General features: G+C 41.7%; 1 protein-coding gene across 1 annotated transcript; it reads left to right on the top strand.

Moving 5' to 3' along the window:
- The first annotated feature begins 4,269 nt into the window (after nucleotides 1–4,269).
- On the top strand, nucleotides 4,270–53,397 carry LOC127049203 (golgin subfamily A member 6-like protein 1). The gene is made up of 10 exons (XM_050949760.1): nucleotides 4,270–4,413; nucleotides 11,434–11,524; nucleotides 11,725–11,803; nucleotides 16,685–16,799; nucleotides 29,492–29,676; nucleotides 31,593–31,747; nucleotides 33,720–33,882; nucleotides 43,999–44,157; nucleotides 46,743–46,910; nucleotides 51,968–53,397. Exons 2-10 carry the CDS (start codon nucleotides 11,436–11,438, stop codon nucleotides 52,169–52,171), a joined length of 1,317 nt encoding a protein of 438 aa, XP_050805717.1. The 5' UTR covers nucleotides 4,270–4,413; nucleotides 11,434–11,435; the 3' UTR covers nucleotides 52,172–53,397.
- Nucleotides 53,398–54,123: the final 726 nt, after the last annotated feature.

The raw sequence follows: 54,123 nt of genomic DNA, 5'->3' as shown, positions 1-54,123 counted from the left end.
AAAGCTAGTGTCAGAAAATAAGAAAAATTGCATGGAGCTTCTAGCTGACAGACCCCCTATGAAAAGAAGCAGGAGGAAAAACTTGTCAGTCATACAGCTCAAATCTTCAAGCTGAATCTGTCTGTAAACCAGTTTGTACCTGAATAGTACTAATTCCTGTGTACCTAATAAACTAATTGCAGTTTAAAGCACCTGCTTTCTTTTGACTTCTTAAATAGTTTTGGACTTAAGTTATCCATCTAATACTACTTCAATTTATTTTACTTTTTAAAGGGTGATTTCTGGTTTTTTTATTGCATTTAAGAATGTTGTACAACATCCCAAATATTTTGGTGGGGGCAGGAAAAGGGAAAAGTTAACTAAATAAAATCAACATCTAAACAGTGATTATTTTAGAGAAGTGATCCTGGAGACCAAAATTCTACGATTAACTGAAATGGCTTCCTTTTCTAATGAATGTGCACTCTGTTTCTTGTACAAATAGTTAGCAGGACATCTACATGGCTATTTATTTGTACAGTTCTTGTGATTGTATACTTATGATAACTGTGTTCGGGCCTAAATATTTGGTCCATAATTGTTGCTGAAGCCCATTTCTCAGTTAATTATAACTGGTATAATTAATTATAATTGATAGGGAATTATAGACCAATCAGCCTAACTTTGATACCTGGAAAGATACTGGAACAATTTTTTTAATAATGGGGTTACAAGGCAGAGCCAGCATGGATTTGTCAAGACCAAATCATGCTAAACCAACCTAACTTCCTTCTTTGACAGGTTACTGGCCTAATGAATAGGGGGAAAGCAGTTTATTTTTAGTATGGCTTTTTATGCTGTCCTACATGATATTCTCATAAGCAAACTAGGAAAATGTGGGCTAGCTGAAATTACTATAAAGTGAGTGTCCAGCTGTTTGAAAGCCCATACTGAAAAAGCAGTTATCAATAATTCCCTGTCAAAACTAGGAGGGCATAAAAAAGTGGGTCCTTCAGGGGTCATTCCAGTATCTGAAAAACTACTCTATTTTCATTAATGACCTGGACAATGGAGTGATGAGTGTGTTTATAAAATTTGTAGATGACACCAGGCATGGAGGAGTTGGAGGTGATTTGGAGGACAGGATTAGAATTCAAAATAACCTTGACAAATTAGAGAATTGGTCTGAAATCAAGATGAAAATCTATAAAGACAAGTGCAAAGTACTTCACTTGAAATGTGATTGTTTGTTTTCTTCCTAACTACAAAATGGGGGAATAACTGGCTACATGGCAGTATTGCTGAAAAGGGTCTGAGGGTGATCGTGAATCACAAATTGAGTAGGAGTCAAGACTGTGATGTAGTTACAGTAAAGGCTAATATCATTCTATGATGTCTTAACAAGAGTGTCGTATGTAAGACATCGCATGCTAGATAGGGAGTTCCCTAAGGCGGGAGAGGGTGAGGAGAGGCATGGGTTCTAAACCCTGCCCCTCTCACAGAGTTTAAGTCTGGGCTGCAGGGAGGTTCCTAGCTGTATTAATGACTCACAACCAGTCTTCACATCTGGCAGCATAGGTATTTAAACTTGCTTGGGAGAATGAGAGAGGCAGATGTCTGCCTCACTCCACACAAAATGGCTGAAGGATGTGGTGCTGTCCATCTTACAACTGTTTGCTCAGTGATTAGAGCACTCAGTTGGGATGTGGGAAACCCCCATTCAAATCTATTTTCCCCTCTACTGAGGAGGGAACTAAATGTGGGATTTCCCACATCCTCGGTGAGTTCTCTAACCATGGGGCTCAAAGTTATAAGGTGAGCAGTAGCACTACCTTGTCTGGGCAGATTTTGAATGAGACGAGCTCCAGTAGGCAGCCTCAGAGTATAGGTACTGGATCAGGTCCTGCATGCAATTTAGGTATTTGCTTGCCTATCTTCCCTGGTTCCTTGCTCTGGGTCTTAGGCAGGAAGTAGGCATCCACAGGCCAAGAGTGTTCATGAGTAAAAACGTCAATGTCTAGGGAACTTTTATTCCTGAAAATGTAGGTGCCAAGTGAGTGTATTTAGGCACCTACAGGGTTCAGGTAGAGTTCTGTGAAATGCTGTGGAGCCTAAACCCCTGATTTAGCTGCCTAGGTACCTTTTGTTAATCCAGCCATAAATCTCTATTATGTGGCCATAATACATAGGGTATGTACCTGGCTACTTAAGAATGTCAGCATCAGCCTTCTTTTCAAAACACTTCCCAATGCTGTCAACAAATCCATTACTCGGAGATGACCTGCATGGTCTTGCACTGATGAGCCACTGAAGACACTTAGCTGGCCTAAGCAGACATATTTCTAACATTTCTCCCAGTGAGGCTTGATTGGCTCCACCAGTGGGTAAGTAAACCAGCTACATGGCTTGCCTACAATAAAAACATACTACTGCTTCAGAAACAAATACAAAGTATATCTAGTTGCTGCCACACCTTATTTCTACACGTTTCTGGGCCAGATGATGAGTCCTGCATGCACTATACGTGTATGCTGAGACAACGTCACAATGTTTTCAGCTAACTTTAAACATTTTTGTTGCAGTCTACCAGACTCTCCTCCCACCATTGCTGATACTGCAATCATGGTCTTATTAATGCTACTATTAGTGTAAGGAAGGTGTAAGATGATGGGGACTTGGGGTGTTTATAAGTTAAATTTTCCTGGGAGCACAAAGTAAAAGATAAGATTTTAAGCACAAGTGGCTAATGAGCAGATAGAGGCTAAAATCAAAATTGAATCACACTAGCTCTATTCTTCAGAGGGCAGCTCTATGGGTCAACTTGACCATAAGGGCCTTCATTTCGTCTACCAGCCATCAGCTGTTCTGTCCTGCTTCCTGTAGTGGGCTCTGCTGTAACAATAGCCCTGCTTCCTGCCTCTGTGCTTCCTTGACTTTTAGGTGCATAACTCCTGATTTTTTTAATTCTTGTTTGCCAATCATGTAGCTGTGTATTGGTGGAGTAAAAATTACAGTAGAAATTTGCCTTTCAAAAAGATTTAATACAAGATAGCATAGTGTCCCTAGGATCAGATTTCTAAAGATATTTATGTCACTAGTGAGATTTTTCAGAAGCAGCTGGGTGTTTTCAACCTTTAAAAATCTGGCCTTCACTGAATATTTGGGAAATGCATTCTACACAAGTGGTAAAATGCCCTCAAGGGCTGGGTACAGATGCAAAATCAGTTGCCAAGGGCCAGTGATAGATCAAAGGAAACCAAAGAAGTTTTGGCACCAACCCAAGAACTCAGGCAGCCTTGAAGTCATATAAACCTAAAGAACTGACTTGTGTTATATCTAAAAAAGAAAATGAATAATAACTTAGGAATAAAAATTATAGATTACAAAATCATAAAGAGGAAATGTTACTAGAAATGCTGCAGCTGTGATTGCTGAAGCTACTAGCAACTATTAATATTTTCATTGATTAAAATGTAAATTAATGACATCCACCTGCACAAAGATAATGACGGTAAATGATGCAGTGCTAAAACTAATAAAACATTTTAAAAAGTAAATAATTTAAAGGAGTGAAACTATACTTAGTGGAGAAATACAAGTGTGTGCTTCAGGCACCCACCATCACCTAAGGGAAATGTGTATACCACGCAGAAGTTTTAGGTAGACATTAACGGGTAAGGGAATCTTAACAACACTAAAAAATCGTATATGACAATTCTAGTGTTTCAGAGGTAGGTAGGGAAAATATTTCCCTGACTCCAGTCTCCCTTAGCAGCTCAATACTCCTTTCCGAGGGAGAAGTGTAGCCTTCTCTGGGCACTGGGCCGCCCCTGGCCCTTTCAGAACACAGCTCTGGGACGCGGCAGGTTCTGAGCTGTATCCTCCAGCGCGGGAGCACCCCTGCAGCTAGCTCACCGAGTGGGTTAGCGCCCATCCCCGGTACGCGCTCTCCAGGGTTTCCGCTCGGCCACTGGCGGCAGCGCATCTCCTTCTTCTTAACCTGTCGCCCTCGGACCCTTTCCGGCCCCTCCTTCGTGCACTCGCTTTGCCCCTGCACTGATGCTGCCGCCTTCCCCCGCCACCTGTGCCCAGCGGGCAGCGCCTTCAGCTGTCACCGAGCAAGCCCAGCTCGCGGGACCGCGCCGGGGACCTCACAGCGGCCGGTTCCGCACCTGCGGGACGGAACCAGCCCGGCCCGTTGGCCCCGCCTTGCGCGGGGGGCAGGACCCCACACACCGCCGGCGGCAGCGCGTGGCCGCACCCCCGGGCAACGGTCTGTGGACGGCTGGCTCCATAGGCCGGGCTGGTTACCCTGGCAACCAACACCGCGTGCGGCGGCGCCTCCAGCTCGTCCAGTGCCGCCCAAACTCTCTCCCCCTCCCCCATCGCCGCCGGCCGTGGTGCCCCCCCGTGAAGGGACCTGCCGCGGGCGAGGTGAGGCAGAGCGCGTGACCCGGCTCCGGCTGGCCGCAGGCGCGTGGGCGCTTCCCATCGTTAGCAGCTCCCGCCGTGACGTCAGCGCTGGCGGGGGGAGCCGGGCTGTTGGGTGCGGGTCTCTGACCCCGGCGCGCTGGGGGCCTGGGCGGGAGGCGCGGAGCCAGCGCTGCCCTGAGCCTCCCTGGGAGACGCCACGGGTGGGCTCTGGGAACCGGCCTCGGGGGCCTGCCGCCGCGGGCGGCCGGGAGCCGAGGCTGCTGCCGGAGGGGAGATGGTCGGGCCGAGGAGTCACAGCCGAACCTGCAGGGAAGGAAACCCCGCCTGAGCCTGAAGTGAGCCAGTCTCTCTTCGCTGGAGACTAGGAGTGGGCGACAGGGGATGGATCCGTCAATGATCCCCCCTCTGTTCATTTCCTCTCAAGCACCTGGAATAGTCACCCTTGGAAGACAGGATACTGGGCTAGCTGGACCATTGGTCTGCCCCAATATGACTGTACTTATATAAAAAAAATTATAATTGTAAAAAAAGTTAATACAGAAACTCCCCAAGCTAATGACCTTTTGGCGATAGTGATGTTGTGAGATAATGACCTCGGCAAATAATGCCTTTTAAAAATCTTGTATATTTATTTAAGATTCGCAGTCACAAATCTAGCATTCTGGAGCGAAGTCAATGCTCTGGCCACTGTTGTTGTCAATGTTGTCAATGCTCTGGCTGCTGTTGTTTAGCATTCTGGAGTGAAGTCAATGCTCTGGTCACTGTTGTTTGTTGTGCTACCATTCACTCGACCCCCCCTGTCCCTAATGGCCCTGCACTGTCACCTTCTGCTGCCACCTGCCACTGTGGCTTCCGTAAGTTGGTCTCCCAAGTTTCCACCCAGCTCTCAGTGATTTCAGCTCTCCATTGGGGAGCCTCACAGTGAGTGCAGGCTGGGCTTTCTCTTCCACAGAAACACTGTCCTAAAGCAGGTCTAAGCACTTAAACCTGATTATCAGGGATTCCAGCTCTAGTGGTCACTTACCAAACAAAAGACACTCTATGGAGCCTAATCAGCTCTGTCTCTCAACGGGATAGAGGGACAGGTCAAATAGTGCCTGTGACTCTTAGACAAAGCCCATACCATCAAGCAAAACACTTGTGCCCCACTCTCTCTCTTCACTAGGATTTGGCATCCAAACCTCCTGCTTAGTTGAGCATGACCAGTGCTTAATTTGTAATGAAAGAGGTGCTGGGGCTCAAGCAAGTTTGTTACTTTCATAACTGATGTGATGAGCCCAGAGGTCCTAGGGCTATGAATGGCCGAGCCTGGAGGTGTTGTAGCTCAGCCCTGGCAAGCCCTAGCACAAATTAAGCACTGCGAGAGACCCCCACCCCCACCCCCTTCAGTCAGGCTATGTACAGTTCTGCTGCCCTTTACTCATACAATAAGGATAACAACATTTCATGACCCCCACATTTAATACTTAAGTGATTTGTAACCCAGCACCAGCCAAAACTGATCGTTTGGGTAGCACAGCTATGTCTGCTGGATACCTAGGCAGAGTAAGTGTGTTCATGTAAATACAGTCTGGTCCTAAAGCCTTTCCACCCATCCCTGGCTCATCACTAGGTGTCAGGGGTCAGCTCATTCAGACCTTGCTTATAAATAATCATTTGAAATTATTAAGAAGGCCAATATAGTTGAAACAAATGTGCTGACATTGACATAAAGAACAGCTGTACGAGGAAGCCACTCTTTGTTCATACTTTTCAAACCATTATGCTTTCTCAGGTACAAGTATTTTCTCATATACTGTATATGCTTTTAAAGAATGTATTAATGTTTCAATTTCAATTCAAATTTCCAACCAATGACTAAGTTTCCAACACTGCATATAACTGGAGGAGGGTGTTGGGGAAATTCAGGGGGTGGGGGTCTAGGGAATTCACTGCTTGCTTCAGATTTTTGGGGTTTGCTTGGGTTTTTTTCCAAACAGAAAAGCAAGGGAAGGGAATCTTACACTTTCTGCTATACAGTGGCTTTATTTTTATTTATTAAACATCATTTTAAAAAAGTTGGCTTCATCTTAATTTCATCTGGCTTTTATGAGGTGAGGCACCAGCCTGAGCTAGTAATAAACTAACCAGGTGGCAACCCTTTGCCAAACTAAACAAGCATTAATTCAGTACAGCTTTCCAATAAAGCCTTCAGCTGTTTTGTATTTTCAAATAAATCTGCTGTTGCCTTTCCCTCAAATTCCTTAATAACCTTTACAAGTACCTAATACCACAGCCTTGGTTACTTTGCTTCTGAAAATCACATTTCATAGAAGGTAGGTAAGCTGTACCATTTTTAAACTCTTACTTACTACTTCATTCTGAATTGACTCATAAAATTCAGCTGTTTCATGAGCAGTTTAGCAATTCTAGAATTTATAAATGATCTTTTAACATTTGTATAATCTAACAATGCCATCTATTCTTTAGCTATAACAGAAGGGTAAAAGGTATAGAGTTCTAAAAAACTGATTTCCTTTTGTCACAAAATAGTCTTTCTAGGTTGAAAGAATTCTGTCATTATGATCTTGCACTATAAGGACTCAATCCTCATGTTTTTAGAACTGAAAACTTATGCTGGATTTCACATATCCCCTGTGTAATGTATATCACAGTCAAGGGTACTGGAACAATTTGTATAGTGTGGGTGCTGAGAGCAATTGAACCAAAATGTAAATACTGTCTATAATGGAAACCATACTTCAAGCCAGAAGGTGCATCAGCACCTTCAGCACCACTAGTTCTAGCACTTATGGTCATAGTGCAAGATTAAGGCATATCAGGCCATGTGTCAGTACGGGGTGCATCCAAGAAAGCACAGTATGCAATCTTCATTTGCACGAGGACTGTACTAGGATAGAGACCCCATATCCACTGTTACCAAATGTATCCTTAAATTAAGTCTTAGAAACACTTCTTCATACTAACACCCATTGATCTCTTGAGACCAGATTGCTAAAGATGAAATTTTATGCCTAGCCTATTAGCTTATATGAGTAGGATAAGCAGAATATTGCACGAAAAGTTTCTTCATTAAAAATTATTTTGCTGTTCTCTTGTAGCTAAAGCAATCTCGCATTATGATGTGAAACAACTATGTTGAAGTAATTTGGCCAAGGTATTCTTATTTCATGATATAATACTTTGGTACCTTTTTTCTTTAATTAATATTTTAATAATAAAACCGGCACTACTTCATCCCTTGGAGCCATGGCAGATGTGCTTTACAATGTATTACTCCTGAAAAAAAATCTACACCAAAAAAATAAAAGTTCAGTGAACATTATTTCAAAATTCTGCAAATTTTATTTCTGAAATAAAAGTGGAGGCTCCAGCATGGCACTGGGGAGCACAGGCTACTGGCTTCACAGAGATGGGAGATCACTGTGCAGCTTGCCCATGGGACACGGACTCAGTGGTGAGACTGCATCCAACCCTGACACAGCGCAAGGACCGGGCCTGCCCCCGAAACACCCATAGCCCTACCCCTTCATGCCAGGTGCACTAAGTGTGGGCAGGAAGACTCAGCAAGGCAGGATCTAAGGGTGGAGGGACTTAGTGTGGGTGGATCCAGATGTGGGTTGAGAGGGTTCTGTGTGGGACAATCTGGATGTGGGCAGCTCAGTGGGGGATCTGTATGTGTGTGGATCTCGATACACAGGGGCTTGTTGGAGGGTTCTGGGTGCAACAGTAATGGGACACTGCAGGGGGGTCTAGGTGAAGGTGGTTGAGGCTCAGCAGGGTGGGGTGTGGGTGTGTGGAATATAGAGCTTGCCAGGGGGGTCTGGGTGTGGGTGCTTGTCAGGGTGGTCCAGGTACAATGGGGCTTATTGGGGGGTTCTGAGTGCAAGGGTATGAGGCTTGGTGGGAAGGTCTGGGTATGAGGGTATCTGGATGCATGGGGGTTGGGCAGATAGGGGAACAGATCCCTGTACAGGGATCCCTCCCCCTGCAGCTGAGGAGCGATGGCGCAAGAAGTTGCGGGGTAGGGGGGGCTTGCAGAGCTTTCTGAAGCTGGGGGAGAAATCGGGGGGTGGGTCTGAGCCAGCCCTGGATGCTGTGCAGGGGAAGAGGAAGTCGTGTCTTCCTTAGCGCAGCCAGGACTAGCAGCTGAGGCCGGCACAGGGTAGGAGCCATCAGCCAGGTCTTCCCCAGTCCCACCCCTGCCCCACAGTGATTTACCTCTCTGCCAGTTGCCCTGGGCACCTGAAACATACTGCTGGCGAGGGTCGCATGACTGCTTTTGTGGCTTCCCTTTGCTTCCCCATCAGAGTCATTTTTCTGCAGGGAAACGAAGAAATCTATAGGAGACATAAATTCTGCACATGCGCAGTGGTGCAGCATTCTCCCAGGAGTAAATGTTTGGAATCATTAAAAACAGTGAGAACATAAGAATTGTCATTTAGATCGGAGCCATGGTCCATCTCTTCTAGTATCGTGTCTCTAACAGTGTCCAGCACCCAATGCTTCAGTAGAAGGTGCAACAAACCCTGCGATAGACAGGTATGGGGTAATCTGTCCCCCCACTCCCAAAGGTCTCATCTTAATCCCTAATACAGATTAGTTTAAAACCTGAAGCATGAGGTTTTATATCCTTTCTAAAATGTTTGTTAGCATTTAGTATGTAAGTGGATAATCTTGTTGTCAGTATAAATGTCCAGTAATTTTTTGATTCTTGCAAAGTTCTTGTTCACTGTGACATTATAGGGCAAGGGGTTCCACAGTCTAATTATACATAGTTTGGAGAAGTGTTTCTTTTTATCAGTTTTGAATTTGCCATTTTTAATGTCATTGAAAATAAGATTCTGTTGCATGGTTCCTGAATCTATTTATTCTGATAGGCATTGCACTATAGAAATGGTTAAAAATGGGGAAAAAAAGCATTTAATCATTTCCAGCTGACCACAGGTGGCTAAATGTGAATCCAACAAAAGGCACCTGTGAGTTTTTAGTATAATTGCATATTCAGTTGTACACACCTAAATTATTTGATCTGAATGCTAGAAATTGAACATTGTATTAAATCTGATAAACATAAGCGCATATTTTGTATGAAGAAATGCACTTTCAAATACATGTATACCTCTTTATTTTCTTCCTGTTTTGGAGATAGATACCTTGTGAGCATTTATTATTAGTAAAAACAATATATATAATAATGTATGTTTATATGGTGCTTTTACAAGCAGAATAAGATGTGGTCCAAGACCCAGTGGTCTTAGCCTTTAGGTAGGCAAGATGGATGGACAACTAAATATGGCATAGCATTTCAGCTCAGGGAGGATATGGGGAGAAGTAAGAAAGCATTCCTTGATGTATGTGTGTTTTATGGAGGCATATGACAGAGTGACTGAGAAATGCAAACTGAGAGGGAGACTTGCTTTCTTAGAAAGCAGTATAAAAGAAAGGAGAGGGAGAAAGGATTGGAAGGAACATAGAAGTAATTTGGAGGTTGGATAAAAAGAGCAGAGTTATAGGTACGGGGTGAAATTTATATAAGTGCCTTTAAAGTGAGGACAAGGAATTTTGGAATTGGGGAGTTGTTTGTTTTTAAGATGAAACAAGAATTAATGAAAGGATTGAAATAGGTTGCAAGTGCTTTGGAGAATAGGATTAAAATTCAAAATGATCTGAATAAACTGGACAAATGGAGGTAAATACGATGAAATTCAATAAGGACAAATGCAAAGTGCTTAACTTGGGATGGTAAAATCACATACAAAATGGGAAATGACTGGCTAGGAAGGAGTAGGCTGGGGGTCATAGTGGATCACAAGCTAGATATGTCAACAGTGTAACACTGGGGTTTTGTATTTTTTTTTTGTTTTTTTTTTTTTAAAGCAAAAATCATTGTGGGATGTATTAACAGGATTGTTATAAGCAAGACACAATGAGTAATTCTTCTGCTCTACTCTGTGCTGATAAGGCCTCAACTGGAATAGTGTGTCCAGTTTTGTGTGTCACATTTCAGAAAAGATGTGGACAAATTGGAAAAAATCTAGAAGAGAGCAATAAAAATGAATAAAGGTCTAGAAAACGACCTATGAGGAAAGATTGAAAAAATTGGGTTTGTTTAGTCTGGAGAAGAGAAGGCTGAGGGGGGCAAGATAACAGTTTTCAGGTATATAAGATGTTGTTACAAGGAGGAAGGAGAAAAAATTGTTTTTGTTAACCTCTGAGGATAGAACAAGAAGCAATGGTCTTAAATTGCAGCAAGGGAGGTTTGGATTGGACATTAGGGGAAAAAATCCTAACTGTCCGGGTAGTTAAACACCAGAATAAATTGCCAAGGGAGGTTTTGGAATCACCGTTGTTGGGGTTTTTTAAGAGCAGGTTAGATAAAACCTGTCAGGAATAGTGTAGATAATGCTTAATCCTGCCTTGAATGTAGTGGATTGGACCAGAAGACCTTTTGAGGTCCTACCAATCTTCTAATTCGAGGGCAGAAGAGTGGTGAAAAGGTCAGCTCATTGGGAAAATAATTTAACTAGTAGCAGATTTGAAAAGGATGAAAGGAAGAGAGCCCTTTTCATTGGGAGCATACACTCATATGTTAAATACTGACTGTTAGGAGATGTGAGCATCTTTAAACCTCAGCTTCATTAATTGTTGAGAAGCAGAGTCTCATAATTCTGTCTGCATTGTTTATAAGTTTTACAAATTAGGCATAAATTCTTCAGAAAAAAACAGTTTTTTGGTCCTTGGGTAAACTTGTATAAGGTTTTTCCTGATATTTGAATTGGAAATCATCTTGTTCTTAGCATTGATATTACTACATAGCCGTTGTAACTGAATCTCCTTTAGGAAAGTGTGCATTACAGTGTATTGCACACCACTATCATCAGTAAGTGTGAAAATATACTAGGATGAGTAGAAGATATAGGTTTAATAGAGACATAGGGAGAATATATTATGAATACAATAATATTTTGTTGCTTGATAATTACAATGTACATATAGTTTTGAATTAATCTTTTCTAGCAATGGAGAATACAACTTCAAGTATAGAATCTGAGTACATCAAGAACCTCCAGCAACAAATCTACTTCCTTGAACTGGAAGCCAATTTTCTATATCCTTCAATATACCTTGCTAAAAATGAGATAAATATACCGTACTCAAGAAAAACTTATCTTGGAAATACAGTAAGATCACACAAGCTGAGTAAAACATTTTAACTGTTTAGTGTTGTTTTGATTAAAGAAAAACTTTTTCAGCACTTTTATGTAATTAATTTAAAATCACTTTTTGATCTTAACTTTCCATTATTACGCGTGAACAGACGAAAAAAGCCACTGATCTTCAACCCCGCATTACCTCTGAAACTGAACACTTGCTTCAAAAGCTACAGGTACATTTTTCCAGTTATACAACTTTATTTTCATGTGAATAACTCTGTGTTCCATTCTGTTTCTATCAAGTACTGTAGCTTTTTTGCACTTTGGGTTTTTTTTGTCTTTTGGGTTTTTTTGTAAATAAAGTGAATTGTTGTGTCAACTTGAAATAGCATCAAAGAATGAGTTAAAATAGTTTCAGCTACTGCACATGTTCCAAGTCCTCCTGCCTAGTGTTATGATTTTACAATCAATTAAAAAAAAATTCCTTACTCCTGTTGTTGAATGAAAGACAGCAAAATGGGAAACTGAATGAATAAGATGCATTCTACAACAACATATCACATAATTAGTTGGACTGCTCATGAGCTAAAATTAAGCATGTGTATAAAGGTTTGAAGCCTGACTACAAAAATGCTGTCAAATGTATAAACAGGAAAAAAATACAATAAATACTTTCTCAAATATTTTAATTATAGTAAATGTAAGTATTACTTGTAACAACAATAAAGAATTTCAGTGGTGTGGTTTTTTTGTTTTTTTTTTTTTTAAGTTGACTGTGTCCTTTAAAAAAGTTTGTTGCCTAAACTGGCCATATCTACCTATATACAGCCCTGGTCTTACAAGGAGAACAAAGCTAAAGTTAATAACCAAGGTCTTGTCTATATGGGGAAGTTGACCGCCATAGCTATAATGGAATAATTATTGTGCTATAGCTATTGTAAATATAACTTTTTCATGGGTATACTCTGCTTAGGAGAAAAAGTGACTTTATTCCAGAATAGTTACGCCACAATAGATTACTAATCCAGAATTCAGTGTCCATACGGGGAGCTATATTGGCATAATAATATATATAATATTATTATAGCAGAATAAAAAAAGTCTTGGTGCAGAAAGGAGCCATGCACCACCTAAATCCATGTACTAATCTAAGTGAGGGAATACATTTAGTGAGCAAAACAGATCATTTTTGAAGAAAAGCTTCAGTATATTTCTATGTAAATAAATATGGAAAAAGCATTTTTGTTCTCTTAGCTTATGTCAGCAAAAGGAGGTATTTTGTCTCCTAGGGCTTCACAACTTTGCTAAGTCTGTCATGTTCATGCATAAATCTTTTACTGATAGCCCACCATGACGGAAAAAGGAAATGATCAAGTGGGTTAAAGGAGTTGACATTTGATTGTGTGTTGGTGGGTTACATCATGGTGGGTTACATCATGTTTAAGTAATTTTGTATGACATTCTGGTTTGTTATCATGCTCTTAGTGAATCTGTAGAGGTGTTAACAAGTAAAGGAACAGCACATCAGATATAGGTTATAAGTCAAATGAAGGAATTTGACTGAATAAGGATATTGTGTTCTTTGCTTATGAATTGGAAAGTAAAATCACTAGTAGACATAAGCTACAGAGTTCAGTTCAGAAATATATTGAAGTGGAACCTCCATGGGTCTGCAATGGGAGCTGGAGTGAATGCTAAGCACTTTTGAAAACCTGACCACCTATTTAGGAGCCTGATTTTAGGCTTTTTTTTTTTTTTTAAACGCTAGCCTAAAACCACATTTTAAAAGAGGTGAAGTCTTCTAATGCCTTACAAATTTACATCCTTTTCAAGATTTTCCCAGAACTGTGGACCATAAAGGTTCATCAGTGGTGTATTTGAAGTTGATTTTAGCTATATTATGTCCCTTGTTGTACATCAGCTGCAAGGTCTTTGGGGCTGGGAGTGTCTCTGGTTTTGTACCTTGTGCATCACCAAGCATGTTGGTAATAAATAATAAAACATGTATACATGATATAAGATATGTCAGTTTCTTTAAAACAGGTCATACTGGCTCAGGGGTCTTCTGCATATGTTTGCTATCGAGGGTCTTTCCACTTTTTTTGCTTTAGGGCCTACCAAAACTTGAAGCCCTATGTCATAGCCATAATCAAAAAAGAAAATAATCTCCCTAAATTCTCATGTCATATTTCATCTTAGAGTAGACATTTTCTGAGAAATTTTGGGGGAAAAAATCAGAAAAGGCGTTAAGGCAGTGATGGGCAAACTTTTTGGCCCGAGGGCCACTTCGGGGTTGCACAACTATATGGAGGGCTGGGTAGGGAAGGCTGTGCCTTCCCAAATAGGGGACAGCAGTGAGGCTATCTGCTCCCTCCCACTTCCTGCCCTCTGACTGCCCCCCTTAGAACTCCCAACCCATTCAACCCCCATTGCTCCTTGTCCCCTGACCGCCCCCTTCCAGGACTCCCGCGCCCTATCCAACCGCCCTGTCCCCTGAATGCTGCACCCCCTATCCACACCCCCGCCCCCTGTCAGCTCCCCCCCCCCGGGACTCCTACTCCCTATCCAACCTCACTCTGCTCCTCGTCCTCTGACAACCCCCTCCCGAGACCCCCCACTCCTAATTGCCCTCCAGGATCCCACCCCTTTATGCAGCCCTCCCTGTCCTCTGACTGCCCTCCCGACCCGTATTCACATCCCTGCCCCCGACAGGTCGCCCAGGACTCCCACTCCCAACCCTCCCTGTTCCTCATCCCTTGACCGCCCCTCCCCCAGAACCTCCGCCCCATCCAACCTCCCCCTCCTCCCTGAGTGCCTCCCAGGACCCCCTGCTCCCCGCCCTCTTACCAGCAGCAGGAGCTCGCAGCCACGACACCCGGCCAGAGCCAGCTGCGCTCGCCATGCTACCCAGCGGGAGCGGTGGGCCAGAGTGTGGCCTGCGCTGCGGTGTGGCTGCAGGAGAAGGGGAATACAAGAACTAGGAGTCACCAAATGAAATTAATAGGTAGCAGGTTTAAAACAAATAAAAGGAAGTTCTTCTTCACACAGTGCACAGTCAACTTGTGGAACTCCTTACCTGAGGAGGTTGTGAAGGCTGGGACTAAAACAATGTTTAAAAGGGAACTGGATAAATTCATGGTGGCTAAGTCCATAAATGCTATTAGCCAGGAAGGGTAAAGAATGGTGTCCCTTACCTCTGTTAATCAGAGGATGGAGATGATGCAGGAGAGGATCACTTGATCATTGCCTGTTAGCTTCACTCCCTCTGGGGCACCTGGCATTGGCCACTGTCAGTAGACCGATACTGGGCTAGATGGACCTTTGGTCTGACCCGGTACGGCCGTTCTTATGTTCTTATGGGAATAACGGGGGAGGGGTTGGGGACTAGGCTCTCTGTGAGGGAGCTCAGGGGCTGGGCATGACGGTCCCGCGGGCTGGATGTGGGCCGTGGGCCGTAGTTTGCTCACATCTGAGTTAAGGTGTGTTTGAAAAATTTCTCCACTGTAGACTATTTGAAAATGTTCCTAACTTTTTCTTTTCTCATCATAATACTAATATGTACTGGACCTGCTGAGAAAAAGCACCTTTTTGTGTATTGGGGATGCTGGTTTGTGGTGCAATTATAAAGATATACAATGAAGGCATCAGTAATTACTTCATAAAGATGCATTGAGACCTCTCAAAGAAGTCAAAGCCAGACAAAAATCCTTCGAATGTGACATGGTAACTTCAGAGGATTGTCACATTTTCCACGTAATAATTTTAGTTAAATATTTGATGATTTTGGCAGGGTAAAATTTTAAAATATTTCCTCTTTTTTAAATTTTGCTTTGTTTTTCTTGCATTTGTTAGGGTTCCTCCAACTGTTCAACTAGTTCAGTATTTCCCATATATTCCAAACTTCACACCCACATGTGTTTTGATAACATCCCAGACCCAGGCATTTTAAAAATCAAACACAAACTGTTATTCCACTTATTCAGAATAAAAGCACTGAACTATGCCAAGATTAGCCAAAGGGACTGGTCAGATCTGAGAGTTGCTTTCTTCTTCTGGTGCTGCCTGCCTGACACTCAGAATTGCCAGCCATACTCAATGCATGCTCCTGGTCAGTAGGAAGCCATTTATGCAGTCAAAGGGTTGGAGGTAGACGTTGAGGGAAGGAAGACAGAGTGAGTGGGCCTTCAATGAGAAGGGGGTTTTGCCAGCAAGTAGTGTGTTCTGTTAGAAAGAGGATTGTGTGCAGTGGTGGGGGCCTAGAGTGGCTGAATTCCATGTTTCTGTGCCAAGGTGTTGGCTCCTCATTAAGGAGCCAAGGCAACAGTGCCATCCAGAGCCCTTGATGTGCTGATGCCTCATCACAAAGGCACTGGGCTTCTCCCTTCCTGAATCAGGCCCTCATAGCTCTGGCTGTGATAAAGACCATGTCCCTTATGGTCTCCCATTTGAATCTATTCCTTAGCAGGAGAGTTACAGTCTAAATCTTCCACTCTGAGAAGCCTTCATTGCCTTGCTCATGCTCATATAGTGCATGGAAAAAGATTATTTTCTTTTTAAAGAAATTTTAATTTTAAGTCATGGTGAATCACAAAGTTTTTAACATGGAAGGAAAAATACATACTGTTTGGTTGTTTACATTGTAAGCAATTGGCTGTTTCTCCAGTATTTTTTAAACTGATCTCTTAAAATGTTATGTTTAAAAAGTGTTTTTTTAAAAAAAAAAACTAATGAAACTGGTAAATGGACATCTATGTTTAATGTTAAGGCTTCTTCATTTAAATAGTTAAAACTGCTTAAATTGAAACAATATTATTGCAAGCACTATAGCAAATGAAACCACCATTTTACATTCATAATTCAAAATTTTAACATGTCTGAACTAAACTGCGTTCAGTGTGAGTATAATAGACATTTGAAACAGATGGTTGGAATGCTGACACTGTAAATATGCAATTTGTATCTGAATGCATTTATCTGTGTTTAGTTTCTTTTTAAATTTTTATTCATTTGAATTGAGATGCAGCCGACCAGAATAAATGAGCATTTGACACTTGTGGAAATATTTAGTAATAATTAAACATACTTTCACCACAAAAATATTTATTTTTTTACAGGAATTACAGTCCCAAGCTGATGGCCTTCATTTGGAACTCAAGCGAAAGGAAGCCAGTTTAAATATGCTGAAAACAGATAGAGAACGAATTAATAACCAGATCAATATTGCAGCTGGTAATTGTTTTTCAGGAATCAAATGTCAACATCTGAATGTGTGTAGTGGTTTTTTTTTGTTTGTTTGTTTTTTTAATACCTTGAGTGGCACAAACTGCAGAGTTTCAGGTTCCAGAAAAGCAGCCGAAGTTCTGTGACTGTGGCACTAGTGTGGACAACGGGTGAGTTCTTTCCTTTGGTGTCAGGTAGAAATGGATCAATCGAGAGTTGGTGCCAATCCCTTGCTCTTTACAGGCACTCTGTATCCTGGTTGTCCAGTTCCTTTTTGCCTCTCAGTGAATAATTAGAGAGAGAAGATATGTGAGGTAATATATTTTATTGGACCAACTTCTGTTGGTGAGAGAGACAAGCCTTTGTGCTACACAAACTCCTTCTTCACGTCTGGAAAAGGTACTCAGAGTGTGTCATAAACAGATAGCTAAGGGTTAATGTCTCTTTCACCTGAAAAAAAAAAGTAACCTGAAGCACCTGACCAGAGGACCAATCAGGAAACAGGACTTTTTTCAATGTAAAGTAAACCAGAAAAACCACTTTATTTGCATGTATATAGTGCTGGTAATGACTCTCAATGGGAGTGCTATTGTCTCACACAAGACCTGTTTGTCACAGCTTAATGGTTCCTTGCTTAATATGCAAGCCACAACTGCCAGAGAGAGCAGAGAAAAAAAATTCTCTCTGGTTCCTTTTAAAACCAAACTGTTTCTCTCTGCTAAAAAGCCCTAGCAGAGAAAAGAAAAATATAATATTCCTACTGGCTTCTGGATTCTGTCTATCCCATGACGCTGCCACTCATGTCAGTAACCTAATCCCAGATTTGGACCTTAGCGTCCAAAATGTGGGGGTTAGCATGAAAACCTCCAGCTTAGTTACCAGCTTGGACCTGGTACTGGCTGCCACCACCCAAAAAATTTAGAGTGTTTTGGGGCACTCTGGTCCCCCCAAAAACCTTCCCTGGGGACCCCAAGACCCAAATCCCTTGAGTCTCACAACAGAGGGAAATAAACCTTTTCCCTTCCCCCCCCCCTCCAGGTGTTCCTGGAGAGAGACACAGAAGCAACCTCCGTGAATCTAAACAGAGGGATCCACCCTCCCCGTTCCCAGCCTGGAGAACAGAATTACCGAGAGTCAATCTCTCTTCCCCCCTCTCCCAGAGTGAATGCAGAGTCAGGCTAGTACATCTAACACACACAGGTTTTCCCCTGACTTCTTCCTCCCACCAATTCCCTGGTGAGCTGCAGACCCAATTCCCTGGAGTTCCTCACTAAAGAAAAACTCCAACAGGTCTTAAAAGAAAGAAAAATACATACAAATGGTCTCTCTGTATTAAGGTGACAAATACAGGGTCAATTGCTTAAAAGAAATATGAATAAACAGCCTTATTCAAAAGAATACAATTTAAAGCACTCCAGCAACTATAGACATGTAAATACAAAACAAAAAACCAACTTTGTACTCACAACTTGGAAACAGAAGATTAGAAAGCAGGAAATAGAAAAAATCCTTCTCTAGCTGAGAGAGATTCAGGCAGAAGACAAAGAACTCAGACACAAACTTCCCTCCACCCAGAGTTGCAAAAAGTCCTGTTTCCTGATTGGTCCTCTGGTCAGGTGCTTCAGGTTACTTTTTTTTTTCAGGTGAAAGAGACATTAACCCTTAGCTATCTGTTTATGACAGAGTGTCACAGCTAAATATAAGATTGATTAGATGGTTTAGCATAAGTAGTTAGTACATATTCTGAGGGTGGAGGTGAAGTGGCCTTTTAACACACCTGTAGTCACAGGACAAAAAGGGGGCTTAGTGGTTGTGACTGGGGTCCCAATGGGGGCCAGCTGAGGTCGCTCAATTACGGTGAACTGCAAAGAATGGGGCAGACAAATCCCAAAGCTGGTGGATGTGTCAGTACTTAGAAGCTGTTTAGTTTTGGCTTTGTAAATCTGTTATACCTTACTGGTTACTGAGAAACCAACAACACAGTTCCCTTAAAGTAACCCAGGCTCAGGTCTCCATCCAGGTACCAAATCAAATATTATGAAGATTTCTGAAAATCTTATTTCATCATATAAAAGAAAAGGTACTACTAATCCCAGAAGATCGGACATATTACCTCCCTGGTTAATGAATATTCCAGATCTTACCCAAATACACGCTACAGCCAATTCTTATTAACTAAACTAAAATTTATTAAGAAAAGAGAGAGAATATGGTTAAAAGATCAATATACATACAGACATGAGTTCAGTTCTTAAGGTTTAGATACATAACAGAGATGGTGAGCTTTGTAGTTGCAAAGAGTTCTTTTACAATTTAGTCCATAGGTTGTAGTCTAATGTTCAATATCATATTCAGAGAGTACCAGCATAACCGGGATCTCAATCTGGTGACTCAAACTTCCCCTGATGAAGCTGAGGTACAAAGGACTGGGACCCTAGGATCTTTACACAATTTCAGGCCTTTGACAAGTTGGAGTCCCTTGGCGAACAATAGACCCTCATTTCCTAAGTATCATCATTAATCATTCACACAAATTAACATAAGGCAATTTCTCCGTTAGAATCATAGAACATCAGGGTTGGAAGGGACCTCAGGAGGTCATCTAGTCCAACCCTCTGCGCAAAGCAGGACCTAATCCCCAACTAAATCATCCCAGCCAGGGCTTTGTCAAGCCTGACATTAAAAACTCCTAAAGAAGGAGATACCACCACCTCCCTAGGTAACCCATTCCAGTGCTTCACTACCCTCCTAGTGAAAAAGTTTCCTAATATCCAACCTAAATCTCCCCCACTGTAACTTGAGACCATTAATCCTTGTTCTATCATCTGGTACTGCTGAGAACAGTCTAGATCCATCCTCTTTGGAACCCCCTTTCAAGTAATTGAAAGCAGCTATCAAATTCTTCTCTTGTGCAGACTAAATAATCCCAGTTCCCTCAGCCTCTCCTCATAAATCACGTGCTCCAGCCCCCTAATCATTTTTGTTGCCTTCCGCTCGACTCTTGCCAATTTTTCCACGTCCTTCTTGTAGTGTTGGTCCCAAAACTGGACACAGTACTCCAGATGAGGCCTCACCAGTGCTGAATAGAGGGGAATGATCACGTCCATCAATCTGCTAGCAATGCTCTACTTATACAGCCCAAAATGCCGTTAGCCTTCTTGGCAACAAGGGCACGCTGTTGACTCATATCCAGCTTCTCACCCAGTGTAACCCTTAGATCCTTTTCTGTGGAACTGCTGACTAGCCACTCGGTCGCTAGTCTGTAGCAGTGCAGGGGATTCTTCCTAAGTGCAAGACTCTGCACTTGTCCTTATTGAACCTCATCAGATTTCTTTTGGCCCAATCCTCTAATTTGCCTAGGTCTCTCTGTATCCTATCCCTACGCTCCAGTGTATCTGCCGCTCCTCCCAGTTCAGTGTCATCTGCAAACTTGCTGAGGGTGCAGTCCACGCCATCCTACAGATCATTAATGAAGATAGTGAATGAAACCGACCCCAGGACCAACCCTTGGGGCACTCCGCTTGATACTGGCTGCCAACTAGATATGAAGCCGTTGATCACTACCCATTGAGCCCAACGATCTATCCACCTTACAGTCCATTAGTTCAGCCCATACTTCTTTAACTTGCTGGCAAGAATACTGTGGGAGACCGTATCAAAAGTTTTACTAAAGTCAAGGTATATCACGTCCACCCTTTCCCCATATCCACAGAGCCAGTTATCTCAACACAGAAGACAGTCAGGTTGGCCAGGCATGACTTGCCCTTGGTGAATCCATATTGACTGTTCCTTATTGCCTTCCTCTCCTCCAAGTGCTTCAGAATGGATTCCTTGAGGACCTGCTGCATGATTTTTCCAGGGACTGAAGTGAGACTGACCAGTCTGTAGTTCCCTGGATTCTCCTTCTTCCCTTTTTCAAAGATGGGCACTATATTTGCCTTTTCCAATCGTCCAGGACCTCCCTCAGTCACCAGGAGTTTTCAAAGATAATTGCCAATGGCTCTGCAATCACATCAGGCAACTCCCTCAGTACCATGTTCTGCCTGTGCTGCCTTCTATGGTTCACTTTGTTCTGCCTGGGCTGTCTCTTATGGTTCTTTGAAACTGTGAACTAAAGATCATTTCTCAGTGTGAAGCATTTGTCAGCTTATTCAATGGGAGTGTTTTTGTAGCTGTGATGATCCCAGGATATTTGAAAGACAAGGTAGATGAGGTAATATTTTTTTTTATTGGACCAACTTCTTTTGGTGACAGAGACAAGCTTTTGAGCTATACAGAGCTCTTCTTTGGGTCCATTGACTGGGCTGAGTGGGAAAGACTACTGGAGGTGCCAGGCCTGGATAGAGGAGCTGATACCTGTGGCCCACTAAGCTATTAAGAGGAGGCATTGACAGCTGTATCTTCTGGTCAGGAAAGCCATAAAACCTGACATTTCCAGTGTAGTAGAGAGTAACTTTCTCCCAGAGAAGTGGAGCCTGAGAAAATCATGGTCTTAATAAAGACACTGGATTTATGGCTTATTACAACAATCTGTAACCCACTGTGTCACATGGACAGAAAGGGTTAAACATCCTGCAGAATAAATGACTGAAATTCAACCCTTAAAGACATATGGAGAGATAATGTTTGTGTTTTTGTGTATTTACATATATATGAGTAGCGGTCAACAATGTAATCAACAGATAATTCAGAGATCAAGAGAACATCCTAGTATTTAAATGAATTGTAAGCATGGGATATCTCTGTATTCATCTCTTTGAAATGCATAGCAAATCATCTGTGAATGGTGGAAAAACAGACGGTTGCTTTACATTAATTCATGTAGCTAAGTACTGGTGATAGTCTGCTTGCCAGGAGCTAGGATTCACAATGTGACGGAGAGACTCATCAAGACCTCGGATCACTACCCCTTCCTGCTCTACACATGGGCGCTAATGATTCTGCCAAGACTGACCTTGAGCATATCACTGCAGACTACATGGCTCTCGGAAGAAGAATAAAGGAGTTTGGGTGCAAGTGGTGTTCTCGTCCGTCCTCCCTGTGGAAGGAAAAGGCCCGGGTAGAGACCGTCAAATCGTGGAACTCAACGAATGGCTACGCAGGTGGTGTCCGAGAGAAGGCTTTGGATTCTTTGACCATGGGATGGTGTTCCAAGAAGGAGTGCTAGGCAGAGATGGGCTGCACCTAACGAAGAGAGGGAGGAGCATCTTCACAAGCAGGCTGGCTAACCTTGTGAGGAGGGCTTTAAACTAGGTTCACCAGGGGAAGAAGACCAAAGCCATGAGGTTAAGTGGGATACCAGGAGGAAGCAGGAGAGCACAAGGACTCCTGCCTCATACTGAGAAAGCAGGATGATCAGCAAGTTATCTTAAGTGCCTATACACAAATTCAAGAAGCTTGGGAAACAAGCAGAGAGAACTGGAAGTCCTGGCACAGTCAAGGAATTATGATGTGATTGGAATAACAGAGACTTGGTGGATGTCATGGATGGATATAAACTGTTCAGGAAGGACAGGCAGGGCAGAAAAGGTGGGGAAGTTGCATTGTATGTAAGATAGCAGTATGACTGCTCAGAGTTCCGGTATGAAACTGTAGAAAAACCTGAGAGTCTCTGGATTAAGTTTAGAAGTGTGAGCCACAAGGGTGGTGTCGTGGTGGGAATCTACTATAGACCACCAGACCAGGGGGATGAGGTAGATGAGGTTTTCTTCAGGCAACTAACAGAAGTTACTTGATCACAGAGCCTTGTTCTCATGGGGGACTTCAATCGCCCTGATATCTGCTGGGAGAGCAATACAGAGGTGAACAGACAATCCGGGAAGTTTTTGGAAAGTTTAGGGGACTATTTCCTGGTGCAAGTGCTGGAGGAACCAACTAGGGACAGAGCTCTTCTCGACCTATTGCTCACAAACAGGGAAGAATTATTAGGGGAAGCAGAAGTGGATGGGAACCTGGGAGTCAGTGACCATGAGATAGGAAGAAAGGAAAGCAGCAGAATATGGACCCTAGATTTCAGAAAAGCAGACTCTAACTCCCTCAAGTGGGTTGGTGAATTTCAAGCAAGTTTAATATGTCTGTCAGATGGCTGGTACATCTGAAAAGTCCAGCCAGGCAGTGGCTCTGTGGTTTCCCTGTCCAGCCATCCGCCAGGACTGGGTGACCTCGCTGCCTTTCAAAGCTCCCTCACTAAATCCAGATATGGGCAGGAGGCTCAGGACAGTGAAAAGGCAGAAATGGTAGGAGATTATCTCTATGATTTTTACTACAAGCTACTCCTTCCCCACCCCTTCCCCCTCTGAGGGAGAAGCAGAAATTCAGCTCACAGGGCAAGACTTAAGGCCTTTGAGACATACATCTTTGATCCCTTCCTGGTTCATCTGGGGATGAACTTTTTTGTGTATATATATGGGGTATATAAACTCTATTAAAATTACATATAAAGTACAGTATAGTAACTCAGCACTGCTCAAATCTAGACATAAGACTAGAATTGATTGGCTACCTTGCTGATAGGGGAACCTCTCTAGTATAATTCACTGTCTTTAGTTAGGTCTCTTAGCCATAAAAGAAATTTTGAGACTTTAATTTCGACCTGCAACAGTCCCAAACACTGGGAGGAAGGGACAGGTAGGGCTGTTGTTTGTTTTTTGGTTTTTGTTTTCAACCCTGGCTGCTTAAAGGAATGATGAGTCCAAATGCAAAAAAGATAAGCAGTGTCCCTAGGCTGATGGTGTTAATTCTTAATGGTAATGTGATTGATTAGCTGTCTGTGAAGGATTTTAGACATGAAAAGGTAGTATATAATTATGAAGGTTACTGGGTTTGCACATGAACATTTGTAAATATTGCAGAAACCATACAGGTTAATGTCACTTCTCTGTGCATGGTCAATAGAGTATAATTTTAATTTTCTATACTATATATATGAAGTATTTAAATGGGTCCTGTATCTCAAGTGTTCCAAGAATATTGTTGTTGAACAATTTCTTTCATGTAATAATCAAGAGGGCAATCAAATAAAATAGATATAGTATGCAATTTACTGCTCACTAAGATGTTTAAAAGATTTACCTTTAGTTTTTCTTTTAGTGAATATGTATATGTTTTGCACAACAGATGTGAATACTGCAGTTTTAATGCATTCTTAGTTGCATCCAACTCTAGTCATATGAAAAAGGAAGAAAGATGATCATAGAGATGTAAAGAAAAAAGTGGGTTGGTAAATTTCAAGCAAGTTTAACCTATAAATATCTGTTATATTAAACTATAACTCTATATGTTTTTTCCATAGAACCATGGAGGTTCACATGCAACTTAAACAGCATTGCAAAATGTGATTTATTTTTTAAAGGCTTTTTTAAAAATATATTTGGCACCATCAAGTGGTAAAATTGTGTATTGCCACTTCAAATCAACAGCTCATTGTGGTAAGCAGGGAAAAAGCCAGATCAAACCTCATAGTTAGGGCCCTACCAAATTCATGGCTATGAAAAACATGTCACAGACCGTGAAATCTGGTATCCTCCTGTGAAATCTGGTCTTTTATGTGCTTTTACCCTATACAGTAATATACAGATTTCATAGAGGAGACTGGTGTTTCTCAGATGGAGAGTCCTGACCCAAAAGGAAGTTGCGGGGGGGTCGCAAGGTTATTTTAAGGGGGTTGTGGTATTGCCACTGGGCAGCTGGAGAGCAGCAGCTGTTGGCCAGGTGCCCAGCTGTGCAGGCAGCAGCGTAGAAGGGTGGCAATACCATACCATGCCATTCTTACTTCTTGCACTGCTGCTGGCAGCAGCTCTGTCTTCAGAGTTGGAGTCTCGGCCAGCAGCTACCGCTCTCCAGCTGCCCAGCTCTGAAGGCAGGGCCACTGCCAGCAACAGTGCAGAAGTAAGGGTAGCAGTAACACAACCACCCCTACAGTAACCTTGTGATCCTCCCTCAAGTCCTTTTTGGGTCAGGACCCCTACAATTACAACACCGTGGAATTTCAGATTTAAATAGCATAAATGAAATTTATGATTTTTTTTAAATACTATGACTGTGAAATTAACTAAAATGGACCATGAATTTGGTAGGGCCCTACTCATAGTAATATGCAACATAACTATAGATACATGGAGGCTGTTTTGTTTTGTTTTGTTCAGCTGTATTTTCTTATTAAATCAAACAGAAAAATTGCGTGATGTAAAATGTACCATATATACTTGTTCATTAGCCTGTTCGTTTATAGGCCGACATCTCCCAAAATGGATAGGTAAAAATAGCAAAAACTGTATGACCCTTTCATAAGCTGACCCTATATTTCAGGGGTTGGAAAACTTTGGCTCCCGGCCTGTCAGGGTAAGCCATTGGCGGATTGGGACGTTTTGTTTACTGGAAAGAATCCTGTGGCACCTTATAGACTAACAGTCTATAAGGTGCCACAGGATTCTTTGCTGCTTTTACAGATCCAGACTAACACGGCTACCCCTCTGTTACTTGTTTACCTGGAGCATTCACAGGCACAGAGCCCCTCAGCTCCCAGTTGCCACAGTTTGCCATTCCCAGCCAATGGGAGCTGCAGGAAGTGGCCCTATAATTCTCACAATTCTCTACCCCTAAGACTCAATTCACTATGCTGAATCATTTCATACACCCCCTCAAAAGAAAGACAGAGAGTACTGAAAGAGGGACCTTGATCTGTGAAGACTTTAGGTATCCCCTTTTCTTAAGGGGATACCTAAACCTAATTTCCCCCATACTAATTTCCCCCTACTGTTACTCACACCTTGTCAACTGTTTGAAATGAGCTACTCTCATTACCACTACAAAAGTTATTTTTCCTCCCTTGATATCCTACTGTTAATTGAATTGTCTCGTTAGACTGACCTCATACTTGGTAAGGCAACTCCCATCTTTATATTTATATTTATACCTACTCCTGTATTTTCTGCTCCACGCATCTGATGAAGTGGGATCTAGCCCACGAAAGCTTATGTCCAAATAAATTTGTTAGTCTCTAAGGTGCCACAAGGACTCCTCATTGTTTTTGCCTTTTCTTAAGGTCCACTATCCAAATTCCAGATCTGTTTTACTTCTGGTAGCTGGCCATTTTGGCCTTTTATCTGTACTGAACACTGTGTACAAATTCCAACAAGTTAAGCAATCACACAAAGTACTGATATTAAATTCTAAGCCCTATTTCTATTTAATCTAACTGTGCTGTTCTTGATGCTGTGAGGAAAGTGAAAAATCCACCATGTGTCTGACAGTTTGGCTCAAATGGAAACCCCAAAACAGGTGATCAGTAAAAACCACAGTATCCTAACAGACAGCAGGGTGGAGAAGCTAAAATTGGAATAGGAGTTTCAAAAAATGGTAAAACGGTTGGCCAGGGTTTAAATTAATGAGAAGGGAGAGGAGGAAGCTGATCAGCTCCCATCTCCTTCTGGCTGTCAATGGGAAGCAGAGAGCTCATGAGGCAGGAGTGTCTACCCCTGTGTTCCTCCAGTAAGCACTCCCCCCACCACCACCTTTTTTTCATAGAGTTTCCCCCCTTTCTGCAGCTTCAATTGAGTTTTCCACCTGTGGATGATATTCTACCTCTCCCCAGGCCATGGGCTGTTCTAGCTGTTCAGCCTTGAGAATAAAGCAGAACCTGTGGCCTTATCACTTGAGGATACTGTGACCCTGCCCCACCTGTTCTCTGGGCCCAGTTAGCTTCTGAAGACCTTAGCTACATGCTGTAATTGAGCCAGATCTTTCAAACTATTCGTAATGTGTTTGAATTGCAATAGTGTCCTGAATGTGGTAGGCACTGTAGACACACCTATGAAGATGCATTGTCCCTGCCTCAAAGACCTTATGTTCTAAAAAGACAAAATAAATATATTGAAAAGTGGGAGAAAGGGAAACATTATACACTTTTTCCTATTGTTTTATTTTATTAAACTTATAACTAATTCCCAAGTGCCTCTGGTCATTATTAGTTTGTAATTCTTATACATGTTGTTACATGCATTTAATATCCCCTTCTTCTGTTTGAACAAGAAAATAGATAGGTCCTCTACAGGTCATCTAGTCTAGTCCCCTGCACTGAGGCAGAACTAAGTATTAACTAGACCAGGGGTCCTCAACACGGTGCCCGCGGGCACCTCTAAATGCACCCGCGTCTTGGCTGGCAGTCTAGCATCCACCAAAATGCCGCCAAATTTCTGCGGCATTTCAGCGGTGACGCCTCTTGATGACATTACTTGTCAGCGGCAAGTGACATCGTTGAGAGGCGTCGCCACCAAAACGCTGCAGAAATTCGGCAGCGACATCTCTTGATGACGCCACTTGCCGCCAACAAGTGACGTCATCAGGAGGCGTCGCCACTGAAATGCCACAGACATTCGGCGGCATTTCAGCGGATGCTCCACTGCTGCCACCGTCCTTCGTCTGGTGCCTACCAGATGAAAAGGTTGGGGGCCACTGAACTAGACCATCCCAGAGAGCTGTTTTTCTAACCTTTTCTTAAAAACCGCCAATGACAGAGATTTCACAGCTTTCGTAGGTAACATGTTCCAGTGCTCAACTACCTGTACAGTTAAGAAGTTTTTCCTAATGTCTAACCTAAATTTCCTTTGCTACAGTTTAAGGCCATTACATCTTGTCCTGTCCTCATTTGATAAGGACTGGAGAACAATTTATCATCATTCTCTTTATGTCTACCTTTTACGTACTTGAAGACGGTTATGTGTCTGTCCGTCCCCCCAGCCTTCTCTTCTCCAGACTAAACACACCCAATTTTTTCAATCTTTCCTCATAAGTCATATTTTCTAGACCTTTAATCATTTTTGTTGCTCTCCTTTGGACTTTCCCAAATTTGTCCACATCTTTCCCAAAATGTGGTGCCCTGAACTGGATACAGTACTCCAGTTGAGGTCTTGCCGGTGCTGAGTAAAATAGAATTACTTCTTGGGTCTTGCTTGCAACACTCTTGCTAATATGTCCTATAACCCCCAGATCCTTTTCTTCAGTACTACCTAGGCAATCATTTCCCATTTTATATTTGTTTGATTATTTCTTCCTATGACTAGTACTTTGTATTTGTCCTTATTGAATTTCATCCTGTTTATTTCAGACCATCTATTCAGTTTAAGATTGTTTTGAATTCTAATCCCTTCCTCCAAAGCACTTGCAACCCCTCTCAGCTTGGTATAGTCAGCAGATGTTATAAGTGTACGTTGTATGCCATTATCCAAATTATTTATGAAGATATTGAATAAAACTGGACCCAGGGCAGATCCCAGTGGGACCGCACTCAATATGCCCTTCCGCTATGAACCATTGATAACTATTCTCTGAGTGCATTTTTGCAACCAGTTGTACACCCACCTTATACTAGGTTTGTCTATGGTATATTTCCCTAGTTAGCTAATAAGAGGTCAGTGAGACAGTATCTTACTAAAGCATCTTACTAAAGTAAGATACAACACATGTACTGTCTCTCTCTCCCCCATCCACAAGGCTTATTACCCTGTCAAAGAAGGATATTAGATTGTTTTGACATGATTTGTTCTTGACATGTTGACTGTTAATTATTATCTTCTAAGTGCTTACAAATTGATTATTTGCTCCATTATCTTTCTGAGTACCAAAGTTAAGATTACTTATCCATAATTCCCTGGGTTGTCCTTATTCCCCTTTTTATAGATAGGTACTATATTTGTCCAGTCCTCTCCTATCTCTCCTTTCCTCCCCAAGTTCTCTATGCTAATCTTCATGTCAGATCTCATTTGCTCTGCCTGTAGCTTGTAACAATTTTTTGTTGTTGTTCACAAACAGATTTAATGGAAGTCAGAATAATGTAATTTGTCTTTTGTTTGTGATGTTTTGCACAGCAAAGGGAGATTTCTGTGCCCTGAGACCGTCTTGCGGCCATTTTAACAAAAGTCATATCCAGTATTGACATTATGGCTTTATTGGAAAACCCACAAATTTTACATTCTTGTCTTTTTCTATCAAACTCTGGTGGATCTTTGATCTGTCTGGCCTGATGAAAGAATTCAATATACATATATATCAGTCTAAAATCTTTACTGTTTAGTTTATTTAGAAAGGAACATCACAAAAGTAATTCATTTTAGTAACTCAGACTTGAGGGCAGATGCTGCTAACAAATGAAAAAGACTGGGTATTTTTCACTGCTTCTCCCTCTCATGTGACACTTCAAAAGTATACAGTATCTTCATCTTGTAAAGTGGGAACCCGATGTAATCTGTATTGTTGGCAATGCTAAGCTTTTCCCTGTTGGTCACAGGAATAGCGTTTGAAAATAGATGGCTGAGGGTGAAGGCAAACTGCAAAATTGACAATTATGAGGAGCCTGGGAAAGGAGAAATATAATAGAGAGTATGTTGCTGAACATATAAAACTATTTTATTCGTGTGATTTAAAAAAAACAAAAAACTTTTTGTTCCTCATTTCCAATTCCTCATTTAGAGGAGAGTAATAAATGCAGTCATCATGCATTATTTCAGTTAGCACTGATCTGGATACATGTAGCAGTTATGTGTTAACTTGATTAAAGAAATAATTGACCCACTTTGGGTAAAATAATATGTCGTTAACCTGCAAATATGTGTAATTTGAGCAATGTTTGCTTACAAATAAAAATGTCAACCTATCTATGCTGAAAAAAACTTGAAACCATTAAAATCACTCTTTCCTTTCTTTAGAACTTCATTCTAGAGAGAAGCAGGCTTTAGTAGAGGAGATCATACAACTGAAGAGAAGGAAGGAACAGACAGACAGACAGGCCTCTGAAAAGGAAATGGAGCTATTGCATGTCAGGCAGGAATTAGAACAGCAACAAACGAGTCTGAGTAATTGTGAACAGAAAATCCTTGTGATACAGTCAAAGGTACACTGCCTGGTATCATTGTTTTATTACATCAGTCAGCAGCATTTATGGGTTTTGATTTCTTGTGTGTTATGTCACGGGAGCGGTTTTTAATAGGAATCAGTTATATATTTATTACTATTATATCAGATGGAATTCAGTTGGTCAGAAAAACATTTTTTATTGTCCATTTGCAATTTAGATTCTCATTGTTAAATCTACAGCTATTATAATAAAATCTTTTCATAAAACAATGAAAAATCATGCAATGAGCTTTGTGTGGAATCACTTTTAACTACAGCTAGGGGTCTGATCCTGCATTGTAGTGAGTGTCCTCAAACTCCAGACATTTTTCTGAAAATGGTACAGAGGCTATGAACAAGGGAGTCTAGATGAGCCTCAGAAGAATTATTTGTATCACCTTGCACGTCACCTCAGAATCCAGTCATTTCCCCCCACCTCCACCACCTGAAATGAAATCAATCCCAGCACATACTTATTTCATTAGCAGTCATCCCACAATCAGCAGAGAGTCCAGCCTATCACACATTGCCCCCTCAACATTTCCAGTACAACGTGTTTTATGAGGCTTTTCCAAGTAGATTTATACCACAATGTCCATAGTATTCCCTGTAGTTAGTATTCAAAGGGATACTGTGAATATCACAGAAACATGAATTACCTGCAGAGGTAATGGTGACTACTATATAGTTCAAATGAGTGGATTGAGTTTCAGACCTTGATCCTGCAATGACCTTTGCATCCTGCACCACTGAAAATAGTGGGAATTTTGCATTGACTTCAGCTGGCACAGGATAGAGCCTGTAGAGTATAAATTCCTTGAGGTAGGGTCTCAGACTTCCTACGTGTTTATAAATTTCTTAGCACAATGGGGAACTAGTCTTGGTTGAAGCTTCTGGGTGCTGCCACATTCTGAATAATAATAAATGACAATATTTGGCTAGGAATATATTTCTTGAATTCAATCTGTGCATTTATATAAGGCAATACAAACAATTTAAATATTTTAGGATACTTTTGTGATGTCAAAGAAACAAGAAAAAGCAACAAAAATGCAAAGTAGTATTAGCAGAGTTTAAAAGGTACTAATGTTTTGTCTAAATTTTATTTCTCCAGCTAGTCTGAAGTTCACTACTTGCACTGTAAATGACTGTATAGAAAACGTGAAGAATGACCCAGCACAATTTTTTCTTCAAGAACTGCTAATAGTTTATATATAATGCTAAGGCAATTTCAAATATACTATACAATTATTATAGAAACCCCAGTCCAGCAAGTGTGTACACACACACATAGTCCACTTGAGTTCAATAGGATTACTTGTGCATAAAATTGATGGCATGTATAAGTGTTTGCAGGATGCCAGTCACCCCTTTCTTATCTTCATTCCCCCCATCTGTTTTTTCAGTATTCTGGTAAATGGTTACTTCAAATAAACAGTAGTTCATTGATCAAATATTTGTATGTGTGGTGAAATTTGATGGAGACACTTACCTGAATTGAAAAAAAAAATGTTAGTTGATCAGGAAGTGTTAAAATAATAGACATTTAAAAATATGTATTCCAACTTCGCACTGTCAATAAATTTTCTCAAGCATCTATATAATAAACCCTAACCACATACATGCAGACACCACATTCATCAGCTGGGATTGAATTTAGAACTTTCAACACCAAAATCACAAGTCCCTACCACTTGAGCTTTATGTACCTGGTCAAGAGTTATCATTTGGTAAGACCAAACAAGGAATCAGACTACTGGACAGTTTTATAGTAGTCAAACTAAAACCAGATTATTTGTTGGAACTACTTAGAGTGATGTACATTTTACAGTTATTTTTAGAAATAAACATAAAATGAGCCTCAGTCTTCATTCTGCTCTATCTTTGTCTCCTTTTATATATGTGGACACCAAGTTGAAGCAACGTTCAGATCAGCGGACGGCAATAGAGTTGCAGCTTTCTGAAAAGAGAAAGGAACTTACTAAAGTGCGGTTTGCTGTGCATGAAATGGAAGACAAAATATTTAAAAAAACTGCAATGATGCAAGACCAGATCACACATGACATCAGGTATTAGCCAAAGTATTTGGCAGTTTTTCGAGGGATGGTCAGGTATTGATGATTTAAGATTTACTAACCCACTAAATTCTAGTTTACTGGTTTCTGTCTCCACTACGGATGGGGTGACTTTAAGCTGGCATCCATTTTCTGACACATTGCAGGGAGTTATGATGTACTGCTTTCAGTTCATCCCCATCTACCAAAATATATTACACTCTATTGGCTTTTCAGCAGAGAGACAACAGAGAAAATTGACATGTTGAAACAAAAGGTATTCTCTCTCATCCACAGAGGTAGTCCTTCCAGTTCAGGATTGACTAACATAAAGTATAAGAGAGGTTGCACAGTAGCTCCACTTGTGGCATTTTAAGGGGTAAACAGTTAGTTTTAGTCCCCATAGTTAACAATTTAGCAACCTTCCGAAATCTGCTTAATTTTAAAATTAGAGGGTTCCTTCTGGGGAAGAGCAGCCAATTGGAACTACTGCAGGAAGCAAGTGAAGCTTTCGCCCTCTCCCCTCAGGAGACACGATTCTCACAGGAAGGGAGGAAGGAACAAAAAGGGCCCAGCAGCTCAGGGCAGCTTCAATCCATTCCCCCCCCTCCCCCCGCCGCCATTTCTGTGAGCAAAGAGACAGCTCTTCTCTGCACACCATCCCCCCAACATCTGGCCTGGGAAAGGGCAGAGGGGATGAAGAACTCCTGGGTTTGCCAGCTCACTTAGCCAGGAAGGGGAAGAAGAGAACACTGCATCAGCCCTTTGCCTCCGGCTTGGGAGAATGGGATGAAGAACCCCAGGAATAGGAGAAGCAGAGGGGAGGCTGGAGGAATTCTTCTTGAGTTTCTCTAAGAGAAAGTATTTTATTTTTCCTTCTCAGCTATGAAAAAATGAACATTCATCCTAAATAATTATTCTAAAAATTAATCATTGCACCTGATTGGCTCAATAGAGTCATAGTAAACTAAGGTGTATATGTGAGCTGGGGAATACGAAGGATAGGATGTAGAAACGGGGGTGTGTGAGAGCAGGGAAACATGAGGGAGGGAAACTTCTGTGTGTGTGGGGAAACAGGTTCAGGAGGAAGAGGGAGACTGGAGCTGTGTGTGCAGAGGAATGTGAGGTGTAGGAGAGACGGGGAAACTAGGGGGTATGTGTGTGGGCAGGACAAAGAGGAGTACATGTGGTAGGGGAAAACTAGGGTGTGCATTCCAGCTATTTTGTGCTGGTCTGGCAATGCAAAACAGCTGTAAACCCAGCTTAATTAACCAGTATTCTCTTGCTGCTATGCAGAACTTGATTTGGCCAAAATCAGTCAGATCAAATCTGACCTCAAAATATAACATAAAAATGATTTAAGATTGGTAGTACATACTTTCAGATCTTTAGAAATTTCACGTGGTAGCATTCTCTGGAGGATTTTTGTTCGGGTATGAAATTTTTAATATTTGTAACTGATTTTATCATTTTTACATGAGTGTCCTGAGGGCTTTTAAATTGTGTAACACATTTTACTTGAGTAGTGCTAATTTCCTTGATTTCCTTGTTTTGAGAGAAAAAGAGAATATCTGTGTGGGCACAAGCATTACATTAATTCTCCATTGTTACAACAATATGCCCTCCTACAAGCAAGATGTGCCTTGCTAGTGATTCATCCTTGTTTTTAGAATTAATTCTTAATAAACAGAGCTAGATAGGTTGTATAATATAACTAACAATGTTAGGTTGCTTTTTTGCAGATTTAGGATACAAAGTTTATGGAAAGGTCTGATTTTAATGAGATAATTCAGAAAGCTGTATAAAATGTCCTAACATTAAGATTCTATTATACAACCTTATAATTGGATCTTAATGTTAGGACAATTTATAAAACTTTCTGAATCATGTCATATATATCTTTTAAAAATATGGCTTGTCATTTTCAGATGGAACAATTTTTAACAATTAATAAATATTATTTTCTCTGTGCATTTTTCCTGATCAGAAGTGAGATAAGTTTTCTTCATCAGCAATTGAGAGAGAAAGAACTACTGGCAGAGCAGGATCGTTTCCTAAGAAGCAAAATGATGGATGATTATGCATCCCTGACCACAGAGAATGCTGTGCTGCGTTCCCAGCTCTTGGAACTTAACAAGCAACTGAACATAGTAAGAATGGGATAGGGAATGACCAATTGGTCTTACATATAAAAAACAAAAACAAAAAACACTAAAAAATAGTTAGTGCAATGAAGACAACATAGATTAACATGATGTTCCTTTTCCACTGCCTTACGTTAAAACATGTAAGATTCTATATTTTTACACTTCAGTAATGTTCAGACTATATTCAGTTCACTTTTCTTAGTAAAAGAGACAGTTGAGACTACAAAGGAAATCTGATCCAAATTAGAGAACATCTTTAAATTTCTGAAGGCACATGATAAAAGTAAGCAATTAAATTTTCTTTTTTCCTCCCTCTCTAGAGTGATAAACTCCTAGTGGTTTTTAAATATGAACACATCAGCATGCAATTCAAACTCTGAAATTAGCATTTTTATTTAAATATGCATGTTCTTATTAAATCAGCAGTTTCCAAAAGTTTGCACTTGCTATTTCTATCTGTAATGCTTTGGCCTAATTTTCACCTGAGATGTTGCTTAAAGACTCCCATCTGCCTTTAAATTCCATTTGATGGCAGTGACTTCCGAACCCTAAGCAAAAAATGCTACAGTAATCCTCCATATGTGGGATAGGCGTGAAAAAACAAAGATCATTAAGAAGTGCTGAATTGACCTGCCCTCAAATATAGAATGAGTTTCAAGTCATTAATTGGAAAGAGGTTGTAGAACATAACTGAAAGATGAAGCCACTTTGTCAAATGATGCATGTCATTCTTTTTCAACTCCTGAGACATTTGGGCCACATTCATCAAAAGTTTCATGGATGCGTCTTTGAACCTACTTCTCATTTCTTCTGCCTGTATCTGGGGCCTTGGCTACACTGGCACTTTACAGCACTGCAACTTTCGCGCTCAGGGGTGTGAAAAAACACCCCCCTGAGCACTGCAAGATACAGCGCTGTAAAGCCTCAGTGTAATCAGTGCTGCAGCACTGGGAGCCTGGCTCCCAGCGCTGCAAGCTACACCTGTAGAGGATGTGGTTTACGTGCAGCGCTGGCGCTCCGACCACACTCACACTTCAAAGCGCTGCTGCGGCAGCGCTTTGAAATTTCAAGTGTAGCCATACCCTGGGTTCCTAAATACTCCATACCAAGTAGCTCCTGGGTGTGATGGTGCCACCCATAAGGCTTTACGGAAATATGCTTATGAATGTGTGTATATATATAAAAAACATAACTAGAATGTGTTTTATGCTACATATGCCATGTAACATATCTCTGTAAAGGTCATGATCTACTGAATCTATTAATCCTATTTGTATGCATGTATCATTTTTGTATTCAAAGTTATGAATATTGGCTGCATACTTGTTTGATTCTAAGTAGGCTGTAGTGAAGCAGTTGGTCAGCCTACTGAGAAAACACTATTCTCAGTAAGTGCCCAATCAAGAAACACTTAAGCCAACAATGAACTTGGAGACACCCATCCACATATGGGCTTTCTCAGGAATGTGGCTTGGCTGGTTAGGAACTCAGTCATGCATGGACATGTGACTTGCCCAGGTGACTCCAAAACTCCATTTTGTAGCTGGACTTTGCATAGGGGTGAGGAGGGGGTCTCCACCCACAAGAGGAAGTCTATTTAAGCTCAGGGGAGACCACTCCATTTTGTCTTCAGCTGGCTAAAGAGAGAGCCTCTCCACCCCCAAAGATTCCTGAAAGAAACTGGAACAAAGGACAGTAAGTGCAAGGGGTGTGAGTGATTGCTGGACCCAGACTAAAAAGAGATGAGTCTGTAAAAGGAAGCATTCTGGAACTGGTGAGAATCTTATCTGTATTCAGTTTGATTAGACATAGAGTTGCGGGTTTTATTTTATTTTACTTGGTAATTCACTTTGTTCTGTGTGTCACTACTTGGAACCACTTAAATTCTACTTTCTGTATTTAATAAAATCACTTTTTTCTTATTAACTCAGAGTATGTATTAATACCTGTGGGTGGGCAAACACCTGTGCATATCTCTCTATCAGTGTTATAGAGGGCAAACAATTTACGAGTTTACTCTGTTTAAGCTTTATACATGGTAAAACGGATTTATTTGGGTTTAGACCCCATTGGGAGTTGGGCATCTGAGTGTTAGAGACAAGAACACTTCTGTAAGCTGGTTTCAGTTAAGTCTGCAGCTTTGGGGCAAGTAATTCAGACTCTGGGTCTTTGCTGGAGCAGACGGGCAGGTCTGGCTCAGCAAGACAGTGTGCTGGAGTCCCGAACTGGCAGGGAAAGCAGGGGCAGAAGTAGTCTGGGCACATCAGTTGGCAATTCCCAAGGGAGGTTCTGTGATCCAACCTGTCACACTGGGCTTTTTGTGGCCCTGCCAATATTCATGAAGTGTATTTGATTCCACTGTAGGTGCATATGTGCGCCGTGCATGCGAGTTCAGAATCTATGAATAGCAGCACCTCAGACTGCCGTTAGAGGAAATCTATTCTTTCTTCCCTTCTCATGACTACATTTTCTTGCTGCACCCTGTCCCATCGAGCTGGAAGTCTTCACCGCCTTGCTCAACAAAATCAGAAGCTTGTTCATCCCTTCAGGTCATTTCAGAGCCCCCAGCTTACTCATTGCAGAGATGAGAATGGCCCAGCCAACCATATCTTAACCAACCCGGTCAACCTAGTCAATCTTATCCATAACAGCTTTCCACCATGGCCATACTGGACTAACTGGGCTCATCTTCCAGAGCCTCCAGAAGTGAGTCTCCTTCCCAGTATCTCCCGAACACAGAAAGTCTCATCCTCCTTTGGCCTTAGTTTCAAGATCTCCCACAGAAGCTCATAGGAATGAGAATGAAGAATTCCTGAATAATGAAAAAGAGTTTGGTTCCAAACCACTGGACCAGTGCCCTTCAACTTCTCTCAAAGACCCATCATCATTATCATCTCCCAAGGAAGCTGCCTCTTTGGCTGCAGTACCAGTTCCAGATAATTTTGAGCTTTTTCAAGAGCTGCTGCCTTGAATTGCTGACACTGAGGACTGGGACTCTTGTGATCAAGGAAAAGCCCCATAAATTATTGGTTATCTTCCACAGGTTAGCAAAGCCTATATATGAAAGCATTTTGGAGCCCGGCAAACCCTTGCTATATTTACCCCAACTACAAAGCAAGCAAGGAGGAAAAAAAAAAGATACCAAATTCCAGAGAGGGGCTTTGAACAATTCTATATACATTCAATCCCTCAGTTTCTGGTGGACTGTGTGATCTGGGAGAAAACTTGTCAGCCTAGCTTATCAAAGACTACTCCCAAAAAAGACCCTAGTTTGCTAGATGTCTTTGGAAGGAGAGCCTCCATCATTTCGTTCCAACTACTTATAGCAAACTAACAAGCATTATTTGCTAAGTACTTCTTTACCTGAAACAAAGTATCTCCCTTTGTGAACAGGATTCCTCCAGAAGTGAGGGAGAAATGAAAGGGCAACTGAAGGCAAAAACGTCTCTACATGTGGCTCTGGACGCTTCTAATATCACAGTTCAGTCCACAGCCATGGCAGTTATAACGAGGAATGATTGGTAGTTTTAAATATTATGCAAAGATGTACAGAACACCATAGAGATCTTGCCCTTTGTATAGCAATTCAACAAAAGGGGCCTTACACTGAAGGAAGCACTTCAGATACCAATCTTAGACCAGACTACCTACTTACTCTTTAACAACAGCCTGCTGATTATCCTCTGAAGAAGAAACCCATGTTCTCTCAAAAAAGGCTTACACCCTGTGGCATCATCAAGACAGCAGAGTTGGCATAAAAGTTAAAAGTCACAACCTAGACAGCTGTGCAAGGGGAACTATGTGGAGCGAGTGGGAGCCAGAGCCCTGGTGTACCTGACCATGGTGATGGAGTATCTGACGGCTGAGATACTGGAGCTGGCTGGTAACGCTGCTCGGGATAACAAGAAAACCCGCATTATTCTTCGGCACTTGCAGCTGGCCGTGCGCAACAAAGAGGAGCTGAACAAGCTGCTGGGGGGCAGTCACCATTGTGCAGGGTGGGGTCCTGCCCAACATTCAGGGAGTGCTGTTGCCCCAAAAAACCAAGAGCCATAAAGCCAAGGGCAAGTGAGCACAGACACCAGACTAGAGCTGTCTTTGAACCCTATGCCATCTTTCCCTCTACCAGATTTGGACAGGAGTCATCCCTCATGGGTAAGGCTACGTTTTAGTCACGGGTATTTTTAGTAAAAGTCATGGACAGGTTACGGGCACTAAACAAAAGTTCACAGCCTATGACCTGTCCATGACTGTTACTATACCCCTAACTAAAACTTGGGCCAGGGGGCTGCCGGTGCTTGGGGAGGGGAGGGCAGGGGAGTGGCCTGGGAATCCTACTGGTGCTGGGGGGTGTGGGGGCAGGCGGTGGCACACAGCCTGGGACCCCAGCTGGTGTTGGGGGACAGGGACAGGCAGCAGCCTGGGACCCTCACTGGTGCTGGGGGAGGGGGGGCGGCGCAGCCTGGGAAGGTTGGCAGTGCTGGCAGGCTCTCTACCCAGCTCTGACCAGCTTGTCCCTGCAGCTCCTAGGGAGATTCTTAGGCGGGGGCTCCATGCACTGCTCTCACCACAAGCGCCAGCTCTGCACCTCCTGTTAGCCAGGAACTGCAGCCAATGGGAGCTGCAGGGGCAGTGCCTGCGGGCAGTGCACGGAGTTTCCTGGCCCCTCCACCTAGGAGCTGCAGGGACATGCCAATGGAAGCCGTGGAACCCCCACCCCACGTAAACACCATCCTGCACCCCAGCCCCCTGCCCCAGCCTTAAGCCCCCTTCCACACACCCAAACTTCAGCTGCTCGCCCAGGGGCTGCCCGGCACTTGGGCAGCGCCTGAGCGAGGAACGGCTGCTGCAGAAGTCATGGAGATCACGGAAAGTCACAGAATCTGTGACTTCCGTGACCTCAGTGACAGACATGCAGCCTTACTCATGGGTACTGTATTCACTTCCAATCTCTGCCTCCTTCCCATGCCCATCAAGCAAGACACCTTTATATGGAATCAAGGTCTCATGTATGTATTGCCTCTGATCTCTCTAATACCCAGAGTGATATGGAAAGTCAGACAGGAAGTAGTTACGCTGATCCTGAAAGCCAGAATTGCCTTGGCAAGTTAGGAGCTAATGGCTCTCCTCCAAATGTCCACTCAGCCTTCAGCTTCAGGTTGTCCAGGCATAAAATTCACAGAATCATAGGACTGGAAGGGACCTCGAGAGGTCATCTAGTCCAGTCCTCTGCACTCATGGCAGCACTAAGTATTATCTAGACCATTCCTGATAGGTGTTTGTCTAACCTGCTCTTAAAAATCTCCAATGAAGGAGATTCCACAATTTATTCCACTGCTTAACTAGCCTGACAGTTAGGAAGTTTTTCCTGTTGTCCAACCTAAGCCTCCCTTGCTGCAATTTGAGCCCGTTGCTTCTTGTCTTGTCCTCAGCAGTTAAGAAAAACAATTTTCCTCCCTCCTTCTTGTAACAACCTTTTATGTACTTGAAAACAGTTATCATGTCCCCTCTCAGTCTTCTCTTTTCCAGACTAAACAAACCCATTTTTTTCAATCTTCCCTCATAGGTCATGTTTTCTCGACCTTTAATCATTTTGTCGCTCTTCTCTGGATTCTCTCCATTTTGTCCACATCCCTCCTGAAATGTGGTGCCCAGAACTGGACATAATACTCCAGTTGAATCATATATACTGTTCAGTCATATTTAGCTTGTGGTCCACTATGACCCCCAGATCCCTTTCCGCAGTACTCCTTCCTAGGCAGTCATTTCCCATTTTGTGTGTGTGCAACTGATTGTTCCTTCCTACGTGGAGTACTTTGCATTTGTCATTATTGAATTTAATTTTATTTACTTCAGACCATTTTTCCAATTTGTCCATATCATTTTGAATTTTAATCCTATCCTCCAAAGCGCTTGCAACTCCTCCCAGCTTGGTAATGTCTGCAAACTTTATAAGTGTACTCTCTATGCCATTATCTAAATCATTGATGAAGATATTGAACAGAACCGGACATAGTACTGATCCCTGCGGGACCCCACTCATTATGTCCTTCTATGCATAATATTGCAGAACAAAGATCAAATTCCTAATCCCAAACCCTGGAGGTAAGCTTGTTAAGTGCTACTCAGAGAGACTTCACTATAGATACAAGGAAAATCCAATTGGAAAATCAGGAAGTTCTCCACAAGAAAAACTTAGACCTCAAAGTGGAAAAGATTTTCAGTTTAATCATGTCAAGATAACCTTAATCATTGGAGGCTCCTTTTCCTAAGATCCTTGATTACATCCTGCATCTTTGGACTCTGTCAGTTCCGTTTAAGTCCACCTTGCAGAGATTTTGGCACGCTACTCTCACATCCAGCCATACTCAGTTTTTTCCCACCCTACTGTAACCTGATTTTTAAAAGGATTGCTTCACACTTATGAATCAATTAGCGGGAGCCCATTCTATGTGGGATCTTAATGTTGCCCTTTCAGGTCTTATTCTTTCTGGATGGTGTCTAGACCTTATTCTCGTGACTGACTTTTTGGTCACCATTATGTCAGTCACAAGGGTCAGCGAATTTAAGCTCTCCTCCTTGTTGGAATTCCCTCAGAGACCTCTTTCACTCAGCTTCCCAAGAACTCAATTCAGCTCTGGACTTCATCACTCATGCATCTTTATTTAGCATACAGCAAAGCTACACTAAGTTGATCAGACTCAGACATAGGAGGTGGTTGCAGGGTACTTCACAGATCCAAAGTTACACAGAAACTCTCTTCCTTTTGTATACATTTGCACATCTCATTAAATTTACTGTACATTGCATCACATGTTTTAGGATTGGCTTGGTTACTTTGCAAGAACCAATTCCCATACAGCATCCTTAGTCTACACACTATCTATGTACGACTTTACCTCATCCTTTGCTTTCCTGACACATCTTGTCCATTTTTATATGTTCTTTGTAAATGGTTCCTTAGATGTTTCCTCTTATGTTAGCTAGCTCAGACATTCTGTCTCTTAGTATATTGACCCATTTACCTGTCTTAGTTAGCAAAAACATTCTGTTTTCAGCCTGCTGATCTATTTACCTGCCTAATCTTGTCTTGTAAGAATTGAGGCCTCTATGGTCAATTATTCATGCCAAGCCAGGCATACAACACTCCTTACACAAATTACAACAGAGACCTCATTCCAAGTTTATTCACAACATTGTTTCAGATTTTCACTTAAATTAATCTATTTATCTCTTCATTTTCTTTCCAAAACCAAAAATTGTGCTTCTAAAGAATGAGCCATTTCTTCCCAGAGAATATTTAAATTGATTATATTTAAATTTCAATATTTTATCACATGGCTAATAACACTCGTTCCTTCAAATATCAAAGCTTATTCCACTAGAACTCAGGCTGCCTCTGAGATCTGCAAGGCAGCCACTAGGAATAATCTCCTTGACCTGGCCACAAAATCAGATGACAGATTTGGACGGGTATTGTTAACATGACAGTTTAGGTAGTGGCAGCTAGGTCTCCTTAGTAACTGAGGGGATGGCAGCTGCTTAAACAGATGTGAAGGTACTAGATAAATAATTATTAGTTTTTTTACATTTTCATTGCCAGTGTGTTAGTTTTTAAAAGAAAAATATTTTAGCATCTGACAATATTTGCAGCAAGTTAGTAAGAATTTCCAGATATGTAAGATAAATCTTGGCTAAACTTACTTGACTGACTCCCTTAAAAAGGACTCAAGAGTTTTTTCTCCAAATCCAGTTATGTAGTTTATTTTTACCTTCTATAGAAACAAAATCAGCTCTTCTCAAGTAGTGTCCCTATGGGTGCTCTACTGTAGGTGTGTTTGTGTTCCTGCACTGCTGATTGGAGAACTTTGGTAGCTGTGTCCATTAGACCCACACACGTGCAGTCTCTCCTTGTGCTGCACCACAAAGCTAGCCAGCGCACGCAGGCTAACCTCCCTTAGTTCCTTCTCAACTGCCCCAGCTAGAGACAGAGGCATTAGCAGTCCATGAAGACTATTGTTTAATTTTACATACCTATATTTAGTCTCCTAGTTATAGTTCTAGTCTTAGTATTCTTCTCCTTCTCCTTATTTTACCCTTGGAAATAAAAACAACCCCTCACCCCAAAGCTTTAATTTCTTTCCCACTTTTTCTCCCCATTGGGGACCCTTTTCCCCAACAGGATATGCCCATCCGCCAGGCTTCAAAAAATGCCTTACTTGTAAAGAGGCGATCCTAAGTGCAGCAAGTACTCAGTGTATTTGCTGCCTCAGGGAAGAGTGCTTATCATGGCGGGCCGCGTACCAAAGGTTGCCAATCCCTGGGCTACTGCTTGGTTCCAATACCTAGAAAGCTCCTGTTCAAGAGGTAGAAGAGGTTCTATTACACAGTAGAAAGTCCTCAACATGACGTAACTTACCTGCAGTAATACTCCAGGTTACAGATTTGGTGCATGTCCCAATAAATCTCCCCAACATCCGCGAATCTTCCACATTATTCTTTGACCCTAAAAAAGTCCCGTCTATCTCTAAGCTCTCTTAGGGTCCGCCTAGAGGCTATAACAGCTTTCCACCAACCTGTAGAAGGGTACTCCGTGCTGTCACACCCAACCACTCAGAGGTTCCTCAAGGGTATAGAAAACTCTTCCCTCAACCTGTAATTGCCAGGATTACCTCTGGAGCCTTTTTTTAAAATCAGCATTACCTTAGCTACCCTCCAGTCATCTGGTAGAGGCTGATTTAAGTGATGGATTACATACCAAAGTTAGTAGCTTTGCAATTTCATATTGGAGTTTCTTCAGAAAACTCTTGGGTGAATACCATCTAGTCCTTGTGACTGATTACTGTTTAATTTATCCATTTGTTCCAAAACCACCTCTGTTGACACCTCAATCTTCAAACAGTTCCTCAGATTTGTCACCTAAAAAATGGCTCAGGTATGTAAAGACCAATGCAAAGAATTCATTTAGTTTCTCCCCTCAACATCCTTGTCTTCCTTGAGTGATCCTTTAGCACCTTCATTGTCCAGTGGCTCCACTGATTGTTTGGCAGGCTTCCTGCTTCTGATGTATTTTAAAAAAAAATTGCTGTTGGTTTTTGAGATTTTTGCTAGTTAGTCTTCAAAATCTTTTTTCTAAAATGTATGTAAGTGTAATATTTCAAAAGTTATGTATCTATATTGAAAATTATGTTCTTAAGGTAAGCCAGGCCACCAGGAGCGACGTGCCTTGGACAGGTTCTATCAGGCAAGGAGTAATAGAAACTTTTCTTTCTGTGTATTGTCTGCTTCACAATGGAAGCCTAGTTGTGTTGAGCCTGATGCTAATGAAGAGTCTGTGAAATCATGAGAGAAAATCTGTGTGAAAAAAATGAAACAACAAAGGGGTATCCTGTTTATGAGTAAAGACTTTTGGGGAATAACTGGGGCTTACTGAGGTACACCCTGGATTCTTCACTGAGGAATGAACTGTCAGTGTCTTCTGTCTTATGAAAGGAGGGTTATAGCCAACCTGGCTGGAAAATGCTGAGACGACTTTGGGTGAGCTAAACTTCATTAGACAGGAAAATATCTTGTTAATTAATCCTAGGCTGTAGAATGTGTGGTATGATTTTTTTTTTAAACAGGTAACCAGTTGTTTCCAATACTTTTACTTATGACCTTCTCAAATCTATTTTTTGTTAAATACTCATATTTGTTTTCACTATAAACATATCTAAGTGCTGTGTGTTAAGAGGAGATGTGACCTAAGGTGTAACGGGTAAACTGTGGGTACTGTTCCTTTTGGGAACAGCAAATCTCTGAATTATCTGAGTGTCTATTGGACTAGGAGCTGGACAGTCCAGGGAAATGCTCAGAGGGCTCCGGTTTTGGAGAGTGCCTGTCACTAACCTGCAGAGGTTATAGTGGAGCCTGCATAGGCTAAGAAGGGAGTGCTTGCATTACCTGTGGCCAGTGGAGTCAGGGAGCTGATGCATGGCAGGCACAGGCAATGCTTCCTCATGCTAAGAACAGGTGATAGTGAATTCGTTCATAACCCTGGGGGCTCCTGGGAAGCATCACAACAATCTTACTTCATTGTAATATATTTTGATCTAGTTGTGCTTTTATGATGTATTTCAGGAGAGAGCCCTCAGGGAAGAGAGTTATATATCTCAGTCTTCCAGCTTTACTCAACTTCTCAAAGTGAAAGACCAAGAAGAGCATCTGAAACATAAGATCAAGATGCACCAAGAGCTCTTGCAGCAGGAAAAAAAAAACTTGCAGGAACTTACAGAAAAGGTTGTCTGTGACTACACTGACTTTCTAAATGTATCTTCATTGTTCGCCTAAAGATAAGGAATCATATTCTTTGCTATTAGATTCATTTGTTAAGAAGAGGTATACTCCACTTTGTGCTTACAGGACATGATCCAGCTCCCATTGAAGTCAACAGGAGTCTCTTCATTTATTTCAATGGGAAATGGAACAGATCCATAGTGCTCTGCCTTACTAATTGAAGGAAGGCCTAGTGGTAAGATTTATTTTTTTCCATTTATGGTACTGCCCACCCAGCACCATGAATCAAAAGTGTACTGGTTCGTTCTGTGTGGAGCTATTTTATTTATTATTCAGACATCACAGGCCTCCAGAACCCATGACTCCAGACTCTCTCTTATGATCTGAAGTTGAGTCATTTCTTCATGGCTGACTTTGCCATTCTGGAGTCACTGTGTTTTATCCCAGTTTTCCTGTGACTCCTGCTATATGCAGCTGCCATCACAACACTTTCCACTTTTCAGAAAGACAGATTATGCAGACATCTCCAGGGGTGCTGTCACTGGCTTTTTGTTCAGCCAGTTGGGGGGATTTGCCTTGAAGTAATAGCACCCTTTCTTTTTTTTCCCCTCAGATGCTGGTGTTCTTATGTGATCACATAATAAGTCATTAATACAAAATAACCAAGTCCCTGCATTGAATCTTCTTTATAGCTCTGAATTTTCATTAATTATAGCTAAGGCTACATTTTAATCATGGGTATTTTTAGTACAAGTCATGGACGGGTCATGCTCAGTAAACAGAAATTTACAGCCTGTGACCTGTCCATGACTTTTACTATATACCCCTAACTTAACCTGGGGCTAGGGGGCTGCGGGTGCTCTGAGGAGGCGGGCTGGGGGGCACAGCCTAGGACCCCCGCCGGTGCTGGGGAGGGAGGGTTGGCGGGGCTGGCAGGCTCCCTACTTGGCTCAAACCGGCATGAACCTGCGGCTCGTAGGGGGAGGGGTGTCCAGGGGGCTCTACGCGCTGCTTCTGCCACAAGCATCGGCTCCACAGCTCCCATTGTCCGGGAACTGCCAATGGGAGCTGCAGGGGTGGCTCCTGCAGGCATGGGCAGGGCACGGAGCCTCCTGACCCTTCCACCTAGGAGCTGCAAGGACATATTGGTGGGAGACCCCCCCAAGTAAGCGCTACCCTGTACCCTAACCCCACACCCCAGCCCTGAGCCCCTTCCCACATACCCAAATTGCTGCTGCTGGCCCAGGAGCTGCCCGGCTCAGGCAGCCCCTGGGCCAGCACCGGCTGCTGCAGAAGTGACGGAGGTCACAGAATCCATGACTTCCGTGACACACACAGCCTTAGTTATAGCTCTTGAAGAAAATCAGTGTTGATTTATTATTGGTGCAGCTAATGGCATTATGAGAACTGCTCCCTGCTATAATGAGGGTAACAACAAATACCACTTCTAAGGAAGCTTTGAATATAACTTAAAAAGTCTTTAGTCCTTTTGATATATTATTATTATTATTTATTATTATCATAGTACCTAGTCATAGACCAAGTCCCCATTGTGCTAGGTACTGTACAAACACAAAATAAAAAGGAGGTATAGCAGCTCTCTGGGGACCCTAAGGGTATGTCTACACAGTTGCTGGGAGCAAGTCTTGCAGCCTGGGTTGACAGTCTCATGCTAGAGGGGCTCAAGCGAGCATACTAAAAATAGCTGCATAGATATTGCTTTGACATTCAAGCTTGAGCTCAGGCTCTGAAGCCCACATCCCTTCAGAGTCAGTGCTCCAGCATGAGCTGGAACGTCTATCTGCATTGCTATTTTTAGCATGGTAGTGTGGCTCCTCTAGCACAAGTCTGTAGACTCAGACTGCAAGATTTGCTCCCAGCAGTTATGTAGGCAGCCCCTAAGTGTCTCAGCTGGATACCCTGCAGCAAGTTGTGTGAGCACAGAAACAGAGCTCTGATAACTGGCTAAACTGGTCCTGAGTTTGGTAATTAGTTGACAAATAAACCTACTACTGCAAAGTAATTGTCATGTATAAAACCAAGCTGGAATGGGAAAGTAGTTCTGGATTCTCACGCCCCAGTCCAGCAGAACACAGACTTGGCACGGAGATGATGGGTTTTTTTGGTAAAGAGGTTGTAAGCTGTAGTTAGTTTAACATTCTGTTTAATTTGTAGTTCACCATAAACAGTGCTCCTAAAAGGTGGTCACAGACTGAAAGTAACATTTGCTGATGCTGGCTGCATGTTGGTAGGTGCATAATGAGAAAAACGATGTCTTTAGGTCTCAGAAGTGAGCAAGACCAAACTTTGACTGCAGATGGCTGATCCCAGAGAGCGATCCCAAGCTCAGAAATCAGCATCACTCTTTACTTTGGAAATTGATTTTTTTTTTAGATAAACAAACTATGGAAGTAGTGTAATCCCAAGTGTTCCAAAAGCTTACATAACAGGAAGCATTTCTGTAGGCACTCACTTGTATTTGAAATTGAAAAATATTCCAGCTTGTGTGTGCTTGTGCGTGTACATAGTTAGCATACATATACATTTTTGTCTTTTATGAGCTTGACCCTGGCTTGTTATTTTCACAGATTCATATTTTGGAACAAGGAAGCCCATCTCTTGACTTAAATGTAGCAACAATATTTAGTCGAATAGCTGAAATGAAGGGTATGCTGGACAAAGAGGAACAGGATAATATTGAACTACAAAGAGATAAAGCTTTGTTGGTAGATCTTGTATCTAGTTTACAAAACCAGGTAAATTGCTTTATCTGATCTATATGATGAAATCAGGCACCTTAAAATAAACATAGGGCCCAATCTAACTTTCACTGAAGTGAGTAGTAGACTGATGAACTGATTCAGTGCATTCCCACTGCCCCGATAGGTAGGCCCTACTAAATTCGTGGCCATGAAAAACGCCATGAAAAAACATGAAATCTATTGTTTTGTGTGCTTTTACCCTATATTATACAGATTTCACAGGGATGACCTGAGTTTCTCAAACTGGGGGTCCTGATCCAAAAGAGAGTTGCAGGGGGGTCACGAGGTTATATTTGGGGGGTTGCACTATTGCCACCCTTACTTCTGCACTGCCCTCAGACTTGGGTGGCTGGAGAATGGCAGCTGTTGGTCAGATGCCCAGCTCTAAAGGCAGTGCCCCACCAGCAGCAGCAATGCAGACATAAGGGTGGCAATACTATACTATGCCATCCTTACTTCTGCACTGCCTTGAGAGCTGGGTGGCCACAGAGTGGTGGCTGCTGAGGACCCAGCTCCAGAGGCAGTGCAGAAGGGTGGCAACTGGAAGTGCTAATAAATAAATACAACTATGACATCGTTGGCATCACTGAAACTTGGTGGGATAATACACATGATTGGAATGTTGGTGTGGATGGGAACAGCTTGCTCAGGAAGGATAGACGGGAAAAAGGGAGGAGGTGTTGCCTTATATATTAAAAATGTACACATTTGGATTGAGGTGGAGATGGACATAGGAGACGGAAGTGTTGAGAGTCTCTGGGTTAGGCTAAAAGGGGTAAAAAACAAGGGTGATGTCGTGCTAGGAGTCTACTACAGGCCACCTAACCAGGTGGAAGAGGTGGATGAGGCTTTTTTTAAACAACTAACAAAATCATCCAAAGCCCAAGATTTGGTGGTGATGGGGGACTTCAACGATCCAGATATATGTTGGGAAAATAACACCGCGAGGCACAGACTATCCAATAAGTTCTTGGACTGCATTGCAGACAACTTTTTATTTCAGAAGGTTGAAAAAGCTACTGGGGGGAAGCTGTTCTAGACTTGATTTTAACAAATAGGGAGGAACTCATTGAGAATTTGAAAGTAGAAGGCAGCTTGGGTGAAAATGATCATGAAATCATAGAGTTTGCAATTCTAAGGAAGGATAGACGGGAGTACAGCAAAACAGAGACAGTGGATTTCAGGAAGGCAGATTTTGGTAAGCTCAGAGAGCTGATAGGTAAGGTCCCATGGGAATCAAGACTGAGGGGAAAAACAACTGAGGAGAGTTGGCAGTTTTTCAAAGGGACACTACTAAGGGCCCAAAAGCAAGCTATTCCGCTGGGTAGGAAAGATAGAAAATGTGGCAAAAGACCACTTTGGCTTAACCATGAGATCTTGCATGACCTACAAAATAAAAAGGAGTCATATAAAAAATGGAAACTAGGTCAGATTACGAAGGATGAATATAAGCAAACAACACAGGAATGCAGGGGGAAGATTAGAAAGGCAAAGGCACAAAATGAGCTCAAACTAGCTATGGGAATAAAGGGAAACAAGAAGACTTTTTATCAATACATTAGAAGCAAGAGGAAGACCAAGGACAGGGTAGGCCCACTGCTCAGTGAGGAGGGAGAAACAGTAACAGGAAACCTGGAAATGGCAGAGATGCTTAATGACTTCTTTGTTTCGGTCTTCACTGAGAAGTCTGAAGGAATGCCTAACATTGTGAATGCTTATGGGAATGGGGTAGGTTTAGAAGATAAAATAAAAAAAGAACAAGTAAAAAATCACTTAGAAAAGTTAGATGCCTGCAAGTTACCAGGGCCTGATGAAATGCATCCTAGAATACTCAAGGAGCTAATAGAAGAGGTATCTGAGCCTCTAGCTATTATCTTTGGAAAATCATGGGAGAAGGGAGAGATTCCAGAAGACTAGAAAAGGGCAAATATAGTGCCCATTTATAAAAAGGGAAATAAAAACAACCCAGGAAACTACAGACCAGTTAGTTTAACTTCTGTGCCAGGGAAGATAATGGAGCAAGTAATTAAGGAAATCATCTGCAAACACTTGGAAGGTGGTAAGGTGATAGGGAATAGCCAGCATGGATTTGTAAAGAACAAATCGTGTCAAACCAATCTGATAGCTTTCTTTGATAGGATAATGAGTCTTGTGGATAAGGGAGAAGCGGTGGATGTGGTATACCTGGACTTTAGTAAGGCATTTGATACGGTCTTGCATGATAGTCTTATCAATAAACTAGGCAAATACAGTTTAGATGGGGCTACAATAAGGTGGGTGCATAACTGGCTGGATAACCGTACTCAGAGAGTAGTTATTAATGGTTCCCAATCCTGCTGGAAAGGTATAACAAGTGGGGTTCCGCAGGGGTCTGTTTTGGCACTGACTCTGTTCAGTATCTTCATCAACAACTTAGATGTTGGCATAGAAGGTACGCTTATTAAGTTTGCAGATGATATCAAACTGGGAGGGATTGCAACTGCTTTGGAGGATAGAGTCATAATTCAAAATGATCTGGACAAATTGGAGAAATGGTCTGAGGTAAACCAGATGAAGTTTAATAAAGACAAATACAAAGTGCTCCAGTTAGGAAGGAACAATCAGTTTCACATATACAGAACGGGAAGATACTGTCTAGGAGGGAGTACGGCGGAAAGGGATCTAGGGGTTATAGTGGACCACAAGCTAAATATGAGTCAACAGTGTGATGTTGTTGCAAAAAAAGCAAACGTGATTCTGGGATGCATTAACAGGTGTGTTGTGAGCAAGACACGAGAAGTCATTCTTCCGCTTTACTCTGCGCTGGTTAGGCCTCAACTGGAGTATTGTGTCCAGTTCTGGGCACCGCATTTCAAGAAAGATGTGGAGAAATTGGAGAGGGTCCAGAGAAGAGCAAGAATGATTAAAGGTCTTGAGAACATGACCTACGAAGGAAGGCTGAAAGAATTGGGTTTGTTTAGTTTAGAAAAGAGAAGACAGAGAGGGGACATGATAGCAGTTTTCAGGTATCTAAAAGGGTGTCATCAGGAGGAGGGAGAAAACTTGTTCACCTTAGCCTCTAATGATAGAACAAGAAGCAATGGGCTTAAACTGCAGCAGGGGAGATTTAGGTTGGACATTAGGAAAAATTTCTTAACTGTCAGGGTGCTTAAACACTGGAATAAATTGCCTAGGGAGGTTGTGGAATCTCCATCTCTGGAGATATTTAAGAGTAGGTTAGATAGATGTCTGTCAGGGATGGTCTAGACAGTATTTGGTCCTGCCATGAGGGCAGGGGACTGGACTCAATGACCTCTCGAGGTCCCTTCCAGTCCTAAAGTCTATGAATCTATGAAACACATACCATACCATCCTTACTTCTGCACTGCTGCTGGTGGTGGCTCAACCTTCAGAGCTGGGCTCCCGGCCAGCAGCCACCGCTCTCGAGCTTCCCAGCTCTGAAGGCAGCGCCGCCGCCATCTGCAGCGCAGAAGTAAGGGTAGCAGTAGTGCAACCCTCACCTACGTAACCTTGTGACCCTCCCCCCAACACACAACTCCTTTTTGGCTCAGGACCCCTACAAATTACAACACTGAAATTTCAGATTTTAATAGCTGAAATAATCAAATTTACTTATTAAAATCCTATGCCAGTGAAATCGATAAAAATGGACAGTGAATTTGGTAGGACCCTACTGGTAGGGCTTCTGGAAAGCCCCTGGCAGAGGTTCACACTTTCCCCTTCACTAAAACTTCAAATTAGGATGAAGTTGAAAGCCCTACTTTCCCTTTTCCTGAGGGAAATCCCCCCTAAGTTCAGAATATGGTAAATCTATCCTTTAGTATTATAATTGCATCCATTACATCAACTACTCTGTGACTGTTGTCTGTTGTAATTTGTAACATAGACATTTCCTAGGAACATGTGTTTCTTTATTTTTCAGAACTGTACTAAACACCAGATATACTTTGGATACAAAAATAAACAGCAAAAGAACTTAGAAAAAGTGAAAATGAAAACTACATTGAGTCTTTTATTCTCATTTTGAATAGTCCACTGAATATGAATGAAAGGGAGTAAATTATAAGTGTGGTGCCCTAAAGTATAACTTAATATTTTCCCAATCTCCTATTGGGAAAAAAGTAATCAAAGCATGACCTTGGCATTTCCAGCCAAAGTATGTGACTAAATATATGTCTACACAGCAAAAAAAAGAAAAAAAAGAAAAATCACAGGTAGCCCGGGCTCAGGCTGTGGGGGTGTTTCATTGCTGTATAGACTTCTGGCTCGGGCTGGAGCCTGAGCTCTCGGACACTCCCATCCTACAGGGTCTTAGAGCCTCAGCTCCACCCCGAGCCCAGAGGCCTAGACAGCAATGAAACAGCCCCACAGGCCAAGCTTCATGAGCCTGCGTCAACATGCACGGACCAGCCACGGGTTTTTCTTTGCTGTGTAGACATACCCTTGGAGTCTCTTGTCCCCCTGTTGGTGGTAGATCTAATTTTTGGCAATCCTAACAGGAGTTAAGGCTCATCTACATTCATTGTTGACTGCCATTTTGCTCATGCAGTCTCTTCATGCCTATGCTGCAGCTTCATCCTGGTATGTGATCTTTCAGCCCAGGGGACTGACAATCAGTGCTGATATTTTATTGCCATCCTTAGCGCTGTGTTGTGAACCATGCATCGCAATCCCTCAGTATTAACTGTGGGAAGTTAATGGGATTTAAGGGTACTCAGCATCCTGTAGAATCTTGCCCTTAATCTCTCTGCAGAATGGATTTAAGGTTGATCACAAATGACAAACAGAGAACCACTTAAGGCTCTCACTAAACCAAATGGTGTCATTTTAGTATACGTATCATCAGAAAAATAGCCTGTGACATGTACTAAATATCTCCAACAAAATTGAATCATTGTCTTTGATTACTCTGTGTTTTAAAAACAGAGCAATCTCAACTGCGTACATAGCTATCCAATAACACATAAGACTTTAAAAATCTTAACTCACTTGCTTTTGGTTTTGTTCTGTCTGGCCTCCTTTTTCAGCTGACAATATTTTCCCCATTATAGCTTGTTGGGAGGGACAATGAACTCTCGCAAACATCTACTAAGATGCTGCAGCTTGATCAGGATATTTCAGCACTGAAAACAAAGCATGTGCTACGTCAGTCTCTTCAGTCAGAAAAATGGCAGGAAATCTCCAAAATGGCAAGCTCAATGAGGAAACTTACCAAATCAATGACAGATGTAGCTGATAGCATGGGGAAATATTAGGCTGGGTGATGCAATTAGAGGTACTATGCTGTAGATGGAAAATTAATCCTTTAAGTACATCATGACTTTAATTTCAGTGGGCTATTCATCTTTATGATCACTTTTGTTTTTAACAGAATTGATTTCAGAGATTTAAAATGCTATGAAAATACTTGTAATGGAGCAGTTTCTTTTTCACTCTACCACATAGACATGAGATTGTCTTCATGAAGCCAATAAACAGTATTGATTTGGTTCCTTAAATGTATTTGAAATCTAGTAAGTGTAGATCTAGCTTTCGTGATTGCCAAATCTTGTAATTTTGGTCAGTAAAATGTTACTCAGTTTCTCTTTATACAGTAATGAATACGTTTTCTTGTGTGAAAAAATGAGTGATACGTGAGTGAAAAAGATTTCATCCATAATAGGACTTCATAAAAATATGAATAAAATAACCTATTTTTCAGCAGATTTAATGGATTTAGATGCATAATTCCCATTAAATTTAATCCATATCTCTTAGACAGCTTTGAAAATCTTATCCTATATTTTTTAAAAAGCAAATGTACTAATTGTGTTCTATTCAGTGAAACAGTTATATATAGAGAGGGGTTGCTCTGCTATTTCACAAATTTTTAACTATATCCTGCCATTAGTGTGTTTTGAAATTTTTAATCCAAAATATCTATTTACTTAGATTAGAGAGACAAAGTGGGTGAGGTAATAGCTTTTACTGGACCAACTTCTGTTGGTGAGAGAGACAAGCTTTCGAGCTTACACAGAGCTCCTCTTCAGGTCCTGAGATATTACCTCACCCACCTTCTCTCTAATATCCTAGGATCGACACAGCTACACCACTACTGCATATTGACTTAAATAGTACTTCTGTGCAGAGATCTACTTTTGGAAGAATGTCTCCTTGTTTGAAAAGATATGAAACACTGCAATCAATTTTTCTCACATTCAGCATACTGCTGTCACCCTTGCATAAGTAGTAAACTCTTCTGTGCAGTCAAAAGAGATGTACAAATCATAAATGGGGCTGGCTTGCTGGAAAAAATCTATTCATATTTTACAATCATTCAAATTCAAAAGCAGCAGCCTAAGCATATTAAAAGGAACGTTTTTTCAAATGTATATAAATTAAGGCTGCCTTGGGTAGATCTGGCACTTTCAAGTTTTGTCTTCAAAAAACAAAGTTGAGCTGTAATATGAAATCTGTACTTTGCAATGTTCTAAAATATTTTCCAATAAACAATCATTTTTCTTACTTATAAATGTTCATTTTAGACTATCTATAATCATTTTCATTTAGTGCCATTATTTTTTCTTAAAACTAACATATTACATGTTGTTGTTAGGTCCACAAATAAGGGTCCAAAACGTTCTTTACCTCTTATTACCTTATTTCTCTGTTAGCTTTACTCTCTCATTTTAGCCTCCAACAAGTCTAGCCTGCAATGCGCTGAGTGCTAGAGCTGGGCTGAATAACAGATTTTTCAGTTTGTTGGCAATTCCAAAATGCATAAAAAACTTGTTTCAGGTTGACCCAAAACACAATATTTTTGTTTCAATTCCTTATTTTATATTTTGGCAAACCAAAAAGTAAAAAAATTCATTTCAGGTTAAACAAAATGCTTTGACCTGAAATATATGTTTAGATTTTGAGCATTTTTAAACACTTTAATATGTTAAAATAAAATTGAAGGAAATTTCAAAATTGCAAAGTGTTTCAGTGTCACCAAATCTACTTTTTTTCCCCCCCTATTGCACAGTTCTGAGTGCCCTCAACTCCCATCGTGCTCAGGTGAGGTTCACAATAAGGAACAGTCTCTATCTAACAAATGTATATATGAGAAAGAGGCAACATCTAATTTCATTATTTTCTAGTGTCACATTAATTACGAAGAAAAAAGAAACAAGATTACCCTGTATAGTGGAGTCAGAAAATATTCTGGCATTAGCATAAACTG

This window comes from Gopherus flavomarginatus, chromosome 4 (genome assembly GCF_025201925.1).
Source record: "Gopherus flavomarginatus isolate rGopFla2 chromosome 4, rGopFla2.mat.asm, whole genome shotgun sequence".
In the NCBI taxonomy this organism is placed as follows: domain Eukaryota; kingdom Metazoa; phylum Chordata; order Testudines; family Testudinidae; genus Gopherus; species Gopherus flavomarginatus.
Note: the sequence above shows the minus strand (reverse complement) of the source record. Positions and strands in the feature narration are given on the sequence as shown.

Bases quoted from the DNA above. Each gene is read 5' to 3' on its own strand.
- LOC127049203 (XM_050949760.1), top strand. From the start codon at position 11,436: ATGGAGAATACAACTTCAAGTATAGAATCTGAGTACATCAAGAACCTC. The intron at 11,525-11,724 runs ATATCCTTCAAT...TTCCATTATTAC, and splicing joins GAACTGGAAGCCAATTTTCT to GCGTGAACAGACGAAAAAAG. The intron at 29,677-31,592 runs GTACACTGCCTG...GTGGACACCAAG, and splicing joins TCCTTGTGATACAGTCAAAG to TTGAAGCAACGTTCAGATCA.